The 72,089-nt window shown below is 37.5% G+C and overlaps 2 protein-coding genes across 4 annotated transcripts; one reads left to right on the forward strand and one right to left on the reverse strand.

Moving 5' to 3' along the window:
* The first annotated feature begins 4,870 nt into the window (after positions 1–4,870).
* Positions 4,871–13,514, forward strand: LOC127119805 (extra-large guanine nucleotide-binding protein 3). Of its 3 annotated transcripts, none has more exons than XM_051050133.1 (9): positions 4,871–4,984; positions 8,293–9,297; positions 9,478–9,615; positions 9,780–9,884; positions 9,985–10,164; positions 10,330–10,507; positions 10,811–11,058; positions 11,571–11,743; positions 12,764–13,514. In XM_051050133.1, the coding sequence occupies exons 2-9, from the start codon at positions 8,389–8,391 to the stop codon at positions 13,350–13,352; spliced, it is 2,520 nt and encodes an 839-aa protein (XP_050906090.1). In that variant the 5' UTR covers positions 4,871–4,984; positions 8,293–8,388; the 3' UTR covers positions 13,353–13,514. The 3 variants fall into 3 exon arrangements, with proteins under 3 accessions (XP_050906090.1, XP_050906089.1, XP_050906088.1); XM_051050132.1 differs by lacking the exon at positions 4,871–4,984 and adding an exon at positions 7,305–7,711; XM_051050131.1 differs by lacking the exon at positions 4,871–4,984 and adding an exon at positions 7,306–7,626.
* A 9,636-nt stretch (positions 13,515–23,150) lies between these two features.
* LOC127119806 (26S proteasome non-ATPase regulatory subunit 13 homolog B) lies at positions 23,151–28,189 on the reverse strand. The gene is made up of 6 exons (XM_051050134.1): positions 27,944–28,189; positions 26,358–26,804; positions 24,944–25,024; positions 24,641–24,837; positions 24,438–24,537; positions 23,151–23,659 (listed from the first exon to the last, which is right to left on the reverse strand). The coding sequence occupies exons 1-6, from the start codon at positions 28,091–28,093 to the stop codon at positions 23,474–23,476; spliced, it is 1,161 nt and encodes a 386-aa protein (XP_050906091.1). The 5' UTR covers positions 28,094–28,189; the 3' UTR covers positions 23,151–23,473.
* Positions 28,190–72,089: the final 43,900 nt, after the last annotated feature.

The raw sequence follows: 72,089 nt of genomic DNA on the forward strand, positions 1-72,089 counted from the left end.
TGCGAAAGTATAGTGAAAGTAAATCAATAAAGTAAAGACAATTTGGTAAGTTTAAATGGATGATCAATATAAATGGAGCCAAAGGTACATTTTTTGTAGGGAGATGACTCTTTTCTCGTAAACGCTTTGGTACTTCAAGTGTACTGCTACTGCAAATGCTAAAAATGCCACCTCCATAAATGATCCCTAACACTTGCTTAAATACTAATAAAAAGTAACTGTCGGGGGTTACAAACCTATCTTGAGATGACATGTGTCGACCCACTTCTCCCATGTACGTAGGTAACCGCCCACGTTTTTGGCCGCCCACGATCACTCTCGCCATGGAGACCCTTCGACTTCGATCGGAACTCTTGGTGTCGAGCCATGAATTGTCCAACTTCTTGTCGATCTTCTATTCCGACGGGTTCCCTAGTCGGGTGGGTTTGCCTTCTTTGGCCGAAATTTATCAACTAACACATACATAGAACAACCAACAACACTGACATAAAAACCTTTAGCATATACTCAACTTCTACATTTGACTTTGAGCAATGATCCAACGCGAACTTAAAGCGGCTTGCCAATGGAGTGCTTACAACATTCGAATTACTTATGTCTAATTTGTCTAACACCTTTTCAATATAGCTTTTCAGAGAGAGTTATAACTTTCTAGCACTCATATCCCTGTGAATTTTCATCCCAATAATCTTCTTAGAACCATCTAAGTCCTCTGTGCCAAATTCATTTTCCAACAAGATTTTTAGTTTTTTCACATCATGTAAATGATTAGCAACAATCAACATATCATCCATGTACAATAACGTGAAAATTAAAAGAATCATCGTCAAGACTCCTAACAAATAGTTATACTAACATCTTCTATAGTCAATTTGAAACATGTATGAATCAAAGAGCTTGTAAAACTATCTTGGACATTTTTTTAATCATAAAAAGACCTTTTAATTTACAAAATAGTCGTCCTTGCTTAATATCATTAATACCCTCTAGTTGCTCCATGCAAATATGCTTATCTAGATTACCATGAAGAAATATTATCTCCACATCCATTTTCTCTAAATACATGTCTAAATTGCCAATCAATTTTACCATTGCCATGGTATAAGTACATCCGACAACCACATAAAAAATCTCATCATAATCAACCCCCTTATGGTATGGGTACCCTTTTTCTATAAGACAGTCTTGAACTTTTCCACAATAACAAACCAATATGCAGCGGATATAAAATTCCTCAGACTTGTAGGAACCTTGAGGATCAACAACGAATATAAGATGACAAATCAAACAAATAAAGACACAAAAGAACACCGATATTTTTAACATGGAAAACCCCTAAAGATGAGAGTAAAAACCACAAGTCGTCTAGACCAAAGAAATAACTCCACTATAATCAATTAAGGGTACAAGACAATCTTAAATTGATTCACAAACTAGTGCTAACAACCGCAAATCACAAAGCAAACTAACTTACAAATAAGAATAAAAAAGCTAAAATATTTCTCAAATCTGCAGCTTCAGTGTGAACCAGATAACTCTCACCTCATACGGTGTTTTGAAATTCTGAACTTTCAAAAGTTAGATATATGTGTTACAAACATACCCTCCAAATTTGAGCTCGATCTGATGGTTAAAGAATCAGGGATCATTGATTTAGTGACACTGGTTGCAAAAAAACGGGAATGAGTTTCTCTCCTCTTTTCTCTCTTTTGAATCTTTATTTTCTCTCTATCTCCCTCAATCCTAAATTGATCCTCTCCACTTAGATAAGTGAGACAAATGGACTAATCATATTTGGGTCTTTCTCCACATAGGAAGGGAGCCCAAACCCAATAACTCATTGATGGAAGTTTCCCCTTTAAATGGTGATATGTATGTTACAACTGTCTACTTCAACATGAACTACTCATCAAAGATGACGTCTCAGTTGATGATCTTCTTCTTCAAAACAATATCCCATATCTCAAAACCTTTTATACCTTTTGTGTAACTGACACGCACATACACATTTCTTCAACTGTGGATAAAGTTTGGATCGATCTTCATTAAATATATGCACATACGGTGGATATCCAAAAATCCTTAAATTGTCAAGATTCATTGGGGTTACTTTTGAAGGAGAATTGCGACCCAAAGCGCAGCGGAAATTAAAATTTCTCCTTTAGAGATCCTTACGAATGGTCATGATCAGTGATAGAATATTTACCTCTTGTGACGGTTGAAACCTTTGGTGCAGATCTCTTGTAACGATCAAAACCCTTTGATGCAGATCCACGAAACGATCACGAACGTTGAACGATGACAACGTCTCTACTCAGTCCACACGAACGACTTCCTTCAGTCTCAGTGCTAGCTGGTATGAATGAAGGCTTTGAGTGAGAGAGAGAGTGATAGAAAACGAAAATAATGCAACCGCAAATTTTTGCTTCTGCACAAGGGTTCTATTTATAGAACCACTTGTGTGGGCTTCAAGCTAAAAAGCCCACTTAAGTGTATTTTGGCCCATATCTTATAATATGCCCAAAATCACTTAAGCTCATGGTACCTTACCATATTTCGTATTCTACTCAAGTACACCGTACCTTACGATGTTCTATAATTCACTTAAGGGCACCGTACCTTACGGTATTCCTTAGTTACTCTATCTCTCATCAATCCGTCCTTTGTGTGTGACCCTGTAGGTTTTCGTGACGTTGGCAATTATATTAAATCACGCATTTAACATAATAAACAGTGAGCGGTATCTAGCAACACATCACTGCTACCCAAGACACGAAAATGTCATGTGATCTGACAATTCCTTCTGTGATAATACTTATGTGTATAATTACCCTTTTGCCCTTATGTCTATATTGAACACAAGGCATAGACCGTGTCATCCTTGTCCAGTTCAATATTGGGCCCATAGACATTTATCCTGTTATGCAGGATGGGCAAATTCCATCTAGGTCACTCATGTCCCTCAGCATGCTTTGTGGAGTACCCATCAACTGTCTTTATGGTTATCCAGTTACGGACAACGTTGGATCAGCAATAAAGCACTCGACTCTACATCTAGGATCCATAGTGGTTTCAGGTCGAAGAGTGGAATACACTATTATCACCATGAGAATAACTTATGACACCTTGCATAACTTTCTATATAGTATTCTCATAGCGGGTCAATCCGGTATAAATATTACTCCTAATATTCATACCTATGTTTAAGACTTGATAACTCTTTATCCATGATCCATGAGATGTGATCATCAGTCTACAAACATAATAGTCTTAATGCTTTAATGTTATCCCACTTCACACTAAAGCTCGACTACGGATACTTTAGGAATAGTGTCCTTATGTTTAATGTGTTCTCATGATTAAGTCACACTTAATACATTAAACGGACTATCTATTCCAGGGACTTTATTAATCAACCATAATAAAGAGAATGCCTTTTATTATTCGATACAAGTACCAAAATGTATTGGCCTCTAGGGCTTACACCAACAACTTTTCCATACCTCTTTTGTAACTTTCCTCTTTAAAGAAACTCATGGTGGCATGTCGATGAGATAACACTCCATACTAATTGTCTCTATCCATAAGCTTTTTTAGAGCCCAACATTCAATCAAAGACATATTCCCGTTTCAGTTAGAGACATTTTCATTCTTCCTACCATGCCATTTTTTTAGTGTCTTTCAAACTGGACAAATGCGTCTGAAAACCTTGTTCCACACACGATTTCTAAAAGTTTGAATTAGTGCATTTTGTACCATTGTTTATCGATAATTACTTAATTTTTATACCTGTTTGATTCTCTACCTCTGTCTTTCACAACTTAGCTTAGTAATTACTTCAAATTTATACTTCAAGAAATATAGCTAAACCTTGTGTGAAAGTAACAAAACATCTAGAACCATCCATTTAGGCCTCTTTGATACGTCCCACGCAACAGAATGCACACAGTCTAGAAGTCCTTCTATTTTATGATTTTTGGTCTTAAATTAAACACAAAATTATTTCCTAAGGACACAATACTCTCACAAATCCATATTAAAACTACAGACAACCTTCAATAGCCTCCTCTTATGAAGTTTCAACAGTCCACACTCACTAAGATGATCCATACATATGTGCTAGAGTTTGGATGCAATGAAATATAAAGAATGATTACCAATAATTTGCATGTAAGGGCCCCGACTCTAAAATCTGTGAGAGTTTAAGGAGTTCCTGAATGTTTAAGTGAATAAAAAAATATACCTTTCGTATAAGTGTGGGCCCCTTTAAATAGGTGACTTGTTAAGGATCATGGGTCTAAAAGAATGATATGGTTACAAGATAATAAATATTAATCATAAATTGTCATTTGATTACCATCAAAAGTTTGTGATTCAATCTCATGGTTTAATCCTCTATGGACCTAGACACAATATATTTGGCATAAACATTAGTGAATTATTTCGGTCTAAAACACCTATCGAGAATATGATAGTACATATTTATCATAAATGATTTTTCTCATATAAGGAATGAATTTGAGCTCTTGATTACTACTTGAATCGATGCAATTAAAAAAAATCACATTAAACAATATCATGTTTTCTTAAAGAAAATGATTTACTAAGTTGGTCAATAAAATTATAAAGATAAATTGTTTTAATCCTTAAAATCGTGAACGAGCAAGAACATCCTCCAATTAGAAGACGCCAAATATAATCATCCTTACGTCAAATTATTTATTAGAGAGTATCCAATGGACGCTATGTAACATCCCAAATGGATGACAACTCATTGCCACATAATAAAATATGCACTAAATTGACTTGTGCTTATGCGAGAAGATTATCACATATATTAGTTAAAACTTTAATCTTCATTCTATTTCTCCTTCACCCTTTACTAAATATCATTCCTTTTCGATTCTCTCTAAAAATTTAATCGAGATAGCTCAAGAAAATCTCATCCACCCATATCTTGTGCTTTTTCGATCGCCACACACAGGTTTGATCCATCTTTATTTCGCTATTTCACCTTTGTTTTTTTTCTTTTCATGTTTCCCTTTATTTTATCCGCCTGTTTTTTTTCCTTTCAATTGTATCATTTGAGCACAATATCTCCAACAATGAATCTCAATATGATAAGCAATTAAATATGGACATTGATTTCAAAAAAGGAACAAATACCTAAAAAGAAATAAACACAATTTAAAATTCCAAAATCGCAAATATAAAATGTCTAAGCCTATATGAATTTAGGATTGCACGCAGTAATTGTATGACACTATAGTGAGGTCCGATCGTCCAATCTTAAATAAATGGTAGGGATTGTTTAGTGTGGATTTGATGAAGGTGTGATATAAACTAATAGATTTAATACTTCGTGTAACTTCATTCTTTTAGTATATCATGAGATCTTGGATCGAGTTTAGATCTATGTTAAAATATTACTTTTCATGCTTTTTAAGGTATTATGTTTTGTTTCTCTGTGTATGAAGCTCTACTTACTTATTTCATATTACAAGTATTTATAAGAAACTTTAGGTTTTTTCTTCTCAAAATGAAAAAAAAAAGTTTAGTCATGTTTCTTAGTGGAATCAGGAATGTGTAATAATGTTTTATTGCAGTGAAGTGAGTTTCTGGCGTGGCAGAGAGGGGGCTGACCTACAAAGTTAGCACCTCAACATCCAAAGTAATTCATGAGTGAAAAGTAGTGTAAGAGTAAATTATGGTTAGAACATACTTCATGTCTTGCGTGATATCTCTTATATATGAGAAACGATTAGAGATCTCATTGATTTCCATAATGGAATGCATATGATCGTTGGATGACATCTAACGATGAATGATGATTCATAGTTTTGATCAAATACAAGTTTGAAGGTCGCGAGTGCATTATGCCTCAAACACCTTATAACTTTGAATTAATTATTGAATATTTTTGTTATTGGGCATCAAGTCGGCCAAGATTTAGAGTACAACAACAACTAAGCCTTATCCCACTAGGTGAAGTCGGCTACATGAATCAACTTTCACCATAATGTTCTATCAAGGATCATGTTTCTAGCTAAATCATTAATCTCGAGATCTTTCTTAATAACTTCTCTTATAGTCTCTCTGAGTCTTCCTATTCCTCAAATTATTTGCCTTATCACCATCTATTATACTCTCCTTACTCCATAATCTACAGATTTTCTCTTTAGATGCCCAAACCACCTAAGTTTATTTTCCACCATTTTCTCTAGTATAGGCGCTACCCCAACACTCTCTCGATAATATTTTTATTTCTAATTTTATCATGTCGAGTCTTCCCACACATCTAGCGCAACATCCTCATCTCTACTACACTTACTTTATTCTCGTATTGATTCTTAATCGCCCAACATTTTATCCCGTACAAAATCGCAGGTATTACCGTAGTCTGATAAAACTTTCCCTTCAGCTTTAGCGGTGCCTTTGCATCACATAAAACACTTGATGCATGTCTCCATTTTAACCACTTAACTTAAATTCGATGGTTTACATCCCATTCTATTACTCCATTATTTTGTATTACCGACCCAAAATATCTAAACAATGTGACTTGGATAATATGGTCTTCAACTTTCACATCTAGGTTAAAAATGTTTCTTCTTTTGTTAAACTTACATTCCATATGCTCCATCTTACTTTTGCTTAGGCGAAAATCATGCGTTTCTAAAGCTCATCTCCAAGTTTACATCTTCTCATTTAAATCCTCTTTCGACTCTTCAAAAAGGACTATATCATCTCCAAAAAGCAAGCATCCCAGTACCATCTCTTTGATGCGTTCCGTAAGTACATCGAAAATTAAGATAAAAAGGTAGGAGCTTAAGATTGAACCTTGATGCAAATCTATTGTAATGAAAAAATCGTCTATCTCCTCACCATATGTCTGAACACGAGTAAAAAATTTGGTTACAAGTTTGAATCTTTCCACTCGGCTCTGTATGTTACTTGTTCAAAATATTTTTTCAAAACTAGGAGTCGAACCTAGAATTCATTAATTGGATTTGTCATTATGGTACTTGGATGTTATAAATATTTGTCTTAAGTAGGATTGGATAACAAGCCCCCTCTCTCAAAGAATAGACTACCACACCAGATTTAGAGTACAAAAACAAATATCCATTTGATGAAAGAAATAGTAAATAAACATATATTCATATAGCATTAGTGATAGGTTCATGTGTAGGTGGGGTGAGAAAAAGGCGCGTGGGTAGTAGTAGTAGTATGTATGTATGTATGGCATGGGGGGTGTAAGTGTTGAGTGTGACACTAGCCCCCACGAGTTCCGTTCTCTTCCTCTTCACGACCATTTTTTCTTGTTTTGCTTTAATCTAATTAACCAACAACTCCAACACTAACATTGTTACTACTACCATTTTAACAATTGGGTCCTAAGTGGGACCCATTTCACTACTCCTACACTACTTCATCTTCACTTCTTCTCCAACTTCAACTCATGCTTCATCAACTAGCCACCATTTCTCTCTTTCTACACCTTTCTCATTTCCTTTATCAAATGCCTTTTCAGAAACCTTTCTTTTTTGCCTATTCATCTTCAAAACTAACACCGCCTTACATTTAAACATCAGATTCACTTTCATTCTCACCCTTTTCTCTAAGGTACACTCTCTCTAACACACTTTCTCTCACTAAAAAGTTTAAAAGATTATCTTTTTCATTCTTACCTGAAAATTCCAACATTTGGGTATGCTTCTAAATTATTTTTCTTTTGATTGCATTAATTACTAACAAAGTAGTAGTTGGACTCTTGAGTTTTTCAAAACAACTATTAATACTTGTGTCCATTCTTGTTGGGTCATTCAATAATTCAAAAGGTTCAAAAGTGAAAACATTGATTTTTGTTTGGTTTTCTTGTTTTTCTATGTTTTTTTACTGTAGCTATTTCACATCTTCATCAGTCTTATGTTGTTATTTTTGTCTCAATCTATGCTTAGATTATTAGTATTAGATACCTTGATTTGAATTTTGTTTATTTTTTTATTTTGGTCTTGCTCATTTGTCTTCTATTTTTCAATATATTTATGAGGCCATTCAACTATGTAGGCTTTCAATTCAATCTTTGATTGCGGCTGTTTTATGAAATTATGACTGTGACTGATTCTGCATAATAGCCAAAACCTAAAACCTCTTTATATAGTAACACAATTCCACCTCTTTTTCCTTCAAGAGATTTTCCATCTATTTTTTTTTGTGTGTATATAATATACTTCTATTCTTTGATAATGTTGAAATCTATTTATTTACAATTTTTTTCTGATATTTTAGAGGGAACAAGGTGTAGTAGCTATTGATGATGCTGAAGAATTTGAACTGTTTGAAACATTGAGGTTTAATTTAAGTGCTGTTGGTGATTTCAAAGTTATGGATCATAATAGAGAAGATGGCTGGAGGGAATTGGTGAAGAACATGCTTCCTCCCGGTGTTTCTGTTCCTGATGATGCTTCTAGTCTTGATTACTCCAGAGGTTCGGAATATTTAGGTCCACCGGTTTCTTATGAAGTACCGATAGTTGAGCCACTAGGTGTGAAATCAAGAACAATAGAACAAATCCCTCTGCCGATGTCTCGTATTGTCGGTGTAACAGGCTCTCCTAATCATAGTCCGAGGGTGTCGGGAAGTTCAGAATCCGTGGTTTCTGTGTTACTAAACCCTGATCTTTCTTCCGGTTCGCCTTCTGCTTCACCTGCTTCGGTTCATAATCCTTCAAATATTGTTTCTAAGACGGCGGTTAACGAAGCGAAGAGGGCGCCTGTTGTTACTTTTAACACTGTCGAAAGGTCTCAAATGAAAGAGGTGGTGGAGGTTGTGAAGCCGGTGTATCCAGAATACGTTGGCGTTGTGAAAGAAACGAAGAAAAAGAAAATTAGAGTTTGTTATAGGTGTGGAAAAGGGAAGTGGGAAACTAAAGAGTCTTGCATAGTTTGCAATGCAAAGTACTGCAGCAACTGTGTGCTAAGGGCAATGGGATCGATGCCTGAGGGGCGAAAATGTGTAACGTGCATCGGCCAGCCTATAGATGAATTGAAGCGTCTGAAATTAGGTAAATATTCGAGGGTGTTGTCCCGGCTGTTGAGTCCTCTTGAAGTCAAGCAAATCATGAAAGCGGAGAAAGAATGTTCTGCGAATCAGCTTCAGCCGGAGCAGTTGAGTATCAACGGGTTGCCTTTAAAGCCTGACGAGATGGCGGAATTACTCGGGTGCCCCTTACCTCCGCGTAAGCTGAAGCCTGGTAGATACTGGTACGACAAAGAATCCGGTCTATGGGGAAAGGTGATGATTTATGCTTTATTATGAGATTATTTCTGCTTCAATTGACATAGAATGGAGTATTTCAAATTAATCTTCAAATATAATTTTTTTTTCCAAATCGTAAGGTGGTTTATTAAATAGCTATACTTTGAATTGTAATCAGAGAGCAGGCTTTGACTTCTGTCGTTATTCATTTGATAGGAAGGGGAAAAACCTGACAGAATCATTAGTTCAAACTTGAATTTCTCTGGCAAACTAAGCACTAATGCTAGTAATGGAAACACCGAGGTTTACATCAATGGTCGAGAGATTACAAAACTTGAATTGAGGGTACTCAGGGTAAGCTAAGCTTCTGTCGGTGTTTAAATTTGAACAAAAAATTATATCTACCAACCAATGGAGTGCTTTTGCCACCATTCTAATATTCAGACGATCCTTATCGTTATAGTAGCAATTTGCTATCAATGAATTCAACGGAATAACCGTCTTCTTTGAATTTTCAGTTGGCAAACGTGCAGTGTCCACGGGATACTCATTTTTGGGTTTATGATGATGGTCGTTACGAGGAGGAAGGTCAAAAGAATATAAGAGGAAACATTTGGGAGAAGGTATTCACTTAAATAATTTTAGGCCGTAACATATTTAAATCATATTAGGGAGTATATAGAATAACAATGAAAGAGATGTTTTACTTTTTCCTTGACACAGGCATCGACAAGATTTGTTTGTGCCTTGTTCTCTCTACCATTTCCACATGGACAGCATCATGGTTCAAGAGATGAGACTAGTAATTATACCGCAGTTCCTAAATATCTGGAACAGAAAAAAACTCAAAAGCTTCTTCTTCTTGGAATTCAAGGATCTGGAACTAGCACTATGTTTAAGCAGGTATGACTTTTATCTCAGATGTTTAGACCTCTATGCATACAATACGAGGGTACGGGTACTTCAATATAAATTTTGGAACACATGCGCTCATTCACTTTCATTATTAAGTTTCTTATAACACGATTCGCTTTTGTGGTGATCTTGTTAACTGTAATTGCTGAGCAGGCCAAATTCTTGTATGGGAACACATTTACTGAACAAGAGCTAGAGGACGTTAAACTGATGATACAGAGTAACATGTACAAATATCTTAGCATTTTACTTGATGGAAGAGAGCGTTTTGAAGAGGAGGTTGTTTCTAGATTGAATGGACAAGGTTCTCCTCGTCAAATTATGGAACCCGGTAATATTTTATATCAGGTTGATTATTTACATCAAATTTCCACTTCAGTGTCAGTATATGAAGAAATAATGTAACTCATTTGTGCTTCAATTATTGTCAACTACATCGAGAAAAAACTAAACACTTCTTATTCTCGCGTTATATTTATTAATCTCCTTGCTTTTTCCAAGTTTCCTAGCCCTAAACAAGGAATGATAGGAGAACTTGTGTATCTTCTTCATGCCTGGTTCATTAGTTTAGTAGGTGCTACAACATCTTGAGGAAATGGACATAATATTTCATACTATTTCAATCTTTATTCAGGTAGCAATGGTGAAGCTAGCACTACTAGTGAATGCATTTATTCTCTCAACCCAAGGCTAAAACATTTTTCCGACTGGCTCCTGGACATTATAGCCACCGGGGATTTGGATGCGTTCTTCCCTGCAGCGACACGTGAATATGCACCATTAGTTGAAGAAGTGTGGAAAGATCCAGCAATACAAGAAACCTTCAAAAGAAAAGACGAGCTTCACTTCCTCCCAGATGTTGCGGAGTACTTCTTAAGCCGGGTAATTGTTTCCCAGTCATCCTTGAAACCGGAGTCTTCTTAAAACTAAGTTCTTCTTTAAATTTATTCTTTAGCCATTATTCATTATGAATATTAAAAATTCAGACCATATAATTAGGGTCTGTTTGAGTTGGCTTATTTGAGTAGATCTACTACTCTTATAAGAACTTGTGAGACTGTTTGAGAAAGCTTACAGATATAGTTTATGACATGTCGTAAGATGTTTTCAGCTTATTTCCATAAGCTCTCCATGATAGATTATAAAAATAACTTATAGCTTATATGAAAATAGTTTGACTTTATTTTATCTTTTGTTATACAATTAGCTTATACATAAGCTCTTATATGATAAGTGCTTAGTTAACCTGTTTGTCTTAACATGGCCTAAGTTTATTGGCTATGTATCATAAGAGAAGTGGTTATTGTTTTGGTACCATGATTTTACTCCTCAGCCTTGGAAAGATGAATGGTATTGACTTGAATAGCTAGATAATGTGTTCTTGTTTCTTTCAGGCTGTTGAGATATCTAGCAATGAGTATGAACCTTCTGAAAGGGACATACTATATGCAGAAGGGGTTACTCAAGGAAATGGTTTGGCTTTCATGGAATTCTCACTCGATGATCGTAGCCCAAAGTACGAAGCTTATACAGATAACCCGGATGGTCAATTGCAACCTCAGACCAAGTAAGCATATTGGATATCTTTCCTAAGCCTCCTTTTTGGAGTGGAAATTTCTTATATAGTTGAACTTTTGCTCTATCTTTCTCTTTTTTTCCCTCTCTTTTTTTCTCTATCTATCTTGTTCTACATTAAATACACAGCAACCATATTTTTCTTCGAACTGTTATTTGTGCCTTTTGAGTTTTTCCTAGGATGATGATGTTGAAAGTCTACCTGCCATCATTTTGTAGATTTACTGCAAAATAGGAAATCTGTACTTATAAAGTGTCACGTAACAGGTTGAATCCGATGAGTCAACCAGTTTTACTTGTTATTTTAGGCATGATGAGTTGGGGTTTTAGACCTACCACTCGAGTTGGCTTGCCCCGCTTAACCCACTGAAAAACGGGGCGTGTTGACTAGTCTGGTCAGTTTAAAAATCATCTTTTTTTTCAGTTATTTTTTATGGAACCGAGACTATTTTGCAGTTAGGTTGGATTCAATTCACTTTTTTAGGTTTTATTGCTTCGTAATTATGATTGTCAAATTACATTGAATTTTAGTGGACAAATTTTGAAGTTTTATTTTCCTATTTTGACGGGTCAACTCACCTAAAAATCAATACTGTTCGTTCATTTTTAGTTGTGTTTTATTATTGATTGGTCATCCTTCCAACCCGTCGAGAGGAGGAGCACGGTGAGAGTTTCAACCCGCCTGTCTAAGTTACACAGCCCTGTTCCGCTTAAGGACTGGCTGATGGTAGGGTGGGTAAAACGAGACCGGTTGGCCTGTTTTGCCACCCCTCAAAAAAGTCACCGAGACTATCTATTGTTAGTCCAAATGACGAAGAATTTGATTTCCCATAAGCAATGTCTCATATTCGAGTTTTGTGCTGTCTCCTTAAATGGATTCACCCGCCTCAATTCAGATTATGCGGGGTCAAATAACTTCAAGATACCAATAAGACAAAAGTGTGCCTGTTATTCAGAATCACACCATTTTTCATATTAAACACAGATTAATAACATCTCTTTGATGTCTCAGGTACCAACTCATAAGGGTGAATGCCAAGGGCATGAGTGAAAGTTGCAAGTGGGTTGAAATGTTCGAAGATGTTAGAGCTGTCGTCTTTTGCGTTTCCCTAAGTGACTACGATCAGTTATCTCTTGCACCAGACAGCAGCGGCAACGGAACACTTCTCCAAAACAAGATGATACAAAGCAAGGAGCTTTTCGAAACAATGGTGAGACACCCTTGTTTCAAAGACACCCCTTTAATACTAGTCCTTAACAAATACGACGTCTTCGAGGAAAAGATGAAAAGGGTGTCCCTAAACGCCTGCGAGTGGTTCAACGACTTCTGTCCCGTGCGCGCGCACGACAGTAACCAATCACTCGCCCACCAAGCTTACTTCTACGTCGCCATGAAATTCAAAGACCTCTACGCGTCCATCACAGGAAGAAAACTGTTTGTCGCACAAGTAAGGGCGAGAGACAGAATAACTGTTGATGAAGCATTCAAGTACATAAAAGAGGTTCTGAAATGGGATGAAGAGAAAGATGAAAATTACTATGGTCCACCTGAGGATTCAATTACAGACATGAGTTCTTCTTTTTATGTTAGACAGGAGTAAATATAATGTCTCTGAAGAAAATTATTGTTTTTATTTTTGGCTATTAAAAGAGGTTGTTGGAAGAAATGTAACATGTTGGGTGTGGGTAGCACATGTTTCTATGATGCTTTTTATGTACTAAAAGTGAAATTTGTTTTGGTAGAGTTGTTTTTTAGGCTGAAACCTTTGTCGTGTATCTGCATGTATGCATTCTCTTTGCATGTGGAAGCGCTGTTCATTGGTTCTGACGCTTTTGTAGGCTTGTTGGAAACATTTACTGCGGTAATAAAAGGGAAAACAAAAGGTGTATAAAGTTTTTCCTCCTGCTAGATTTTACTACAACATGATGAAATCGTTTGTGTATGGAAAAACGTAAGCAATTATTTATGTTTGAGTGAATGAGAGGAGATATTTTGCTTCACTGAGATTCACATCATAGATTCATAGGACATGGTGTGATAACACAAGTAGTACAAGGAATCTCTAGTACACAGGTAGCAGCAGGGTTTTATTACATTATTAACTAGCACTTTTATAAATGTGTACAAAAAATAACTAGCACATTGAAGTCCTATAATTTACCTTGTGTCCCATAGGGTTGAAGATGTAAATCTGATACGGTAAATAACAATTTGTAGAATTAGTATATGAGGTTTATTAAGCAAAAGCTCTCTGGTTTACTTTTCCTTCTTGTTTTAAGTATATGATTATTTTCAGTATTGTAATTATAATCTATCAATATGGTAGTTTTTTTATTGGTTTAATATATTTTTAAGTCCCTTATGTTAATTTTATGGTTTATTTTGGCTCATTAACTTAAAAAAAAGTTTATATTGATCTTTAATTCTTCAAAATGGATCATGTTAGTTCTTTTCGTCTAATTAGCGATCGGTTTATGAGTTTTTCCATCATTAATAAGATAAACATGACTAAGATGATATATTTTGAAGAGTTAATTGATCAATATGGACCTTTTTTAAGTTAAAAGAACAAAATGAGTCTTGGGATTAACATACGAGACCAAAATGTTTCAGAAATAAATAAATGTCATTTACTTAAACTTGTCCGATATTTCGTATTTCAAATGTTTGTTCGCAACTTTTATTAGAGAAAGACAAATCGTATTGTTTCCTATTGGATTAATATGGTCTCATCTTGAATCTTAGGTAATATTATTCCTGCTCAATTCATGTCATCACATTTTAAATTTTTTCCCATATCAGTGAACCTTGAGCCTCGTGTGTTTGATTGTGTTTCGCTTGTTCATGTTCATAAGCAGTATTGCAACATGTTGGATTTTTATGTTGTCAGATGTATTCTTTTGAGTTATGCACCCAACAAAAGAGACTACAAATTTTATCATCTTTTTATTTGAAATTTTTTCCTCTCTAAAGAGTCACATTTTATGAAAATGTATCATATTTTACTGGTCCTCGATCTCATGAGGTATATAATTGATCAAGATTTAGAGTTCTTTCCTTTAGCCTAGTCTCTGATGACACTCCACTCAGTCATTGCATTATTTTTATGTTTTACATTAGTTTTAAGAAATTTTACTACTAATAGTTTATGTTTTTGTAGTTTTTTTGTCGGATTTCAAAGAATTATGGAAAAGCTCGATACATGTCGAAATCACTATAACTAGACAAAATCTACAATGTTTTCATTATAGAATAGTGATTGGAAAGGAGATAGACATCATTGGAATATAAATCAAATTCTCAATATTTTTGCTATAATAATTTTAGATTCAATGATATGATTAGTTAGTCTAGTCACTGTCAACCTTCTACAATTGCATAACCCATCAGATTGATCTAAATTTCTCAACAACATAATAGTTGTTTCCAACTTCAACTTGATTGATGATTTGGTAATCCATATGTTTTCAAACAATTCAAAAATTCAGGAGTTAAATATCCATAAGCATCAAAGTCATTAGCTTTAGACTTGTCAATTGAGTCACAACTTAGATATTCATTTCTTCTCCTATAGTAAAATTAGAAGCTGTTGAGCATAAGCCAAAAGGATTTATAATAAATTTGTTATTTAAGTATTATGTGAAAAAGACATAAAGTACCTGATATAAGTTTGGTGACATAACCATTGATATCATCTACAACCTCAATGGTGGAACCAAAATTGCTCTACTTTAAAGATAATTAGAGTCTTTTTAGTTGTTAACCAAATCACAATAAGTACTTTCAACAATGACTTCAGTTGAGTCATTAAAATCAGATATTAAAAACTCATTTGAAACTCTAATGTCAACATAACCCTCATTTTCCTCTTAAATCTTTCAATCATGAATTTTGAGTATCTAATATAATTTTTTTATATCATCGCTTGATGATGATGTTGAACCACTTTGTAAGCACACATTCCTTGTAAGTTTGAGGACTTTGAAATGATCTCATATATATGAAGCATTTATCGTTGAATGAACTATATGAGCTCTACTACCTCTTGGTATAGCATGGAGAATCTATTTGAAGATACCACCAAAAACAACCATTTTCCCTCCAAATATCTTCTTTGATGCCATGTTATTTTTACTCATAATATATTTCAAATTTTTGTCAATTGCTTCAAAGCAAAACTTAGGTGTCATAGGAGCTTCATCCCAAATAATTAGATTTGTTAGCGATCGGCAAATTCAGGTTCTTTGTCTATATTGCAAATGAATGTTTCGGTAGGTGGGACTGAAATCTTGAATTTAGAATAAGTTGTTCTACCTTCCGGTAACAATAAATTTGTAATTCTACTGGACTCAACCATTAAAGCAATTTTTCTTTTTGAGCGAATTGCAGTAGAAAGAGTGTTCCACATGTATGTTTTACCTGTTCCGCCATAGTCATATAGGAAAAACACACCTCCCTATTATGTTTGAGCAACTTGCATAATTTTATTAAAGATATATCTCTGCTCATCTAATGAATCATTTGAAAAAAATAGATTCATTGATACCAAACATAATGAAGTCATAAGCACTTCAACTATAATAGAAAAATGAGATTTCTCACCTGTAACTTAGCTAGCTAATCTTTGATATAGAGTTTATTGAATAACCATATCATATTATCTTTCATCACAAACTAATCTATTTCTAAGAAATTTGGGCACATAATCCTTTGGATATAACATTGGTTTGAACTCCTTTAGACTTCTACAATTATTTTGTAATTTTTTTGGATCTCCATGAGCGTGAGTTGTTTTATTTATGCATTTGTGAGTGATAAACCTAATAGGAATAAAGGAATGAAGTTATGTTAGTGAATTTTAGAATAATATAATTACATTATGTTTACATAATCAATCAAGATATATAGTAAATACATTGAATTTAAATGTACTTTGATCTTTAGCTAATCGACGTTATTGATAAAGAATATCATCATATAAGTACTTTTTGTATTACATCAAACATGCTCAACGCCTATTCATTGATGTAGATAGTAACATAGTCACAAATAACTTCCTCATAAATATACAAGAATCCCACATGTGTGTCTCTTTTCATTGTTTTTATAAACTCTTCGATCATCTTGTAGAATTCTCATGGTAAAACATGCATCCCTAAATATTTTATAGAGAAAATCATCAACTTTATTAATGTCATTGTAACTTATGGGTCACTTCTTCAAATACAACATCATTCTTAAATAATATAAAACTCGTGTAATTTAAAAAAACCCAAATAAGTCTACCAACGGTGTAGCCTCTTTTTCTTGGTTTCCAAGATCTGTTTTGCTTAACATAGACAAACTTTATAATAAATTAGGCATAAGTTAGCAACCTTGCATCTTCATAGATTTTGTTTGCTTCAAACCAAAATGTAATATGGATTATGTAACACTTTATTTTAGCAAGACATTTTCAATTTGCTCATAATTCACTTAACTTTCTCCTTCCATGTAAAAAAATAACCTCTTCACAATAGGCTTTCTCCCATGGATTAAATATGAAAATATCATCCAACATATATTATTTGATTTCATCAATGTTGTGTTTGTTACCTCATGTGGTTGTCTCAAAAGGTAATATAACAACTAAAACTCGATCAAAACATTTGTTTATATACTTGAATAAGTATTTTACCGAATTAGTTTATTGCATCGTTACATGTTTATGTGTGACTCATACTTCAACAATAAATTTGGGTTATGAGGAACTACATGATTATTATGTAGGATGATTCCATTTTTCTCAATTGTGTGCTAAGTATCTCTTCTTCTATATATAGGATAGTCATATTGATCAACTAAAGTTGAATGTTGAAATTTTTTGGGATAAAACTTGGAACATTTCTCTTATTTCATGCAAGGTGAACTTTTGTTTATCAAACCACAGGGGCCATGGATCATATCATTCTTAATAATTCTACAACTTTGGACTCTTCAAAGGGTCTGGAACTTCTGCACTGATAATCTTGTCAATATCATCCGGGTGGAGTATTTGTTAGATAGATGTAAAAAAATTAAGATGTGTGAATGTTTTAATCCTCTATTTTGAAATTCAATAGTGTACATATCTATAAAATAGATAACATAACTAGTTAGAACTTTGATATTGTGTAATAGTTCTATATTAAATAAAAATAATACATAGCTAAATTGAAAGAATAATGTACTAAAACAAAAAGATGAACATGTTGGGAAAAGGCATAATAATAACATATCACAATATTGGAATTGAAAAGATGTAGTTAAAATCTAATAACTCATATGAAAGAACTTTTCCCATAATACTCTTGGTTAAATTTGAAAGTAGCTAATCAAACTTCATTTTGAATATTCTTGATATAATATTCGGTCTATCTTGTGGTTTCAAATGAAGATGACCAATGATTCTTTGTAACTCTGGTCAATTAGGGTTTTGTGAAAATGTGATGAATAAGTATGAAAAATCAACTTTGCTATAAATGGTCATTCCATCGTAGTATAATTGATCCATAAATCTACGACTACTAACATATGATGATGGAAATATGACTATTTTGTCTATGTTTGAACCTGGTGTTTGACTTTGATCTCCCTCCGTGTTTAGAGTTCTATATTTTGAGACTCTCAATTTTGATTGATTTTTACGAAGACATTTCAATCTCTGAGACTCTAACATTGTATAACCATCAAATAATTAAGAATTGTTGAAATAATATCCTAGGTGATAACAAATTCCTTGCCTTGACATATCTACTTTCAATCCAAAAATAAAGTCATTCTCTAATCGTAAGTTTATCTGTCTTGTTGTCATAACACTTTTCAAAATCTTTGTGTACAACATTAGATCTATAACCATCATCACCATAAGAAAAAATTAAAGGATATTGGTAAGTCAAATAACTTGCATGAAACTCATCTATTTTTGTAGTTGTCCATCTCATATTTGCATTATAATATCTCTTTCCTCAGTAGTGTCAACATGACAAACTATTAAAGCAGTAACCTCTTATATAGTTGATTGGTTGTATACTCTCTCATTTGTTCTTCTAATATTAGTCTCAACTTCAAGTTATGAATATTACCTTCATTCACTCATTTTTTTACCATTTGAAAAGATTTTGGATGCATTTTAGGCATAAAATAAGTAAATAATATGCAAGATAATAATGAAATGGTCAATAAATGCTTAACCCAACTTATATATTTTCAACTTTTGTTGCACTTTCAAATGAGTGACATGTTATTAGGCATTTAATTTGACCATAGACCGATGCATTTGCGTTTGTATGGTAAAACATATATATTAAAAATGTAACAGTTGAACAATATTTTGTAGACTGTTGAGATTTTGTTTGTGTGAAAGGTTGAATGATTTCTATTATGTTGAAAGTCTAAACTTGAGATTCATGAGAATATTATGAGAATTTAGATCGAACTCTAGCCTCGACAAAGGTAGCTTCTTGGTTCGACAAAGGTTTAACATATAGTCGAAGTCTGCTCACATATTGATCATGTATGTTGTAGTCGAAATATACTCAAACATGCAGTAGTCGAAATGCTAGAATTATTAGCATGTCGAATTAGACATTTTGTTTAGTCCAATTATTTAAGTTAGCATAGTAGTCTATAAATAGACTAGTTCTCTCAGTTTGTTGAGAGAGATTAGTTGTTGTTATTCACTTGTAATCTCTGAACCCTGGTTGAGTAAGTGAATAGAAAAATAATTTTAACTAATCCTGATTTTCTCCTTCTTCCCTCTTCTCTCTCTTTCATGAAATCCTAATAGGATTTCTTGTGTTTGTTCAAGAAACTCAATCTTTCTCATAGTTTAAGTCTATTATTGACGGTACTTCATTACAACAAATATTAATGTCATACTCCATAAAATGTTCGGCTAGTATGCATTATATGACACCAGAGTCGTCTCAAACTTTTAGGAGGTCGTGTGTAAAAATTTAATGTTAGTTTTAGTTTAGTCGTGAATATTTTAAGAGATCCTATTTATGTGTATGCAGAGACCCTTTTGTCATAGCTTAATCATGAAAAAGTGTGAGTCTCTATGTTGGAGGTCATCTTGTACACCCTCAAAGAAGGCCACGTATGACACAATAATATAGACATTTGCAACCAAGGGGTTAAGATGAATTTGTTGTATAAATGGAAGTTCTCATTAAGGATTATCACGTATTGTATTTTTAACAAGTATAAGGGCCTGTTTGTATAAATAGCTTCCTTACACCTTATAACATAATTGTTTTAAAAAATAAGCTCTTATGACTAAAATTGTATAAGTCATTTTTATACTAAAAGATAAAATAAATTTAAATAATTTTTATATAAATTTAAATGGTTTTATATATTTCATAAGTTCTCATAAGCTATTTTTAAAAACTTATATAAATAAGCTAATAAAAGTTTATAAAAATCCATTATAAGTTATTTTGATAAAATCTTTCAAACACAGTATTATAAAATTTATAATAGCAGATAAGTTCGAATAAGCAATTCAAATATATCTTTTTAATAAGTATTAGTAGACAAATGTTTTAATGAAAGAATTATAAACAAATTATTTGTAAGTTTTAAACTATTAATGAGTGTGGTAAATATTAAATCGTAAATAGCAAAAAAAAAAAATAAACATGATAGATTTTGAAATATTCTGAATAAATACAAATGTCACATCATTCAGGTGTATTATCAAACTTTTTTGAATTTTCTGGTTCTGGATCTTTTGTCAGTGGATGGTACAAATTAGTAAATGTTATGAGTTTCTATTAACCCTCAACCAGCAACTGAGATAGTAACATCTTTCTTTTACGCCACTTTCTTTTATAATGCAAATACCAGTACTATTTACATTGTGCTGTAAAAAAATATTGTTTGCATCTTTGCTAGATAGCATCTGTTACTGTTATGGGCTAAACATATTTATTACTTGTAAATACCTTTGATAGGATCCAATGAAATTTTATAAGATAGTAGTTAACATGTGTGTCTGTCCTTTATGCACCTCTGTACTCTGTAATATTATTGATATTGCAAGATGCTGAAGTGCCCATGTGACACATTAAAGATACTCGACAGTTGTCGTACAAAAACTAAGGTAGTATTACTTGTAACCATGTATTCATCATGTTCACTCCCAACAACTAGTCAGTGCATAAAATAGTAACCAAAGAGAAATTCCAATCATTTCCTTGTAAATTCTCATCATCATCCTTTACAAGTTACCCTTCTTTGTGGTGACAACTTTCAAACTAGACTTTGCAAACTAAACTAGGGATTTTTGCCCCCAATATCCCTGAAAATAATTCTATACTTATCTTGGTCTCCACTTTTTAATTCAATAGGTCAAGTATCACTATTCAATTCTTGCCCTTCATCCATCTATTTGCACCTCTTTTATTAAAAAAAAATTGGTTTTATAATTTTTTTAGTTAATATAATAATAAGTTAATTATTTTAATAATAAATTAATAATTTTAATAGTAAAATAATTTTTTATTAATACATTTTTTGAATGTTACAACTTTTTTATACATTTTTTTTCTTCTTTTTAATATAATTAATACGATTAAGACATAAAAGATATTTTAAAATTAAAAATACAATTTCTAATCATTGAGAAATTTATACATTAATACGATTTTTGGTCGGTCAAAGGTCAAATGAGTTGAGATTCATCTAAAATTCACTGCATTTAATCTAAAGTATAAAGTCAATTCACATGAAAAGTAATGGACATTCTCTGATCTCCACTTTTCAGCACATTCATCTTAAATCTTGAATCGACTTAAGCGTTTAAGTGCTAACCATGCAAGCCACTTTGTGTTGCAGTATCTGAGATCATCACTACCAATTCAAGACCTCCAGTTCACCAATTCAATCAAACTATAGTTCCTAGATAGAACAATGACGTTGTATGTGGGAATCGGCTTTTGATTCCCGTGTTTTCCACGATTTTGCATTCACACTTTAATTCGTCAACGCATAACCTTCGAGGATCACCAAGTCAAGAGAGATCTGAATTGAAGCGATGGCCATTCGTGTTCGATCCAATCAATCATCATTTCAAATACAATTCATTGCATTTTCAAATCTATGATTCCCGCGAAAACTTTGGGAAGTAAAAGAACTAACGATCCTAGATTCAAATCTAAATCTACGCTAGAATTACCAAAGAGCGAAGGTAATTACTTCCAAGATCATACTGAAGATTCCTAATCAACATTATGATCTTGCATTACCTCAATTATATATGTCACTTACCGTAACGACTTCGAAGACATGGCAAATTCATAACTATTATTGGCGAAGATCTGTCACTAGAACACCTTCTTCAGACAACGAATGACTTTTTGTTGACGAACGAAAACTGCCTCAGGTCAGATCTGATATATCGCGATGAAACTCACATTGCGACTAAAGTTACCTAATCGTGACAAAGTGAAGTGAGTGAGTTTTCAATGCAAGCTATACACACTCGAAGTGAGTATAAATTTTATAATGATTAATAGTTATGTTTTTATTTGTTTTAAAATATTATTTATTTTTTAATATATAATTAATTATATTAAAAAGAAAATAAAAAAATTGCATAAATTATTTTTGACATCGGTTCGTAGAAATTCATTCTTTAAAGATGAACGATAGGTTCGAACTCATACTCTCACATTTAATGACCTAGCATGGTACCAACTAAATAGACTTAATGACACACATTTAAAAAATTTATTTATTTATTTCAAAAATTATTTTATTATTAAAATTATTAGTTATTATATTATTTCAAAAATTAATTTAAAACATTAAAAAACCAAATAAAAAAATAAAAAAATAAAAAAATAAAAAATGATGGCAAAAGTCAACTAGTGAATAGTGATCACTCGTCCATTGAATTGAAGATTGAAAAGTGAGCATTTAGAGATCTTTTTTTAACTAGGATAATTAAAAAAATTGTTTCGATTGATGGGGGCAAAAGTCCCAAACTAGTCATTAACATAGAACAAATTCAGAATATCGTTTGAAGAAATGAAAGTACCGCGAGAAACATAAGATATAGGTACTTTTGCTAAAAGCATGAATACTACCATTTACTTGTCACCAAGCAAACCATATTCTAAAATAGAAACATAATCCCCTTTCGAAATATATTTGGCTTATCTAATTGAACCTCATCCAACTTTTCTTACAATCTAGCTAAAAATAACTTGTGATACTTGTTACCACAGTACTACCCTGTTGTCACAATTGGTAATTGGTACCTCATTTCATCACTGTTGCGACACAACATAAGATTTAAAACTAGTAGATACCAAACTGGTGTATGAGAAAATAATCACTTGGCTCAATTAAATGGAAAGAACTTTTGAAGTAAATAAAAATGGCTGTATCTAAAGAAAATTATCAGGTACATAGTTTGGTCACCACTCTAAGATGTAAAAACAGACTGTTTTGAACTGATGCAACATGTCTCTAAGCATGCAACCATTTTAGAAACAATAATTTCTAAGCCAAGTACAAGGGGTTGCTATTTCCAGAGCAATCATTCAAAAGAAGTAGACAAAACTAAATGGAGCACATAAGTTGGCTATATGCCCATGTAACTCGGAAGTCTCTTCGTCTTTTGTTGCCTCAGGATGTTTTCCCTTTAACATTAGAAATCGTTACAACTGGCAGAAAACAAACAGAAAATTTTCATGATCCAATTAAATCGGGTGTCTCAGCCTCGATGGACAACAACGCCGTGTGTACTTTTCCTGTCCAACTGTCCAGTCGATCCCGTAAGGATTTTATCTGTTGAATACCAAGAACTCTTGGTTGCACCCAGGAAACATGTACTGTGCCCTCCACTTGATCAATAATACCCTCAATCAGATGAACCTGCAATAAATATTTTCATATACAAGCTAAAAAATTTGACACTTCCATATGATCTTTACAACAGTAAAAATCAAGGCCCTGTATATAGACTTCAAGATAATTCAATAGCTTTTTTTTAAAACAAGTGTTCAATACTGCAGCGAACAAAAGGGAATGAAGCCCACATGTGTGTGCTAAGTTGTAAGCATGTTGGTAAAATAGCAATGTACTTTTCCAAACCAAAGCAATTACCAACAAGACCCTGTACTCTAGTCATCACTAAACAGGAAAAGAAAGACTAAGAAAGAAGCAGAACAAAAAAGTGAACACAACCATTTTCAAAAGACAAATAAAACATTTTTCAACTTTGAATGATAATATCTGCCAAAAGATGGAAGTGATCATTTGCTGAGTAGGAAAAATGCATCATCAAGTGCTGAATGGGTGTCGAGTTAGCAACTAGAACTCCAACAGAAAAACCAACTACTTTCTTTAGGTAAAAATTGGTAAAAACTAATCAATTACGTAATTATCAGTTACAAGATTAACGCATCTTAAAAAATTATATAAACCAATATGAAGCATCATAAAAACTCTAAAAACATCAACACATCTTAAAATATCATATAAACCAAAATAACGCGGGTAAACAAGAATAACTCAAACAGAAACGAAGAAAGTTTCACATTTACTCAAACCCATAGTCATAAGTTGAAATTGTCATACTTTGGATGGTTATAAAGAAAAAAAATGAACGTTTAAAAAGCAGCTACTTTCAAGAACTTCCAGTTGAACTTACAGATAGGCTCTTCATAAGAAGATGCTCCACATCCTCTATAGAAAGCTTTGTACGCTCTGCAATTGCACTCAATGGAATAGTACGATCTTCCGAAGGCCGACTTGAAATAAACACAATCAGCTTTGTGTTAGAAATGGAACTTAACAGTTTCAAATTCATCCCTGAATGTGACAATTTCGACAATATATTCATCAAATATGTACCTGAATATAATTTCCATCAGACAGAGAATGTTGATCTTTTCCAACAGCTTCTGTTCGTTTTGAACTAGTGCCGGTTGAGCCCTTAAAGCAGCATTATGCACCTGACATAATTCTTGATATCGAACCAAATCACCAGAATTGAATGCCTGCAGAATGTAGTAGAGCCATTCCACCTTTGTCCCTAGGAGGCTCTTAATCTGTGAAGGTATAATAAATTGTGTTATCCAACATTATAACTCAAACAGATGACTGGAGTACGGAAATTTTGAGCAGACATTCCAAAAAATATCTGTAAATACTCACAATAGGATGGGCAAGTAGCTCTCCAAAGTTGTATATGTTATCCCCCAACAGAGCAGAAAGAGACAGGTCAAATGCCAAATCCTAACAGATCACAAAAAATTGTGCATTAACTAATATCATATCTGCAGATAAATAGAAAAGAAACCATAGACTAGTAGGATATCTCCTGTAACCTCTACCTAAAGCAGAAGGACGTGCAACTAAATAAATTAAAAAGCCCAGGTTCAGTTTCAATTCTACCAAAACATAAGCATCAACCTGATTTAAAGTCCTCTGAATCAATATTAGTAAGGACAGCATAGAAATGTAAATGTGTGATCAAATAGTAACCAAAAGCAATTAGGTTAACTTTTATAGATTAATGTTGGACATTCCATGGACTTTTCTATACTTTCTAGTTGTATCCTTTTCTCATTTTTTTAATTATTTATATATCAACACACAGACATACAATAGGAATACCACAATACTCGAAAATGTTGGTGTTTTGCTGTTATATTTTCAATTTTCAATAATTCAAGGTAACTTTAAGACGTCTACTTTATTTTTAATTTTATATTTAGGTTATTATTATATTAGAATTAATAGCAGTTGAGGGTTCTACTAATGTCGTGTTTGTCAATGTCTCATATCATGTGTCCTGTATTGAATATATGTACTAACTAGAATAAGACAATTATTTAACTCTATGTAATGGTAGTAGTACTATAACTTAGCTACACCATCCCCTTAGTCCCCCAGATGTAAAAAGAACCCAATCTTAAAGTCCAAAATAAAAGGGAGATCATCCCCAATAAATTACTGTTTAGCAACTGTGTAACACATGCTCTTGTGTCATATCATACACTAGTTATTCTATCGTAGTTAATTTTGAGAAGAAAAACATGCCTACAACCTACAGTTAGATACACTGATTGGTCACTATCCCCTCATGATAATTACCTAAGAGCCTGAGTTCTACGCTTCGGAAATAACAGTTATTATAAATAACATTTATTATCCATCCATCACATTATTATATTATCTTCTGATCCTCCATCCTTTCTCCCATATGTTTCTTTACATAGAAAAGATGTGGTACCATCTCAATAACTTATTTTTGTTTTAAAAAAAATTACAGTAATGGTGAGACGACCTTTACATCACATCTGAAGACTTTCTACAGCAGTTGTGCAGCCATCTCCCCGAATCAAGAGTGGAATTACCCTATCTACAAATATTTTCCTCATATTCACAAAATGAAACAACTTTCCGACACTCTTTCTTACAATCTCCCTTCACAGCCATACTTTAAGAATCATAAAGAGACAAAAATAACCGTATCCAGGGCAAAGTGTAAGCTAATAGCCATGATTTGAGACACAGAAAAGGAATAATTAAATCAACAAAAACATTTCACAGTTCAACAACATACCAGCTTGAATGAATCAGAGAGAGACTCCACTGATGTGTATGCCAAATAGAGAAGAGCATTTTTGTAGAACTCAGCAAATTCTTGACGGGATTTGTGATATTGAGAAGATACCCAGTAATAGCTCGCATAAACAGTTGGATCAATATCTGTCATGCTGTCAAGTGTACTCTTTCCATTTTCCAGAAGATTCTTGCATTCCTTTTGGTCACCTTGCTCAAGCTTAAATAAGGCAATTTGCATCTTGATGTATAGGATAGGCTCTTCAATGCGCTGCTCTCTAGTTGCTTGCAGTTTCTCAATGACCCCTTCAAGATAAGCAACGGCAGCTTCTTTCTCAGAATACTGTCGAGAAACCATCACAGCAAAATGGGCAAGTTTGAGAAGGTTGATTTTGGTCTCAAAGTCTGTGATGAAATTGTTATATAACTGTATCAAAGCATCACCGGCCTGAAAATTCAAAGTAAGGATAACCGTTCAAGCAAATAAATATTAAACCATGATGAGAACTTGCACTGCAGAATAAATTATCAGACTAAAAAAGTTACAAAAAATGATAATAGAAGCAAAACAGAATTAACACTGCACAAATTGTGCAACACATCATTGATAGTATTAAAAACAGTAGCACTAGATGAGTGACAGCATTAGTAAAACAATCACTAAAACTGAATAACGAACCTGACCATAAATGATATCACCAAAAAATCACTACAGCTTGTAGTAGTAAGAAATTATCTTGATCTCACCGACCAGGTTGCTTCAGAAAGCAAAGATATAACACCATTTGTGACAAAGATCATCATTCAAATTAAAATCCGCCCAACAAATGGGGAAATTCAACACCAATTTATGATACATTTGATCACTCAAACCATTTTTTAAGAAAATACAAGGCTAGCTTGATGTTGTTAAAACAAAACATTTTCAGTGAACTCTGATCATTAATTGTTTTAAACTTGTTAACTTATTAATCACATTTTCAAAAAGGCTTACCATATCCCAATCCATAACAATATAGTAAGGATGGAGCTTTATGGATAAATTATAAGCTTCAAAGCAAACCCTACAATGCTTGAGTAATGTCATAAGCACGATATATACAACAAAAGGACGCTAAAAATTTCACACACCATTCAAATCACAACAAAAAAACAAAACAAAAAAAAAATTCAAATCCAAAGCAAAAGTAAAAAATCCCAAAAATGTTTCCAACAAAACCCTAATTCTAAATACCCCAACACCCATGATTCAATTCCATAAACAATTCAATCAACAGCGCAACCCTATACCCTACCTAACATTCTCGGATCCAGAACAAAAAAGCTAAACACATCCACTAAAAAAGTATCCACCTTTACCACAATTCCAATCACAACACAAAAACCAAACCCTAATAGAAGCACAGTCGTTAACCGTCTCAACCTCAACTCCCAAATTAAGTTCAACACAGAAACAAGAAAACAAAAACAGAAACCCTAATTTTAACAAACGGCGAAAAATCAAAAGGAGGAAGCAGAGAGTTAAAGTATTGGTGCAATTGAGAGTGTAAAGAAAGTGTATTGGGAGAATAAGGTGAAGAGTGATACCTGGAAAACGGCAAGAGCGACGAACTGTTCGAGCTTGAGAGTAAGCTGATGCCATAGCTTGTTCTGGTACAGATCCGCAAGAGAATTGTACCATTCGCCAAGCTCGGGGTGAGAACTTCGAAGGGATTCCAGGTATTGCAGAGCAGCCATGGCGATTGAAGCGAGAAAACTCTGAAACAAAGAAAGAAACAAATGGAACTCTCTTCTCTGTTTTGAGGTCGTTGTGCTTTTATATTTTTATTTTTACTTTTATTTACAATAACATTTCTTTTCGTACTTTTTCTTTTCTTTTCTTTTATTTTTTATTTGTCTTGCTTCGGCTCAAAGAAATGAATAACTACTAGAGTTTTTTATTTAATAAAAAAAATAGAATTTTAGAAGGCCTTCTATCCAAACTATTATGAGAATTGTGAATTTTTTTTTAAAATAATCAACTTTTTCAAAAAAATAAAAAAATAATTATTTTTTCAAAAAAAATATCAAAATAACCAACTTTGGGAGAGAAGGCGTCAGATGCATTGGCGTACATGTATTGGGCCTCATGAAGAGACGCTAATGTGTGTGGTGCCTGCATGACCCTCCAAGAGGAGGCGTCATTGCCTCTGGCGTCTGCATGGCCCTCGAAGAGGAGGCGCCCATGCATCTGGCGCCTATGTGCCCTTTGTGTGGTAGGTGTATATGCGCCACCATATCCGGCGCATACACCCCCTCCTAGTATTTTTTTTTAATTTTTTTTAGTTTTTTTTTTAATATTTTTGGTTTTTAATATTTATTATTTAATACATAAGAAATAAAAATGAAAATAAAATAAATTCATTAAATATGTAATAATTGGTTACATTGGAAAGACCAAAAACCTAATGACCCGCCCGATTATAACGTCCCCCGGTTCCACATCCCGGTGCGTTAGGTTGTCTCCGAGGTCTCCCACGATTTTCTTGAGGTGTTTATGGTCTTTGGGTGCTAACCTGATCGAGCGATAGCTGGTTGGAAGGTCCGGCAGAAGTTCCGGCGGTATTTGACAGATGTGTCATCATTTGCTCCCAATATCCGGAGGGGCTCTTGTAACACCCCGATTAAAATAAGAGAATTATTTAATTGAGTTAATATTATTTTATTAATTTAATTAAAATAAATTGGATTATTGGATTATTATTATTATTATTATTATTTGGAATAATAATTATTATGGGAAAATATATAAGTGGGAATAAAGAAAAGGTTTTCATTTGTTGGAAAAGGTTTTCACGTGAAAAGTTGAGAAGCTGCAGAGAAGAGGAAAAGGGCAAGAGAAGAGCTGTAGAGCAAAGGTTGGAGAACGAAAAAGCTTGAAACTCGAAGAGTTGCCGGATTGTTAAGGTAAGGGGGGTTTATCGTCGTTTAATGGGTATTATCGATTAACATGTAATGGGTAGTGATAAGCCGTCGATTGACCCTAATTGGGATTTAGAATGCTGAGAAATTATGTTGAATAAGTTGTATAAAAGCTGAAATTGAATTTGTGTTTGAGTGTATTGTGAATTTCTGGGCGTATAGCTTTTTACGGAAGTTGAATCGGAGGTCCGGAAGTCCTCCAACGGCGGAAAATGCGGAAACTCTGCATTCTGCCTTGTGTTAGCGCAGGAACTGCTGTTTCGCCTGCGTTAACCGGTTAACCCAGGGTGTTAACCGGTTAACACTGTTATAAATTGAGAAAATGTTGAGTTTTGCCTGCGTTAACCGGTTAACCTATAGCGTTAACCGGTTAACACTGTTGCGTTTTTGCCAGAAATGGTATTTTTGTCATGCGTTAACCGGTTAACCTATAGCGTTAACCGGTTCACACTGTTGCAGTGTGGAAAAATAGTTGATTTTTATGTTGTAAATGCAATTGGTAGTTGGCCTATTTCAGTTAATTGTGATGAATAAAATTGTTGAGTTTATGTTGTGAAATGCCGATGCAAATATGTTGAAAAGTTGATTATAAGTTGTTTTGTTGAAAATATTAAGTTGTAGGCTGATGAGCCAAGGTTGATTCTAAGTTGCTTTGTTGAAAATTACTGAGTTGTAGGCTGATGAGCCAAAGTTGATTATAAGTTGTTTTGTTGAAAGAAAAACTGTTATGTTGCTGTTATTCTTATGTTGTTGAGTTCAAGTCGTACATGCCATAGACATTCATATGCATTAAGTCGGGGCTTTTGCTCACACCACGTTGGCCTGGATTGGCAAAAATTATGGGGCTTTTGCTCACACCACGTTGGCCTGGATTGGCAAAATTTTAAGTTGAAAGTTGAAGGCTTATGCCTTGATGCCCACTAAACTGGCAATGATTTTAAGTTGGGAGTTTTACTCCAAATGGTACCACATGCATAAAGAGTCGAGTCTCATTGAGTTGCATTTTATGTTGTTATTGAGTTGTATTTACGTTGTATTTGCGTATGATAATTGAGTTGAATGTGCCGTTACCGCATGCATGATATGATTTGGGTGATTAACGTGTAGAATTACTTAACATAACATGATGATTTATAATATTTGTTATATCGATTGAGAAACTCACCCTTACAATATTTTTCAGGTAACGAGCAGTGAGTTGAGTAGGAGCTAGTGCTTGAAGTCTAGTGTGGTTAGAGGGTCATGCTCTGATAGATGTAACATCGGGACGGGATGTTTGAATTGTCGAATAAATGTTAATTTTGATGAATTACAGATGTTGAAATATTTTATCCGCTGCGTATTGTTAAAGAAGTTGTTATGTCGAATAAAATTGAGTATGACTGCTTTTATGTTGAATTATGTGAAGAAGTTGTTATGTGACACCCTTGAGTGACAATATTTACTCTGATATGTATGATTTAATTGTTGTTATTTTAATTAAATATTTGGGGTATTTAGAAGGGTGTTACATTAGTGGTATCAGAGCAGGTCGGTCCGTCCGGCCAGTTGTCGTGTCGTTTTGTCTAACAATTGTGTATTGTTACCAATCTAACTTTAAGTTGTGTTGCATTGATAAGTTGAAATGGCTGGAAGGAATGACGCTGCAATGGCTGCCGCAATGCAAGCAATGGCACAAGCTGTGCAGAACTTGCCAAATGCTGGTGGAGATGCTGGATCACGTAGCTTGGCGACTTTTCAGAGAGAGAATCCGCCGGTGTTTAAAGGGAAGCATGATCCAGATGCAGCTTTGGGATGGTTGAAAGAGATTGAGAGAATCTTCCGTGTTATGGATTGCACTCCAGCTCAGAAGGTTCGGTATGGTACTCACATGCTAGCAGTCGAAGCTGATGACTGGTGGCTAGAGACTCATGAGAGGTTGACCGTGGCGGGTGAAGACGTTACTTGGGATGTATTCCGTAGGGAATTCCTGAGAAAGTATTATCCGGAAGATGTCCGTGGTAAGAAGGAAATTGAATTCCTTGAGCTGAAGCAAGGAAACATGTCTGTCACGGATTATGCTGCGAAATTTGTGGAGCTGTCCAAATTTTATCCTCATTACACTGGTGCTGGTGCTGAATTTTCAAAGTGCATCAAGTTTGAAAATGGATTGCGCTCTGAAATTAAGAAGGCTGTTGGGTATCAGAAGATACGCATTTTTACTGAGTTGGTTGATAGCTGCAGGATATTTGAAGAGGACAATAATGCTCATTACAAGGTTGTCAGTGATCGCAGAGGCAAACAACATCAAAACCGTGGCAAGCCGTATGATGTTCCAGCTGGAAAAGGGAAACAAGTAGCTGCTCCGGCTCAGAGGACTAGTAGGGGAGGTGCTCCTACTGGTATAGTTTGCTTCAAATGTGGTCAGGCTGGTCATAAAAGTAATGTATGTACTGCTGAAGTGAAGAGGTGTTTTCGCTGTGGTAAGACTGGGCATGCAATAGCTGATTGCAAGCACAAGGAAGTGATTTGTTTTAATTGCGGAGAAGAAGGGCATATTGGAAGTCAGTGTCAGAAGCCGAAGAAAGGGAATCAGTCAGGAGGCAAGGTCTTTGCTTTATCGGGTTCTGAGACTTCTGCAGATGATCGTTTGATCCGAGGTACGTGTTATATTAATGGCTTTCCTCTTGTAGCTATTATTGACACAGGTGCGACTCATTCCTTTATATCTTTGGATTGTGCTGTGAAACTTAAGTTAGGGATATCTGAGCTGTTTGGTGGTATGGTAATTGATACTCCTGCGAAGGGTTCAGTGACTACTACTTCGGTTTGTTTAAATTGTCCTTTGAGTATTTTTGGTAGAGACTTTGGGATGGACCTAGTGTGTCTTCCACTAGTGCAGATTGATGTTATTCTGGGTATGAACTGGTTGGTGTTCAACCGAGTTTCTATCAATTGTTTTGATAAGACGGTGATCTTTCCTGAGATTGAAGAAGGAAAGAGTTTGTTCCTATCAGCAAGGCAAGTGGATGAGGCAGTAGCTGAGGGAGCAGAGTTGTTCATGCTGTTAGCAACTTTGGAGGCCAAGGATAAGATGGTAATTTGTGATCTAGCCGTGGTGTGTGATTTTCCTGATGTGTTTCCTGAAGAGGTGAACAAATTACCACCAGAACGCGAAGTGGAGTTCTCGATTGATTTGGTACCTGGCACTAGACCGATATCGATGGCTCCGTACCGTATGTCTGCTGTTGAGTTAACTGAATTGAAGAGTCAGTTGGAAGATCTGTTGGATAAGAAATTTATTCGTCCGAGTGTGTCACCGTGGGGTGCGCCAGTGTTGTTGGTCAAGAAGAAAGAAGGTACTATGAGGTTGTGTGTGGACTACAGACAACTGAATAAAGTGACGATCAAGAATCGGTATCCGTTGCCGAGGATTGATGATTTGATGGATCAATTGGTTGGTGCAAGTGTGTTCAGCAAGATAGATTTGAGATCTGGGTATCATCAGATTCGTGTGAAAACCGAGGATATTCAGAAGACTGCTTTCAGAACCAGGTATGGACATTATGAGTATTCTGTAATGCCTTTTGGTGTGACTAATGCGCCTGGAGTATTTATGGAGTATATGAATAGGATTTTCCATCCGTACCTAGACAAGTTTGTTGTGGTGTTTATTGATGACATTTTGGTGTATTCGAAATCTGAAGAAGAGCATGCTGAGCAATTGAGAGTGGTTTTAGAAGTTCTACGGGAAAAGAAGTTATTTGCTAAATTGTCCAAGTGTGAATTTTGGTTAGAAGAGGTAAGTTTTCTTGGTCATGTGATTTCAAGAAGTGGTGTTGCTGTGGATCCTTCTAAGATAGAAGCGGTATCTAAGTGGGAAGCTCCGAAGTCTGTTGCTGAGATTCGAAGTTTCCTTGGTTTGGCTGGGTATTATAGGAAGTTCATTGAAGGGTTTTCTAAGTTGGCGTTACCGTTGACGATGTTGACTAGAAAGGGGCAAGCATTTGTTTGGGACTCAAAATGTGAAGAAGGGTTCCAAGAGTTAAAGAGAAGGCTGACTACTGCTCCTATTCTGATATTACCGAGTTCGTCGGAACCATTTGAGGTTTACTGTGATGCTTCATTGTTGGGTTTGGGTGGTGTATTGATGCAGAATAAGCAGGTTATAGCTTATGCTTCGAGACAGCTGAGGGTTCATGAAAGGAACTATCCGACACACGATTTAGAGTTGGCAGCCGTGGTATTTGTTCTGAAGTTATGGAGGCACTACTTGTATGGGTCAAGATTTGAGGTTTTCAGTGACCATAAGAGTTTAAAGTATTTGTTTGATCAGAAAGAGCTGAATATGAGACAGAGAAGATGGTTAGAGTTTCTGAAGGATTATGACTTTGGTTTGAATTACCATCCGGGTAAAGCAAACGTAGTGGCTGATGCATTGAGTCGGAAATCATTACATATGTCTATGCTAATGGTTAAGGAATTGGATTTAATTGAGCAGTTTAGAGACTTGAGTTTGGTGTGTGAGAGTACTCACAATAGTGTTAAATTGGGAATGTTGAAGTTAACAAGTGGTATTCTGGAGGAGATCAGAGAGGGTCAGAAATCTGATATGCTTTTGGTTGATAAGTTGACTCTAGTGAATCAAGGTCAAGGTGGCGAATTCAGAGTTGACGAGAATGGTATTTTGAAATTTGGTAGTCGGGTGTGTATTCCGGATGTTACCGAACTTAAGAAGAGTATTCTTGAAGAAGGACATCGTAGTGGATTGAGTATTCATCCTGGAGCTACGAAGATGTATCATGATTTAAAGAAGTTATTTTGGTGGCCAGGAATGAAGAAAGAAATCGCGAGTTTCGTTTATTCTTGTTTGACTTGTCAGAAGTTAAAGATTGAGCATCAGAAGCCGTCTGGGCTAATGCAACCGTTGGCGATTCCAGAGTGGAAATGGGATAGTATCAGTATGGATTTTGTTTCTGGGTTACCGAGGACAAGTAAGAATTTTGAAGCCATTTGGGTGATTGTTGATAGATTGACGAAATCGACTCATTTTATTCCGATCAGAATGGATTATCCGTTAGAAAGACTAGCTGAGTTGTATATTGAGAAGATTGTAAGCTTGCATGGTATCCCGTCGAGTATTGTTTCGGACAGAGATCCTAGATTTACATCGAAATTCTGGGAAGGCTTGCAGAAGGCTTTGGGAACTAAGCTGAGATTGAGTTCTGCATATCATCCGCAGACTGATGGTCAGACTGAGAGGACGATTCAGTCATTAGAGGATCTTTTGAGAGCTTGTGTTTTGGAAAAGGGAGGTGCTTGGGATTGTTATTTGCCTTTGATTGAGTTTACCTACAACAATAGTTTTCATTCGAGCATTGGTATGGCGCCGTTTGAAGCTTTGTATGGTAGGAGATGTCGGACACCTTTATGTTGGTATGAGTCCGGTGAGAGTGTTGTGGTTGGACCGGAGATCGTTCAACAGACTACAGAAAAGATTAAGATGATTCAGGAAAAGATGAGAATTGCTCAGAGTCGTCAGAAGAGTTATCATGATAAGAGGAGGAAGTCACTTGAGTTCCAAGAGGGAGATCATGTGTTTCTTCGTGTTACTCCGATAACAGGTGTTGGTCGGGCTTTGAAGTCGAAGAAGTTGACACCTCGATTTATTGGTCCTTATCAGATTCTGGAGAGGATAGGAGAAGTAGCCTATCGTATCGCTTTACCGCCGTCACTTGCGAATTTGCATGAGGTTTTTCATGTGTCTCAGTTGAGGAGGTACATTCATGATCCGTCGCATGTAGTCCAAGTAGATGATGTACATGTGAGAGACAACCTGACTGTTGAGACATCGCCTATGAGGATTGAGGATCGAGAGTTGAAGCAGTTGCGGGGTAAAGAGATTGCCTTAGTGAAGGTAGCCTGGGGAGGACCAGCAGGTGGCAATGTGACTTGGGAACGGGAGAGTCAGATGAAAGAGTCCTATCCAGAGTTATTTGCTTGAGGTATGTTTTCGAGGACGAAAACTCTTTTAGTGGGGGAGAGTTGTAACACCCCGATTAAAATAAGAGAATTATTTAATTGAGTTAATATTATTTTATTAATTTAATTAAAATAAATTGGATTATTGGATTATTATTATTATTATTATTATTTGGAATAATAATTATTATGGGAAAATATATAAGTGGGAATAAAGAAAAGGTTTTCATTTGTTGGAAAAGGTTTTCACGTGAAAAGTTGAGAAGCTGCAGAGAAGAGGAAAAGGGCAAGAGAAGAGCTGTAGAGCAAAGGTTGGAGAACGGAAAAGCTTGAAACTCGAAGAGTTGCCGGATTGTTAAGGTAAGGGGGGTTTATCGTCGTTTAATGGGTATTATCGATTAACATGTAATGGGTAGTGATAAGCCGTCGATTGACCCTAATTGGGATTTAGAATGCTGAGAAATTATGTTGAATAAGTTGTATAAAAGCTGAAATTGAATTTGTGTTTGAGTGTATTGTGAATTTCTGGGCGTATAGCTTTTTACGGAAGTTGAATCGGAGGTCCGGAAGTCCTCCAACGGCGGAAAATGCGGAAACTCTGCATTCTGCCTTGTGTTAGCGCAGGAACTGCTGTTTCGCCTGCGTTAACCGGTTAACCCAGGGTGTTAACCGGTTAACACTGTTATAAATTGAGAAAATGTTGAGTTTTGCCTGCGTTAACCGGTTAACCTATAGCGTTAACCGGTTAACACTGTTGCGTTTTTGCCAGAAATGGTATTTTTGTCCTGCGTTAACCGGTTAACCTATAGCGTTAACCGGTTAACACTGTTGCAGTGTGGAAAAATAGTTGATTTTTATGTTGTAAATGCAATTGGTAGTTGGCCTATTTCAGTTAATTGTGATGAATAAAATTGTTGAGTTTATGTTGTGAAATACCGATGCAAATATGTTGAAAAGTTGATTATAAGTTGTTTTGTTGAAAATATTAAGTTGTAGGCTGATGAGCCAAGGTTGATTCTAAGTTGCTTTGTTGAAAATTACTGAGTTGTAGGCTGATGAGCCAAAGTTGATTATAAGTTGTTTTGTTGAAAGAAAAACTGTTATGTTGCTGTTATTCTTATGTTGTTGAGTTCAAGTCGTACATGCCATAGACATTCATATGCATTAAGTCGGGGCTTTTGCTCACACCACGTTGGCCTGGATTGGCAAAAATTATGGGGCTTTTGCTCACACCACGTTGGCCTGGATTGGCAAAATTTTAAGTTGAAAGTTGAAGGCTTATGCCTTGATGCCCACTAAACTGGCAATGATTTTAAGTTGGGAGTTTTACTCCAAATGGTACCACATGCATAAAGAGTCGAGTCTCATTGAGTTGCATTTTATGTTGTTATTGAGTTGTATTTACGTTGTATTTGCGTATGATAATTGAGTTGAATGTGCCGTTACCGCATGCATGATATGATTTGGGTGATTAACGTGTAGAATTACTTAACATAACATGATGATTTATAATATTTGTTATATCGATTGAGAAACTCACCCTTACAATATTTTTCAGGTAACGAGCAGTGAGTTGAGTAGGAGCTAGTGCTTGAAGTCTAGTGTGGTTAGAGGGTCATGCTCTGATAGATGTAACATCGGGACGGGATGTTTGAATTGTCGAATAAATGTTAATTTTGATGAATTACAGATGTTGAAATATTTTATCCGCTGCGTATTGTTAAAGAAGTTGTTATGTCGAATAAAATTGAGTATGACTGCTTTTATGTTGAATTATGTGAAGAAGTTGTTATGTGACACCCTTGAGTGACAATATTTACTCTGATATGTATGATTTAATTGTTGTTATTTTAATTAAATATTTGGGGTATTTAGAAGGGTGTTACAGCTCTAGCCAACGGCGCTTCCGTAATGGAGTTCGGTGTCCATGTCATCGTAGTTAGGGCGTTGGGGTTGGGTGAATTGGGGATGGTATAGTTGCCCAAATTGGGCCATTGAGTCGTTTTGAAAACGAAGCAATGGTTCTTGGGGCGTACTATAGTTAAACAATGGTTGGATGTTAATTGGTGGGGGACTACGATGACGTGACTCATATGAATCATTTGGGCTATAGACGGTTGTGGTTACGGGGTTTGGTTCTTGGTTTTGTGTTTGGGTGGGTGGTATGAATGGATTGCGACGTTGGATGGTTCGTTGTTGGGTGGTTGCCATGAACGGGTTGCGATGTTGGGTGTGTGGTTGATTTGTGTATGTGGTCGGTGTCGCATTACGCGAAAAACCGGCGGGAAAAAGAAACAGAGCCGCCACCGTGCATTATTTATCCCAAAGAAGGGAAAGGAAACGCTCGAAGTAAACCTGGAAAGGAAATGGTCTTACGACCAGAGGTTGATAAGATCGGGAGTCGGTTATGCGAAGGGAAGGTATTAGCACCCCTACGCATCCGTCGTACTCGACGGGATCCACGCTCAGAAGAATATAAGAAAGGTTGCTAAAACTGCTCAAAACTGCACACACATACTGGAAGGAAACACAGATGAAAGACGGAAGGAGGTGACTCGGCAGGATGTCGCATCCTGGGCCTACGTAGTTTGTCAGACACAAACATCAGAGTCAACGTAGTTCGGGGAACGGGAACGTGCTCGCTAGGACCTCGCATCCTATGCATACGTATCTTCTCTAACCAGAGTAAGAATCAGAGCACTCGTAGCTCGACTAACGCACGCCAAATAAAACACTAAAACGAGACGCTGAGACGTCAGAGCAAACACCCCAAACACAAACTGGAAACGGAATGCCAATCGCTGGGCTTACATCCGACTCCACAAAAGAAACGCAAACAGGAAACCGAATGCCAATCGCTGGTCTTACATCAGACTCCGAACACGCAGACACGCAAACAGGAAACCGACTGCCAATCGCTGGACTTACGTCAGACTCCGCACAAACAAACACACACAGGAAACCGACTGCCAATCGCTGGACTTACGTCGGACTCCAAGCACACACACAAGAAGAATGAGGGTCTCGATTGCAACTAGGGCAAGAGAAAAGGAAGGTCTCGATCGCAACGAGGGCGAGAGAAAAGGATTAAAGTTAGTTGTTAGTCAAACTCGACAAGACATCGCATCTCGTGCCTACGTATCTCATCTGGACATGAGAATCAGAGTTGTCGTAGTTCGGCTAAACTATTTCTATTTGTTTTGTGTTTTTTATGTGAACAACGTCACTACGCAATCTACCGGATGCTCGACCTTTGGAGACTTACTCACATGTGATAGAAGGAGTTAACGTGTCCTTAAGAGGGGATAATGTTTGTTTGTGTTTTAGGAAAGCTCACACAAGAAAGGAAGTCCTAGACGAAGGAACCGTGCTACCTTAATTGACATGCAAACGAGAGACTATGTGAAGTCTAGCAATCCTATGGGGATACAATCACACCACACAAACACATACGGCATGAAGTAAACACACCAACAAGGGGCTCAAACATCAAGGCTGGGCTTTAGTCAATGGGTCATATCAACCTCGACAAACAAGTCGGCTGGAAGGGTATCTGAGGCTCTTAACCACTGACATTGACCGTCAGGGTGAGCAGATGAAAGGGTAATGAGGATAAGACCTCATGGCTCTTAACCCGGGTCTGGGTGAGCTTCAAATCAATGAAGGTGTGGGAGTCCAGAATGCGGGACTCTACTCCACCTGACTGACTATATACAATGATCTTAGGTGTTTATTCAAAATGCATCAGCATGTAGTGCGAGCAAGATGAATGACTCAACTGAATAGCAGGGGATGGACTGCACATCCCTTCTATCTGCCAATGCCTCTTCACTTAGGAGGTCTTTGAAGTACATGGCACAAACATAAACAACCACAAACATTGCCTCTTAAGGAGGGCTTCAGACAGGTGTCTGCCAAAGAATATGACAGGTCTTCCAGACTACATGGAGAATAAGAAGTTACCTAGGTGGTATGCCAACCACAAGCAAAGCAACTCAAGCAATGAGTTAAAGCGGCTAAAGTACTTGTAAGAAGAGCTAAACAATTAGTACTATGTTCAGACAAACAATCAACAGTTAACAACAGTGGTTCCCAATATACACAACAAGCAAGCTTTATGTGCAAGCATTCAAATTGTTTCCTCATCTCAAATGACCTACAAACAGCAAGGGTTAGTGGACAGAGTAAAGGCATCTCAAATCATGAGATCAACATCATCCCTTAGGACTATAAGCTTGAACCTGAAATGCAAAACTCAAAAGATGAGTACAAAACCCCTAGGGCAAAGCCTAGGGTCAAAGGTGGAGAAAAAATTCAAAACAGAAGCTAGTACTCAACATGAAGCAACTTTAAACAAGTAAGAACATGTCCTAAAAAGGACCAAGTCAAAAGCATTAAGCAAAGTCATCATTCAACCAAGAGAAGGCAAGGAAAGCAAAAGGTGCATACAATTGGTCATCAAGAATCAAAATTCCATATTAAAACAGAAATGACTCAAACAATTCTAGAAATTTTTATGAGCAATCAACATATCAAACACAATCATCATGCCAAAAATTATAAACAGAGGAGCTCAATTGGCAAGGCAATGAAAATGGAGAAGATCAATATCAAATTGTATGACACACATTGTCACACCATATTAGCACATGCCTAAAACAGAAATGAAAAATGATAAAAATGCACAACCAAACCTCAAAAATCACACAACATGTTGAGAATCAGCACACAAAATTTCATGGCAACTGGATCATTATTGAGCATTTCACATTAGTTTGAATGAGGCATGTCACAAATGCACACATGTTCAATTAGTCTAGCACAATTAAAATTCCAGCCAGGCACAATTCCAGAAATTCACATCAAAAAATAGAAGACAATCATATGATCATATAGGAAAAAACCTGGAATTAATTGGATCATTATACTATTTTTGGTGATTTTTGGAAGTTAAGGAAAATATTGAAAAAAAATGTGAAAACATGATAATGGAGGGAAAGAGGAAATGATGATTAATTTTGAAAACGCGCTGGAGTCCAGAATCGAAGTGAGGAGCGTCCAAAACGCATCACTCCACTTAATGAGTTGGCGTGCCAACTCAGCTGGTCAACAGCCACGCGAGCGAAGTCAAAAGCACACAGGCCAATGGATACGCCAACGATGCGCTTGCATGGACACACGCTGTCAAAGAACCCTAGCCAACTCATCAATTGCAGACGGAGGCGCTAGCGGCGGGGCAAGGCGGAAACCACTGTCTTCCTCATGAAGACGGTGGTGAACAGTAACGTCTCCTAATTTTTTTTGCAGAATTTCGAAATGCATACACCAATGGAAAGCTTACAACATGAGGAATCCAAATCTATCATTATTTCGGCCTAAAACATCCTGTATCGTGCAAATCGAACATAAAACATACATGAACTCAAAACTTCAATTCATCATATCTCCATGAATACTTATCCATTTTTCAAGATTTTTATATCAGTAGAATCAGCAAGCAACGAGCTACAAGTCTATGGCAATAAAAACAAGAATTAAGCTACTCGAAAATTTGACCTCTTGAAGCTCCAACAATGGCAGTATTGGATTCAGGTGTCTAGCAACATCCAAACCTCTTCTATCAACCTTGTTATCACTTCTGGACCACAAATCAACTCTTGGAATGGCTTGGATCTAGCTAAATCTTCAAAACTCTATGTTCATGTTCATGTTCATGTTCATGTATGGAATTGCTTGATTCTTCACCAATTTCTTCAATCAATGGCTTGGATTCTACTAATTGAGGATCAAGAAAGCAGAATATGCAATAAAAATCAAGTGTTCTTTGAAGAATTTTTGAATTATGGTGGAGAGAAAATTTGGAGGGAAATTTTCAATCTAGATCTAGAATTGTGAATTATGAGAATTCTGTTAGGATTTACTATTTACATGCTGGCCTAATCCATTTCCTAATTACAATTAAGCATGGTTAATGAGATTTTAGTGAGAAAAGAGGTGTTATGCAAAAATTGGTTTTTCCACCCCATGCATGCAATCCCACGTGAACAGTGCATATGGTCATGCAATTTCACTTAAAACCCTCTTATGAACATGTTGGAATGGTTAAAAAGCTCATATGAGGCACCAAATTCAAATTCATGATTTTCCCTCCAAAATGAGCATGATTGAACAAATGGTCATGTGATGAAATTTCATGCGATGCCTTGATGGATTTGGAAAGTTCATGTCATGAGAAGAATTATGCAAAAAGGAGCACTCAATTTGGAGTTATGAGTCAAAAGTTATGGCCTTTTGAAGTTCCATGCACACTTGGCAATGATTTGATCATATCTTCTCAACCATTCATCAGATGCTCATGATCTTAGACTTTCTGGAAATTAGAGAGAAATATCTTCAACTTTCATGTTGGACAAAATTTCATTTAAAGCCTCTTTGATGTTGGAAAGTCAAGTTGAAGTTGGTCCAAAAACTTGCCATTTTTGGAAACTTGAAATTACAGGTCACTTTCCATTTTGGGAAACTTTTGATCTGGCTTCAAAATCTTCAAGGTATGAGTTTGACATGTTGAATAAACCTCTTTGGGACATGAATGAAGTGTCTCAAACCATTTCTCCAACTCCTAGCCCTCAGTTGACTTTCAATTGACTTTTATGGGCCCCAGATGACCTGAAATTGCACTGTGGACTTTGAGCCTTCAACACTTAGTCAAGTTGCTTCAAAATGAACCTTGGGTTCATATAAGATCTTTAGAATAGCCATAGGGCTTCCATCTCAAGGAAAAACCTTGCTCTTTTGCACTGAGGAATTCTCCTGATGCCAGTCTTGACTGATAAGATGCAATGTACTATGCACTATTAATGTAATGTTAATGTAATGTCAATGACCTAAAAATGAAATGAATGCATGAATGGAGGGTGAAAATTTGAGGTGCTACAGTCGGTTGATGTTGTGTGGTTGGTTGTTGAGTTTGGGTGAGTTCACATTGGTGTTGGGTGGTGAATTGATGTGGGGCATACGATGACGAAGCAAGTTGGCGCGGATCCATCAAATACCGCGGCTCAGATACAAATTGTTGAGTTGTTACAGACCTAAACCATGCCATATATTGTTGAGTCGGTCTTGCACCTTGGATGACTAGTTCGTTCAAGATGTGTTGTCGTCGATTCCTCCATTGACGACACATGTCTTTCGCAAAGTCTCTCTAGTCAGAATAATCTCACTGTGCATCGACCCTTTTTTGATGCCAATTCCCCAAACACGTGGAAGATTCTGGAATATGTTGTAGCCTTCTGAACTGCAGTTTGACCCGGTCACTTTGGTGCATTTCAACTGTAGTGAATTGGATAATCGGTGTCTTCGCTGTCCAAACTGCAGCATCGTCATGGTTCACATCATGATTCAGACCTAGATATGGCCTCCAAACAAACTGGAAAAAAATACCAAATTGTTAGATGGAAAATAATTTGAGAAGTATTTTTAAATTAAAATATAGTTTGGTAGGAGTATTACATCATCATGTCCAATGTGGTCCAATAGATTTTGATAGACTACAATAGCGTGTTTCAGACACCTATTGTAGTTCATTCTCCTTAGTGACCACCTAAGATAATATAAAGAAGTGAAAAATATTATTTACTGTTAATTTAAATAATAAATATAATTAACTAAATGGCGAATGGTAAAGTGATAGACTTACTTGGTTGCAAAGGGGAACACGAATGAGCGCTCATTTATCGGGGCGAGCGACAACATCCTAGACCACCCCAAAGCTTGAAGCAAATAAGCACATGAAAAAAAAGTACAAGTATTCTTTTTTGCAGTTCTACACATTGCACTATATAGATGGGCCAACACAGCTGAACCCCAACTATAAGTGTTTTACCTTATTGATGTTGCGTAATAAAGGTAAATACATTATATTCACAGAATTACCTGTACTTTCTGGAAACAAAAAGTTACCAAATAAAATCATAATATAACACCGAGCTTTTATTATTTTCTCATACTCGGTTGAATCGTCGGACAATACTATATTGGCATAATATTGTTTAAGATATTTTAAATTTATACCTTGCCCCCTTGCTTGACCGGATGTGTCTCCCTTAGTTTCGTCGTCTAACAAAGGGGCACCCAGTAATTCATTGCATATATTGTTGTCTTGGTTAACTTGCCCATTCACTGTCTTTCCATCTATACGAAGATCCAACAACATGTACACGTCCTCAAGTGTGACGGTACACTCACCAATCGGAAGTTGAAATGTGTGGGTATCGGGTCTCCACCTCTCCAACAAAGCCAGAATGAACTTGTAGTCCACCGAGTACGAAACAATGTTTAGTAGATTTCCAAATCCACATCCTCTAATATATATGGTTCTATTAAAGGATCGTGGGGTACATATTCATGTACACGGCATCTAAACAGCTTCGGATCCTAATAACAAAAAAATAAGAAAATACAATTAGAAGAAGAAATACATACTCAACAAACACACATGTATAAGAAGTAATCCTAAAATAGAAACTAAAAAGAGAGATATTACAAAGGTATAACACAAAGAAGATATGTATTAGATGTAATCCAGAAATAGAAACTAAAAAGAGAGAGATTGCAAAGGTATAACACAAAGAAGATATGTATTAGAAGTAATCCAAAAATAGTAACTAAAAGAGAGAGATAACATACAAATGCCGAGATATTCTCGATTGTGCCTCTGTGTTCATCGCCCATAGTTAACAAAGACATGATTCGAATTTGCAAAGCTTGAGTTTGGTAGATGAAAGAAATGTGGTAGAAGAAATACTTGAGTATTGATGAAGATGATTTGATATTGCTGATATGAGAGACTATTTATAGATGAATGAGTGAGTAGGTTTGGAAACCTAAAAAGAGTGTGATTGGTTGCATGGAAAGGCAAGAGGAGACAAGAATGACAAAATTCAGCATGGAAGAGCATGTGAGGAATCTTCTTGGCGCATGTGAAAAAATCACATGCAAGGGAAGACGAGCCCTTGAGTTTGGCGTCTACATGTGATGCCTCACATGCAAGGAAAAGGCGCCCTTCCTCTTGGCGCCTTAGTGTAGGACAATTGGAAGGGGCACCCTTCCTAGTGGCGCCTTTGTCTTGTTTTGTGAAGGGGCGTCCAAGCCTTTGGCGCCTCAGTTACTTTATGGCGCCTAGGGAATGGGCGCCTAGGTTGGAATCTTAGGGCACATACCTCAGAGATTCTTTGATTCCCTGGCGCTTGTGTATTCTTTTCAATCTTTTCTTTGCGTGCTGGATCAACTGCATGCATGGCCAAGTCTATACAGACAATTACCAAGTTATCAATGCATTGACCAACTATTTATGCTGTGCAGTTGAACAAATTAGCAATGCATTCAGTTTCAATTCCATTCAACACAATGTCTTCCACACAACATTATATGATCAGTGCACATGTCGAAGGTGAAATATTTGATCATCAGTTGTTCGGTTTTTGTTTTCGAGACACAGAGGTGACTCGGTTTACAATAAATCGAGGATCAAATTTTTCACATCTGAAACAAAGAATAGAAAAGAAATTGCAGTGCAATAATGTGGCTCATATCATCTATAAAAATCCAGTTTGTTTTGCAGAAAACCAGGTAAAATTTTATCAGAAGAAGATTCGAGATGATGATGATGTTCAACATATGTTTGGCAGTCACGAACAATCTGGTTACGACGATATAGAGTTGTATATATTACCACATCAACAACAGGAGTCTCAGTACATTGATCAGTCACAAGTGTTTTGTGAGACTGATGACGAACAAGCTAAGGTGAATGTTCCAGACGATGAAGAAGAGGAACCTGAGATCATGGTTGATTCGATGGTGAACGCTGAAGAGGAAGAGGAGCCAATACTAGTAAGTCATGTATATTTCCCACCCCAATACATGACAAGGTTAAATTTGGGTTCAGATGAACCTTCGACAAATGTACCGTACAATCTTTACGTGTAAATGCAAGGATCTCTGAAATAAGGAGACACATTTCGCACAAAAGAGGAATGTGTAAAAGCCATTAAAAAATTCCACATGCAACTATCAGCAGATTTCAGAGTTGACAGAACTGACGCATCGAGGTATAAAGTTTATTATCCGAATGAGCACTGCCTTTTTAAGTTGTCAGCTTCGTACCGAAAGAGGAGCGAGTCTTGGGAGATTAGATCAATGGGTCCAGATCACACATGCATGCTGACAAACCCAATGCAGGATCATCGTAAATTAAGCTCTCAGCTAATATGCGATGAAATATTATCTGTCATTGGCGATAATCCGACGTTAAAGGTGAGTACAATAATCTCGCATATTAGGGCAGAGTACGAGTACACACCATCATATAGGAAGGCATGGATAGCTAGACAAAAGTTGTTGAAAAAGTGTTTGGCAATTGGGAGGAATCTTACAAACAACTTCCAAAATACTTGTTGACTCTAAAACACTATGCTCCCGGGACAATTTTCAAGATGGAAACATTGCCCGCATATACACCAGATGGTACGTGTGCTGTTGGAAATAGAATATTTCATCGTCTATTTTGGGCGTATCAACCATGTATCATAGGTTTTTCTTTCTGTAAACCAATTATACAAATTGATGGTACATGGTTGTATGGAAAATACAAAGGAACGTTACTGATGGCAGTGGTACAAGATGGGAACAACAATATTTTTCCGATCGCCTTTGCCCTAGTTGAAGGGGAGACTGCTGATGGATGGAGTTTTTTCCTAAGAAATCTCTGATTGCACGTTGCACCTTAGCCTAACTTGTGTTTGATCTCTGATAGACCCCCCTCAATCATCAGTGCATATAATAACATTGACAATGGCTGGCAAAATCCTCCTTCACGCATGTGTTTTGTATTAGACATATTGCTCAGAATTTCATGCGGGAAATCAAACATAAGACATTGCGTAAGAAGGTTGTCAATGCAGGTTACGCATTATCAGAACCTTCTTTCAAACACTACCGTGAGGAAATAAGATTGTCGAACGAAGATACGGTTCGGTGGATCGATAGTATTCCGTTGGAGAAGTGGACTAGGGCATACGACAACGGTCAGTGTTAGGGCCACATGACAACAAATCTTGTGGAATCAATGAACTCTGTCTTCAAAGGCATCCGTAACCTACCAATAACTGCTTTGCTGCAAGCTACATATTTCAGGCTAGGGGCGTTGTTTGAAACCAGACGCTCAAAATGGAGTTCAGTGTTGCAATCTGGACAGTTGTTTAGTGATGCTTCAATGAAATTCACCAGACATGAAGATGCCAAAGCAAACACACACGTGGTTACGGTATTTGACATAACTAAATGTTGGTTTAGTGTTGCCGAGTCCATGGATCAAAATGAGGGCATGCCGATGGGACAGTACAAAGTCGAACTAGATAGAGGTTGGTGCGACTGCGGAAGGTTCCAAGCCTTTCGTGGCCCCTGCTCCCATGTCATCGCGGCGTGCTCAAAGGTTCGAAGGGATCCATCCTACTTGCTATCTGAAGTTTACAAAGTCGCCAACCTTTCAAATGTTTATAAATTTAGTTTTTCGGTAGTGGCAAAAGAGGATTATTGGCCAGAGTATCAAGGGGATATCGTCTGGCACAACGAAGTTATGCGAAGGAAGAAAAAGGGTCGCCCTAACAGCACCCGGATTCTAACCGAAATGGATACGGCGAACAAAATGGTTAGACTATGTAGTTCATGTCGTCAACCAGGTCACAATCGTAATAACTATCCTAGTGTTGGAACGAGCACAACCAGATAAATTTAGATGTACCTCTGTTGCTATATATGGAAACTTAAATTTATTTCAAAGTACCTCTGTTGCAATATATGGAAAATTAATTTTACTTCATAGTAGACGTCTGTGACGAAAAGACAGTTGTTCATAAAAAATAACACAAACAATTAAAACAACTAGAATACAAAAATTATGCGATTACAACCATCAAAACAATTTTGAACATGTAATGCATCATCCTACGAGCGTCTTGGTCGGTCTTAATATCCACCCATTCGCGCACTTCTCTGTTTTGGTTGAACATGGACATAAGCCATTGTATTCTTCTAATCCGTTCACCTTTTCCAATTTCTCCCTCTAACCAACTGTACAACGTCCGATTAAGACGTTCAAACGTATCTGTGTTCCAAAGTCGAACCTGTTGTAAGACCCTAATTTTGACCCTAAGATCCCCATGGCATCACAACATTGCATTTACATTGCCTCAAGGATCATAAGCATCTTAGCTCCTCACCTTTGGGGTGGGGTCTCTTGTGATTTGGTTTGAGATCACCAAGCATGCTTGAATTATATATTATTGCTTTTTCTCATTTTATTTACTAACCAAAAGCACAAAAATATGTCACTAACATCTTTTGTTTGTAGCTTGAGCAGTCACAAGGTCAAAAGCTTCTAGGAGATCCTATATGCATTGATTTGACCAAGAGAAGATGAAATCAAGCATGGCTATGGTTCTCAAAGCTCTCATCCCTCAAACATGCCTCCCAAGTATCTTAATTCATCATTTTGATCAAAGCAAATCAAAGGGTTTGAGGCTTGTTTCCCAAGGAAACCTTAATTCATTTGTTCATCAGCTATGCCTTGCTCATGAAGCAACCTCAACCCATGGTCAAATAAAATCAAGGGAAGTTATTTAATTCATCATTTCATGCATATTTTAACTTATTTGAGTGTCCTCAATCATCAATTCATCAAGATATGAGCTTTGGACTTGAGAAGTTGATCAGTCAATTCATTTGACTATTAGGAAATACACTGAGACCTAACTTTTTATTTGTTGGTCAAATGTAGGTGACCCTAAGAGAAAATATGTTCTTAAGAACCATATGAACAACTTTCATGTTCATCAAAATTCTATTTGAATCTTGGAAGGTCATCATCCATTCCAAGACATTATAGGTCATTTTGATTGAAACCCTAATTTTAGGTCAACTTCCCAAGGACATAACTCCTTCATTTTTCATGATTTTGAGGTGAGATCAAATGCATTGGAAATATTAAGATGTCTGATTCAAATGTTATATTGAGTAAAATTACAAAATCTCAAAAAATACATGTGATAATGCAAAACATTATAGGTCACTTTGGACCTAATGCATTGAAATGTGAAAAAGTCCAACTTCAAGTGCCCGTAACTTCTTCATAAAAAATCCAAATGATGCAAAATTTAAGTCCAAATTTATTGCCTTGATAAGATCTACAACTTTTATGTTGAAGATTTTGTCATTTGGAGCTTGTATCATTAAGACAGAATGGCTTGAACTTTGGCCAAATTTGAAAATTCCTCACATGCATGTTTTGCACCCTACACTTCAAGTTCAATTTTCATTAATTTCCAAGGCGCAAATGGAGTTTTGATCAACATGACATTTGTTCCTTATGCAATAAGCTTTCCAACCATTACTCATAGGGTTGCATTTTAATTTTGGACATGGCATTTTCGAAGACTTCAATGTAATAGTGCATTTTGTGAAAATCACTTCAATTGCCATGCATGATCCAAATACATCTCATCTGCATGTCCAAAACATATTTGGTGATGTTTAGCTTGCCATTCCAATCAGAATTGGGCCCTCCATGCGCCTGTACAGGCCCATGCATGGAGAGCCTCTTCACCCATGCACACATTTTGCTCATGCTTGCAGCTCCCTTCATCTATAAATGCAAGGCCTTGGCTTCATAATTTCTCAACGTAAAGGCGCCCCAATTGCTGCTCAACTGAAAACTCAAACCTCACTAAAGGAACTATTGTATTTCTTTTCAAATTTTTCAGATCTGAATTTTGATTTCATTTATCAATCTTCGGATCTCAAAGTTCCTAAACCTTCTCTACTTGATCCATAGTGCTTACTGTTTGCAAAAGAATACAAAGATCTTGACTCACATCCTTGAAATCCAAAGGTTTTCTTCAACTGAATTTTGCTTCGAACCAGCTTGTATATTGTTCCATTTACTTTATTATTGTGTGATCTGAAGTCCTCTACATAGAGGCAACATTATTGTGCTTTCAATTTTTTGAAAATCATTGAGTTCACTTGAACACCACATAATTTCTACCTCTGATTTCTCTCAATCTAGAGATCTAGAGTGGAGTTGAGTGGTACAGGGGTGATGTACATCACCCCAGCTTTCAAATGATGCCTGTATCATGAATTTTGGTTGCCTTTTGAATCTCTGCAAATTTGGATGTGGCCGGAAGTTGGTCGGAGAAGACGGTGGCGCTGACCACCGTCTGGTCTCCAGATTCAATCACATCCGTTCATGGCCTTTTCCAGATTGAATCTCACGTGTCCCTTGTTATGACTTTTTTCAATGCTCCATGTGATTAGTTTGACTCACGTGTTTGGTAGGCGCGCGCTGTGATCCACATGATGTGTCAGCTCAATTAATGAGCTCAGATCCAACGCTCCACGCTTTTTCTCATTTTCTATTTTCTGATTTTAATTTCTTTTAATTCCACTTTATTTTAAAAATTCATATCTCTCTCGTTATTGGTCCAAAAATTATGGGACCAATTTCATTCTTCTTCTTTTAATTTCTACTTTCTAAAAATGATTTATAATATTTTTTATTTTATCATTTGCTATTTTTTAGTAATTTTCTCTTTTCTGCTCATTTTTAATTCATTTAAAATAGTTTTTAATATCCAAAAAATCCAAAAATATTTTTTCAACCTCTTTGAATGATGATAGATCTATGAAAAATTTTCTCATCAATTTATTAATTGATTTGAGATTTATTGGAGATTTTAGTTCAATTAGGTTATTTTTATGCATTTTAATTGATTTAAAATAGTTTCTGACTTTTAAAAATTCTGAAATTTTTTGTCAAACTTTGTTTAACCATGTTGAACTTGGGATAATTCACTTGGACTTTTCAAGGTTGATTTGAAGTGAGTTTGAAGTTTGACCTTTCTTTATTATTTTAATTCAAGTTTTATTTTAAATATTAAAAATGCCAAAAATATTTTATTTGTTTCTTGACTTCTAATCTTCATTTTGCTTATGTTTTCTATTGTTTGACCTTGATCTTCTCTATCTTTGGTCAACACTTGTTGATTAGTACATACCATTTCCATTAATGCACTTTAATTCTTCATATTCTTCTTCTCCTTCTTCTTTTTCTTTTTTTGATCAATGAGTTAAAGATTGGTGGTTAGCATTGGTTATGGAGGTTTAATCTTCCTTGATTCAAATCTAATTCATCTTGATCATGGATCAAGTGAATGACTTTGCATTAAGGATAGATTGCTTCCTAAATCATGCAAAGGACCTAAATCAATACAAGATCATTTCTCACCTCCTTTTTGGCATGACAAGTTGTTGGAGTTTAATTCAATAATCAAGACCTCTAACTTGTGTTGTTGCCTACATTATTATTGACCGATCTCAGATAGTTGTGACTTCTACATAAGTTCAATTACGATTGCTTAACATAGCGCTAAATTTGCCTTATGGCACACTAACTATTAACACTAACCATTAACCATTAACATTTAATTCTTGCTCTTTACATTTATGCAATTTACTATTCTTGTACATATTATTCATTTGCTTTTTCCTTTGCTCACTTGAGCGCATGTTTATGTTAATGCAATTTGCCTTTTGCTCACTTGAGCACATAAATGTGTATATACTATTGTGCTTGTGTTTTATTTTGATTATTATGGACCAAATGCAAAGAAATGGACAAATGGACTTAGTTTCTAGGACATTCCCTATGCAAAATTGGAGTAAAAAGACCTTCATGTTGAAGATGGATTAGGAAGACCAAACCTCTAAACTCACTCTTGTCCATTCTTGATTTACTTCATAAGATTCTTTGATGTGTGTGTGCTTTTGTGTTAGGGGATCCTGTGAGAAATCAAATTGAAGATCATTGCCATGTTCATCCAAAGTGAAAGATACAAGAGGCATTGAGGATCTTCTAAGAGCTTGTTTGATTATGTTGATTGCTTGAGCTTACACCTATTTTGCTTGCTTATTCCAAAGGATGGGAGCTACTTGGATCATCAATATGATCTCAAGAGAGGAACTCCATTTGTGGTCTTGTTTCTTATCCCTCATCTCTTGTATGTTTAGGACTTTAGTCATTTTTCTTCTTCCCTCCACTCTAACCCAAGCCAAAACTTTTGTGCAAACATTTAACACTTGTTTTCAAACATTAGAAACCTAAGCATTATGCTTTTGATTTTTAAACTCTCTTTTCATAACACTAATATTGAATTGAATCTTTAAATCAACTTTGACCATATTTTATAAATACTTTTCATTGGTAAATATAACTCATTCAAATACTTTTGTGGTTTCAATGGCCATTTTCTTAATCAAAAACTTTTTCATAACCTTTAGCTATTAGGTTTGAGTTATCCTTGAGGTAGATGTAATACTCACCTATATCCTTAGTGATGGACAATGAGTCTTCTATGCTTATTATAGGGTTAACCCCTCACTAGCATGTTAAAGTTATCCTCACATGGTGGATTTGTGGTTTTAGGTTGAGTTTTCTCCCTTGGATAACAAAAGACCTTAAGGCTTTTGGGACCAATCAATTCACCAACTCATTTTGAGATTTTTACCCCGAACTACGAGGTTTTGATCCTAATCTTTTCTTAAGATGGTACGTAGGCAATGGGTTTATCCATCCAAACACAAAATGTAAATAACTTGTATATTCTCTTCTCATCTCTTCAATCATGTTTGCACAAACAAACTTTCACAAAATACCAACCTTACAACAAATGTGAAAAGGGCTCCCTAGGAGTACCTAGGATGTTTTGGGTGCTTAAAACCTTCCCATTTCATAACCAACCCCCTTACCCCGATCTCTGACATTTTGATTCGATAAAACTTTTAGGTTTTTGTTCGCTTTCTAACCATTCATTTGGATAAATAGAAGTGCGGTGGCGACTCGACTTGTATGGTTTACCTTGGATTTAGGCAATATCTCTAATGGTAACGAATACCCCGTTACAGAAAAGTGGCGACTCTGCTGGGGACATTTGCCTAGTGGGTTTTGCCTACTTTTCATATTTGATGTATTATATTGTATATTGTTTTGTGACATATTTTTGTGCAATTTGGGATTACTGTATTGTATGTAATGATTGAATTGCTTGAATATTAATTCCTTGTATGCTTGGTGATCTTCGTGAGATGAGTTATATACCCGAACTCGAGAGCACTTAGGATAGGAGAATGGCATAGTCTTGTTGACTTGTATGGAGTTATTCCTTAGTAAGTTGACTTGCAAGCCCATTCATTTGGTGGAGGTCATGTTGGGATCAATAATGTCACACAAGTAGTTGTGGTTAGACATTACTCTTTCCAATATAGACCTTAGAAGCCAAAGACCTTAGTCTACCAAACCCATCTTGGCCTATTCTTAGGATGTAGTGCGAAAGTCGTTCAAGTGTAAGATTTGATACGATTGTTACGCGATACTACACTCATAAGAGTCTCTTTTGAGAATATTTTTGGAATACGAGTAGTCGTTTATCCGATAATATCCGAAAGATGGAATGATGACTATGGGAACCTCTTGTAGAACATGTTTGGCAGGTTTAAACCCTAGTACACTCCCTTTGGGTGGTTCTTAACCAAGACTCCATGCTCGTGACTTGCAATAAACCCTTGATTCATGGTTGATCCATTCTTGTGTATCCTTAATATCAATGGAACTTGGGTGTTGATAAGGTGTAAACCATAATCCACCAAAATGGATGATTGATATTAAGGATGACATGATCCATCCCATGACCTTTGTTTGGTGTGCTTTGCTTGATCCTTGAGTGTGATTTTTGCATTCATGCACCCATTTGCATCCATATCATCAATAAGAAATATTCAAGGAACTTAAGAGGTCTATTTGCAAATTTTTAGACATGGAAAGACAAAGAAGGAATACAAAGAAGTACAGTTTCAGACAACCCGACTTGAAAGAGCTAAGGAATTTGACATCCTATGTATTAGATCCCTTGGGTTTTAAGGCTCGTTTTGGGAAGCTTCTATCTGTTCTGACTACTCAAGTGGACGAAGGATTGATGAGTGTATTGGTGCAGTTTTATGATCCTTTGTATCGTTGCTTCACATTTCCGGATTTCCAGCTTTTGCCCACGCTTGAGGAGTATGTATACCTATTCTGGACCAGTTGCCGTTCAGTGGCTTAGAGAATGTTCCTACTTCTCAAGCGATAACTGATATATTGCATATAGATGAATCTCTAGTTGGTGCTCATATGACTACCAAAGGTGGAATTCAAGGTCTCCCTTATGAGTTCCTCATTGCTCAAACTACTATGTATGGGAAGGCCATGAGTGAGGACACCTTTGAGTCCATATTTGTACTTTTCATCTATGGGCCAGTGTTATTCCCAAACATCGACAAGTTTGTGGATGTGAACGCTATTAGGATCTTCTCTACTCTTAATCATGTTCCGACTTTGTTGGGTGACACTTACTTCCCTGTGCATATGAGGAATGCAAAGGGTGGTGGTACCATTGTGTGCTGGTTGCCTATGTTGTACAAGTGGTTTATTTCGCACTTGCCACAGACGGTCGCCTTCAAGGAAAACAAAGGATGTCTATGGTGGTCCACGAGACTCATGTCTCTCACTAATGATGATATCTTTTGGTACAACCGTGTATATGATGGTGTATAGATTATCGACTCTTGTGGTGAATTCTCCAATGTGCCTCTTCTTGGTACATGTGGTGGGATTAACTACAACCCCGTTTTGGCACGTCGTCAGCTTGGGTTCCCCCTAAAGGATAAACCCAATAACATTCTGTTAGAGGGAGTATTCTTCTAGGAGGGTAAAGATCTCTAAGGCTTGAAGGGCAGGATGGTCCGCGCTTGACGCAAGATCCATAGGAAAGGGAGGAAGGAGCTAGGTCCAAAGAACTCTATCGCTTTGAAACCCTATACCTCTTGGGTTAGGAGGAGAGCTTCCGAGTACCTCATGCCTTACGAGTATCCGAGACCTACATCTTTGGTTGTGGTTGGGCCTTCAACCCTCCCCGACCAAGGAGTAAAGGAGTTGAGAGACGAAGACCGTTCGCGTGCTTGGATCCGTGAACGAAAAGAGTTGCTTCAGCAGATCAGAGAGAATGATGCTTTGATAGAGTTCCTTGAGTACCAGGTTATTGATGATCCTGATGGTACATGGACTTCTCTACTTCCTCAGTCTTCCAAATTTTGGAAGAGGAAGTACGATCAACTCGTCAAAGAGAAGGCAGACATGGAGGCAGCCCATGAGAGGGAAGTGAAGAGGCTTCGTGCATCCTATCTTCCAGTCTCCAGAGCTTTAGATGATTGCTTCTAGGGTTCCATAGGATGTTCATTTTCCTTCTCTCTTGTACTATATTTGGTTACCAATATTGTACTTCTTTGGTGTAAAAATATTTCCAAATGTTATTAATATAATATTTCCATGTGTGATAAATGCTCCAATATTTGCAAATAGAACTCTAAAAGTTCCTCTGATAAATAAAAAACAAATCATATGCACAAGCATTGCATGCATCATGTGTATAAGCAGGTTTTGCTCCAGGCTTCTTGTTCTATGGTCTAACTCTGTGTTCTTCATTTATTTTAAAGACAAGCTGACTCACCGATACTACACCCGAGCCAACGCATCAAGACTGATGGATCATTTGGAACAAGAGAACCGTGAGCTTAAGGAGGAACTAGCCAGATTGACTGCCCTGATGGAGTCATTCATGGCTGCCCAAAGCCAGTCGTCTCCGACACCTTCAACTCCTCCCCAGAGGACAGTCATCTCCGAGATTGTCTCTTCAACTGTGCCTGCGGTCAGCGCCCACTTCGCACCAACAACCATGCCAACTGGGTTTCCGTGGGGGATGCCTCCCAACTTCATGCCTGAGGGTCCTGCACCCACCTTTGCTTCTCTGCCAGCATCTAGCCCGATCCTAGCCGTTCCTCCTTCTGTCGTGCATACTATGCCCAGAGTAGACGACGCCATCTATCATTCTGAGCCATCTGAGGGCCCAGATGTTTATGAAAAGATGGATGCTATGAATGACCAATTTCTTGAACTCCGTAAGGAATTGAAAACTCTTCGAGGAAAAGACCTTTTCGGCAAGTCTGCTGTTGAACTCTGTTTGGTCCCTAACATCAAAATCCATGTAAAGTTCAAGGTTCCTGACTTTGAAAAGTACAAGGGAAATACTTGCCCTCTCAGCCACCTGGTCATGTATGCCAGGAAAATGTCGACTCAGACCGGCAATGACCAGCTTCTCATTCACTACTTCCAGGACAGTTTGTCTGGTGCTGCCCTGAGATGGTATATGGGCTTGGATAGCACGAACATCCGATCCTTCAATGACCTTAGTGAGGCCTTCATCAAGCAATACAAGTATAACATGGATATGGCTCCCGATAGGGATCAATTGAGAGCCATGTCCCAAAAGGACAAGGAAACTTTCAAAGAGAACGCCCAGAGGTGGCGAGAGGTAGCAGCACAGATTGTGCCCCCGTTGGAGGAGAAAGAAATGACCAAGATCTTTCTAAAGACCTTGAGTTCTTTTTATTACGAGCGGATGATTGCTGTAACACCCCGATAATAATAAAATAATTGTTTGAATTGAGTTAATAATTTAATTATTAATTTAATTAAATAATTGGAAATTTTATTATTTTTATTTTTGGATTATTATTATTGGAAAGTATATATATGTTGGAATAAGGAAAAGTTCTCATTTGGAAAAGCATTTCACGTGAAAACAAACAGAGAAGCATCGTGAGAGAAAAGGGAAAAAGGGCAGAGAAGAGGAGCTGAAGAGCAAAGGTTGGAGAACGAAAGCTTGAAGCTCAAAGATTCTGCCGGATTGTTAAGGTAAGGGGGGTTTATCGTCGATTAATGGGTATTTTGGGATAATATGTCATGGGTAGTGATAAGCCGTTAATTTGACCCTAATTGGGATTTGTAAATGTTGAAATGTTGTTGGATGAACTGTGCTGAAAGTTGAAATTAAATCGGTATTTGTGTGAGTAATGTTTTTCCGATCGTATAGTTTTTTACGGAATCGGAATCGGAGGTCCGGAAGTCCTCCAACGGCGGAATTCTGCATTCTGCCGTGTGTTAGCGCAGGAATTGTTGTTTGGTCTGCGTTAACCGGTTAACCCAGGGTGTTAACCGGTTAACACTGTATTGAAATGTGAAAATATTGAGTTTTTGCCTGCGTTAACCGGTTAACCCAGGGCGTTAACCGGTTAACGCTGTTGCGTTTTGCCTGAAAATGCTGTTTTGTCCTGCGTTAACCGGTTAACCCAGGGTGTTAACCGGTTAACACTGTTGCAGAAGTGAAAAATTGTTGTTTAAATGTTGTGTACAATGTGAGGGTTGGCCTATGTTGCCTATGGCGTAATAGGGATAAATTCCCGCTGTTTGAGCAGTATATGCAATATTAGAATGTACTAATATTGTAGTGGTTGTTGGCATAATCTGACATGCTTATGTGATGAAATATTGCTGATGTATAATGATGTATATGATGCGGTGAATGTATATATTATGCATGATGTTGTGAATGTATGCAGTTGTGAATAGACTATTCGATGGCGTAGAGTGCGAGCATGTGTCTGTTCTTGAGTTGTTGTTGATGTTGTATTGCTAGGTGATTAGCATGCGTAGTTTAGCCTTTGGGGCTGTAGCTGATTCCCATGGTGAGGAATTAGTGAGTTGTGAATTATTGTTGATGTTTGCATACTAGATGATTAGTGTGCATAGTCTAGCCTTTGGGGCTGTAGCTAATTCCCATTGTGAGGAATTAGTGAGTGAGGCATTAGATCTCAATGAGTGGGACTAGTGAGCTCAGTAGCCGTATCTGGAGGGATCGGTGAGCTTGAACTATATGTTCGAGAAGAGTCGGTACCGCATTTCATAGAGTCTCATTGCATAATGAATGCATGGCATAGCCTGTGGGGCTGTAGCTAATTCCCATTGTGAGGAATTAGTGAGTAAATCGTTGTGTTGTGTTGTTGGTGTTGGATATGGTTTGAGGATTATACATATGATATATATTATTGTTGAATATGATGTTTGGACGGATATTGCCGTTGCTGAATGCGTAGTCTGGTTAGGGTGAATTGATGTGTTATTTACTTAGCATTACATGTTGTTCTATAATGCTTATTATATTGATTGAGGAACTCACCCTTACAACCTATTTTTCAGGTAACGAGAAATGAGTTGAATAGAAGCTAACGCTTGGAGTCTATAGTAGTGTCCTATGGGTCATGCTCTGGTAGATGTAACATCGGGAGGGAACCTTTTCATTGTATTGTTGGAAATTGTTGAATTAGTTTACATGTATGGTGTTACATGTCTCATGCTGATGTTGAATTCTATTCCGCTGCGTATTATGCAACTGTTTTATTTGATAAATAAATGAGCATGACAGGATGTTTTGATAAATGTTGTGAAATGATTGTGTGACACCCTTCGGGGCATAATTACTCTGATTGATAGGTTATTATTTTTAATTAAATATTTTGGGGTATTTAGAAGGGTGTTACATTAGTGGTATCAGAGCATAGTCGGTCGAGTCGAGTTATAATCATTTTGTTTCCCCTGTACGGTATAGGTGTTGAGTAACCTATCAGTACTTATTGTTTTAGTTTGTTTGGGTTTCAGAATAGAGATGGCTGGAAGAGGTAGAGATGATGCTGCAATTGCTGAGGCTCTGGGTATGCTAGCTGGAGTGCTTGGAGGAAATCAGAATGTTATGGGAATGGGAGCTGCTCGTCAACTGAGTGAGTTCCAGAAGAACAATCCTCCAATGTTCAAGGGAGCATACGATCCAGATGGTGCTCAGAAGTGGTTGAAGGAGATCGAGAGGATCTTCAGAGTAACTGAGTGTGCTGATAACCAGAAGGTCAGGTTCGGTACACATATGCTGTCAGAGGAAGCTGATGATTGGTGGGTTACTACCCGCACTGAGTTGGAATCTGCTGGGAATGCTGAGATTACTTGGGCTGTGTTCAGGGAGAGATTTCTGAGAAAGTATTTTCCAGAAGATGTCAGAGGAAAGAAAGAAATAGAATTCTTGGAATTGAAACAGGGTAACAGGACTGTTACTGAGTATGCTGCGAAGTTCACAGAGCTGTCAAAGTACTACACTCCCTATAATGAGGCTGCTGGAGAATTTTCGAAGTGTGTGAAGTTTGAGAACGGGTTGCGTCCCGAGATCAAGCAGGCGATTGGATATCAGAGGATTAGAGTGTTTTCTGATTTGGTTGACTGTTGCAGGATTTTTGAACAGGATTCCAAGGCTAGAGCAGAGAGCTATCAGCAGAGGGTTGATAGGAAGGGTAAGAATCAGATGGATCGTGGGAAACCGTATGCAGCTGGCAAAGGTTTCCAGAGGCAGAGTGGGATGAAGAGGCCTAGTGGGGGAGACTCTAGTGCTCCTGCTAAGTGTTATAGATGTGGTCGGGCTGGACATCGTGTTCATGAGTGTACCAGTGCTGAGATGAAGTGTTTCAAGTGTGGGAAAGGTGGTCACTTGGCTGCAGAGTGCCGATTGAAGACTGTAACTTGTTTCAACTGTGGAGAGTTGGGTCATATCAGTCCCCAGTGTCCTAAGCCGAAGAAGGAGAATCAGTCGGGAGGCAAGGTTTTTGCTCTATCAGGTTCTGAGACTTCTGCAGATGATCGTTTGATCAGAGGTACATGTTATATTAATGGCTTTCCTCTTATAGCTATTATTGACACAGGTGCTACTCATTCTTTTATATCTGTGGATTGCGCTGTGAAGCTTAAGTTAGAGATATCTGAGATGCGTGGAAGTATGGTGATTGATACTCCTGCAAAGGGTTCAGTGACTACTACTTCGGTTTGTTTGAGTTGTCCTTTGAATATTTTTGGTAGAGATTTTGGGATAGACCTTGTGTGTCTTCCATTAGTGCAGATTGACGTTATCTTGGGTATGAACTGGTTGGTGTTTAACCGAGTCTATATCAACTGTTTTGATAAGACGGTGATATTTCCTGAGATTGAGGAAGGGCAGAGTCTGTTTCTATCAGCCAGGCAGGTGAATGAGGAAGTGGCAGATGGGGCAGAGTTGTTTATGCTGTTGGCAACTTTAGAGGCTAAAGATAAACTGGTGATTCGTGATCTAGCAGTGGTGTGTGACTTTCCTGATGTGTTTCCGGAAGAAGTGAATGAGTTACCGCCAGAACGTGAAGTTGAGTTCTCGATTGATTTGGTACCTGGTACTAGACCGATATCGATGGCTCCGTACCGTATGTCTGCTGTTGAGTTAGCTGAATTGAAAAGTCAGTTGGAAGATTTGTTGGATAAGAAGTTTATTCGTCCAAGTGTGTCACCGTGGGGTGCACCAGTGTTGTTGGTTAAGAAGAAAGAAGGTACTATGAGGTTGTGTGTGGACTACAGGCAACTGAATAAAGTGACGATCAAGAATCGGTATCCCTTGCCGAGGATTGATGATTTGATGGACCAGTTGGTTGGTGCAAGTGTATTCAGCAAGATAGATTTGAGGTCTGGGTATCATCAGATACGAGTAAAAACTGAAGATATTCAGAAGACTGCTTTCAGGACGAGGTATGGACATTATGAGTATTCTGTGATGCCTTTTGGTGTAACTAATACGCCTGGAGTATTCATGGAGTACATGAATAGAATTTTCCATCCGTATCTAGATCAGTTCGTTGTGGTATTTATTGATGACATTTTGGTGTATTCGAAATCTGAAGAAGAGCATGCCGAGCATTTGAGAGTGGTTTTAGAAGTTCTACGAGAAAAGAAGCTATTTGCTAAACTCTCTAAGTGTGAATTTTGGTTAGAAGAGGTTAGTTTTCTTGGTCATGTGATTTCAAGAGGTGGTGTTGCTGTTGATCCTTCTAAGATAGAAGCGGTATCTAAGTGGGAAGCTCCGAAGTCGGTTGCTGAAATTCGAAGTTTCCTTGGCTTGGCTGGTTACTATAGGAAGTTTATTGAGGGATTTTCTAAGTTGGCGTTACCGTTGACGATGTTGACTAGAAAGGGGCAAGCATTTGTTTGGGACTCAAAATGTGAAGAAGGTTTCCAAGAGTTAAAGAGAAGGTTGACTACTGCTCCTATTTTGACATTACCGAGTTCATCGGAATCGTTTGAAGTTTACTGTGATGCTTCATTATTGGGTTTAGGTGGTGTGTTGATGCAGAATAAGCAGGTTATAGCTTATGCTTCGAGACAGCTGAGGGTTCATGAGAGGAACTATCCGACGCATGATTTAGAGTTGGCAGCTGTGGTATTTGTTCTGAAGTTATGGAGGCATTACTTGTATGGGTCAAGATTTGAAGTTTTCAGTGACCATAAGAGTTTAAAGTATCTGTTTGATCAGAAAGAGCTGAATATGAAACAGAGGAGATGGTTAGAATTTCTGAAGGATTATGATTTTGGTTTGAATTACCATCCGGGTAGAGCAAATGTAGTGGCTGATGCGCTGAGTCGGAAATCATTACATATGTCTATGTTAATGGTTAAGGAATTTGATTTGATTGAGCAGTTTAGAGACTTGAGTTTGGTGTGTGAGAGTACTCACAATAGTGTTAAATTGGGAATGTTGAAGTTAACAAGTGGTATTCTGGATGAGATCAGAGAGGGTCAGAAATCTGATATGCTTTTGGTTGATAAGTTGACTTTAGTGAATCAAGGCCAAGGTAGTGAATTCAGAGTTGATGAGAATGGTGTTTTGAGATTTGGTGATCGAGTGTGTATTCCGGATGTTACTGAGCTTAAGAAGAGTATTCTTGAAGAAGGGCATCGTAGTGGGTTGAGTATTCATCCTGGAGCTACGAAGATGTATCATGATTTGAAAAAGTTATTTTGGTGGCCGGGAATGAAAAGAGAGATTGCGAGTTTTGTTTATTCCTGTTTGACTTGTCAGAAGTCAAAGATTGAGCATCAGAAGCCGTCTGGGCTAATGCAACCGTTGTCTATTCCAGAGTGGAAGTGGGACAGTATTAGTATGGATTTTGTTTCTGGTTTGCCGAGGACAAGTAAGAACCTTGAGGCTATTTGGGTGATTGTTGATAGATTGACGAAGTCGGCTCATTTCATTCCGATCAGAATGGATTATCCGTTAGAGAGATTAGCCGAGTTGTATATTGAGAAGATTGTAAGCTTGCATGGTATTCCGTCGAGTATTGTTTCGGACAGAGATCCTAGATTTACATCGAAGTTTTGGGAAGGTTTGCAGAGGGCTTTAGGAACTAAGTTGAGATTGAGTTCTGCATATCATCCGCAGACTGATGGTCAGACTGAGAGGACTATTCAGTCACTAGAGGATCTTTTGAGAGCTTGTGTTTTGGAAAAAGGAGGTGCTTGGGATTGTTATTTGCCTTTGATTGAGTTTACCTACAACAATAGTTTTCATTCGAGTATTGGTATGGCACCGTTTGAAGCTTTGTATGGTAGGAGATGTCGGACACCTTTATGTTGGTATGAGTCCGGTGAGAGTGCTGTGGTTGGACCGGAGATTGTTCAACAAACTACGGAAAAGATTAAGATGATTCAGGATAAGATGAGAATTGCTCAGAGTCGTCAGAAGAGTTATCATGACAAGAGGAGGAAGTCACTTGAGTTCCAAGAGGGAGATCATGTGTTTCTTCGTGTTACTCCGATAACTGGTGTTGGTCGAGCCTTGAAGTCGAAGAAGTTGACACCTCGATTTATTGGTCCTTATCAGATTTTGGAGAGGATAGGAGAGGTAGCCTATCGGATCGCTTTACCGCCGTCGCTTGCGAATTTGCATGAAGTTTTTCATGTGTCTCAGTTGAGGAGGTACATTCATGATCCGTCGCATGTAGTCCAAATAGATGATGTACAGGTGAGAGATAACCTGACTGTTGAAACATCGCCTATGAGGATCGAGGATCGAGAGTTGAAGCAGTTGCGGGGTAAAGAGATTGCCTTGGTGAAGGTAGCTTGGGGAGGACCAGCAGGTGGCAATGTGACTTGGGAACTGGAGAGTAAGATGAAGGAGTCTTATCCAGAGTTGTTCGCTTGAGGTATGTTTTCGAGGACGAAAACTTTTTTAGTGGGGGAGAGTTGTAACACCCCGATAATAATAAAATAATTGTTTGAATTGAGTTAATAATTTAATTATTAATTTAATTAAATAATTGGAAATTTTATTATTTTTATTTTTGGATTATTATTATTGGAAAGTATATATATGTTGGAATAAGGAAAAGTTCTCATTTGGAAAAGCATTTCACGTGAAAACAAACAGAGAAGCATCGTGAGAGAAAAGGGAAAAAGGGCAGAGAAGAGGAGCTGAAGAGCAAAGGTTGGAGAACGAAAGCTTGAAGCTCAAAGATTCTGCCGGATTGTTAAGGTAAGGGGGGTTTATCGTCTATTAATGGGTATTTTGGGATAATATGTCATGGGTAGTGATAAGCCGTTAATTTGACCCTAATTGGGATTTGTAAATGTTGAAATGTTGTTGGATGAACTGTGCTGAAAGTTGAAATTAAATCGGTATTTGTGTGAGTAATGTTTTTCCGATCGTATAGTTTTTTACGGAATCGGAATCGGAGGTCCGGAAGTCCTCCAACGGCGGAATTCTGCATTCTGCCGTGTGTTAGCGCAGGAATTGTTGTTTGGTCTGCGTTAACCGGTTAACCCAGGGTGTTAACCGGTTAACACTGTATTGAAATGTGAAAATATTGAGTTTTTGCCTGCGTTAACCGGTTAACCCAGGGCGTTAACCGGTTAACGCTGTTGCGTTTTGCCTGAAAATGTTGTTTTGTCCTGCGTTAACCGGTTAACCCAGGGTGTTAACCGGTTAACACTGTTGCAGAAGTGAAAAATTGTTGTTTAAATGTTGTGTACCATGTGAGGGTTGGCCTATGTTGCCTATGGCGTAATAGGGATAAATTCCCGCTGTTTGAGCAGTATATGCAATATTAGAATGTACTAATATTGTAGTGGTTGTTGGCATAATCTGACATGCTTATGTGATGAAATATTGCTGATGTATAATGATGTATATGATGCGGTGAATGTATATATTATGCATGATGTTGTGAATGTATGCAGTTGTGAATAGACTATTCGATGGCGTAGAGTGCGAGCATGTGTCTGTTCTTGAGTTGTTGTTGATGTTGTATTGCTAGGTGATTAGCATGCGTAGTTTAGCCTTTGGGGCTGTAGCTGATTCCCATGGTGAGGAATTAGTGAGTTGTGAATTGTTGTTGATGTTTGCATACTAGATGATTAGTGTGCATAGTCTAGCCTTTGGGGCTGTAGCTAATTCCCATTGTGAGGAATTAGTGAGTGAGGCATTAGATCTCAATGAGTGGGACTAGTGAGCTCAGTAGCCGTATCTGGAGGGATCGGTGAGCTTGAACTATATGTTCGAGAAGAGTCGGTACCGCATTTCATAGAGTCTCATTGCATAATGAATGCATGGCATAGCCTGTGGGGCTGTAGCTAATTCCCATTGTGAGGAATTAGTGAGTAAATCGTTGTGTTGTGTTGTTGGTGTTGGATATGGTTTGAGGATTATACATATGATATATATTATTGTTGAATATGATGTTTGGACGGATATTGCCGTTGCTGAATGCGTAGTCTGGTTAGGGTGAATTGATGTGTTATTTACTTAGCATTACATGTTGTTCTATAATGCTTATTATATTGATTGAGGAACTCACCCTTACAACCTATTTTTCAGGTAACGAGAAATGAGTTGAATAGAAGCTAACGCTTGGAGTCTATAGTAGTGTCCTATGGGTCATGCTCTGGTAGATGTAACATCGGGAGGGAACCTTTTCATTGTATTGTTGGAAATTGTTGAATTAGTTTACATGTATGGTGTTACATGTCTCATGCTGATGTTGAATTCTATTCCGCTGCGTATTATGCAACTGTTTTATTTGATAAATAAATGAGCATGACAGGATGTTTTGATAAATGTTGTGAAATGATTGTGTGACACCCTTCGGGGCATAATTACTCTGATTGATAGGTTATTATTTTTAATTAAATATTTTGGGGTATTTAGAAGGGTGTTACAATTGCCAGCGCTCCTTCTGACTTCACCGAGATGGTGAACATGGGGATGCGACTGGAAGAGGGAGTCAGGGAAGGGCGCCTAACCAGAGAAGAAGGTTCTTCTACCAAACGGTATGGGACGTTTGGAAAGAAGAAAGATGGCGAGGCACATATTGTGATCTCCCATGCTAAACCTAGAAGACCCTCAGTAAGGAGGAAGACCGTGCGTCCTGCCGGTAACCAGCATCAGGTGGCTCACATAACACCTGTTTTCAGAGACAATCAATAGTATCAGCATCATAATAATAATCAGCAACAACAACATCCGCAATATCAGCAACAACATCACCGTCCTCAACAGCAGGCCTACCAGCCTCGAAACAGTAATCAAGCCAGTACAAGCTACGAGAGGAAGAGGGTCACCTTCGATCCTATTCCTATGACATATGCAGAATTATATCCCACTTTGATAGAGAGGAAATTGATTACTCCACGAGACCCATGACTATACCGACCAACCCTCAGTGGTGGTATAAGCCCGAATTGCATTGTGTTTATCATTCCGGTGCTCCCGGACATGACGTTGAAAATTGCTACCCACTAAAGACCAAGGTTCAAGACCTTGTGAGATGTGGTATTCTGTGTTTCGAGGACGTAGGTCCTAATGTAAAGAAGAACCCATTGCCCGAGCATGGGAAGTCTGTCAACATGGTTCAGGACTGTCCTAGTAAATACAAAGTCAAATATGTCAGCCATATCCGACAATCTCTGATCGAGATGCATAGACTACTGTGTGATTATAGTCATTATGAGCACGACCACGATAGATGCCGAGTTTGCACTATCAATCGAAGAGGATGTCGCCAAGTACGCAAAGATGTTCAAGAAATGCTGGATGAAGGAGTCATTGAGATACTTCAAAACAGAAATGTTGACGAAGATGCTGATGAAGTCAATGTAATTTCTCCGATATTTTGGATCCTCGAGCCTATTATTATCAAGTACGATGGTAGCAAGCAAAAGGCTTCTCCTTCTTTGACCATCAAACCAGCTGGCCCTGTGCCATACTCTTCCGAGAAAGCGGTTCCCTATCGCTACAATGTTGTAGCATTGGAGGATAGGAAAGAGGTGCCCCTACCCTCTTCATCTGTTGTTAATATTACCGACGTCAGCGGCCTGACCCATAGCGGTCGTGTCTTCTCGGCTCCGCCGAAACCCCAAGCTGATGTTCGAAGAGCTGATGCTGTTGATTATGCTGAACGCCCGGTTGGGAATGCTGTGAACGCTCCGAATCCGGCACTTGTTGCTAAACCTGCCTCTACGTTGAGAACTCCTGCTTCTGTTGGCCCTAGTGGCAATACGAAAGAAGACTGTGATGAGATGCTGAGGCTCATCAAGAGAAGTGAGTACAACGTGGTAGATCAGCTTCTACAGACGCCATCCAAGATCTTCGTATTATCCTTGCTAATGAATTCAGAACCACACCGAGAAGCTCTGCAGAAGGCGTTGGATGTGGCGTATGTGGATCACGATGTCACAATTGAACAATTTGACAGCATTGTTGCAAACATCACCGCTTGTAACAATTTGAGTTTTTGTGATGCTGATGTCCCCGAGGAGGGAAGAGACCACAACTTGGCATTACACATATCTATGAGTTGCAAGGATGATGCCATGTCCAATGTGCTGGTGGACACTAGGTCATTATTGAATGTATTGCCAAAGACCACTCTTGCAAAGTTATCATATCAGGGGCCTCCCATGAGGCAGAGTGAAGTGATAGTGAAAGCTTTCGATGGGTCTCGTAAAATTGTGCTTGGAGAGGTTGAACTCCCAATCAAAATTGGACCAAGTGATTTCCTGATCACCTTCCAGGTCATGGACATTCACCCATCGTATATCTGTCTCTTGGGAAGACCATGGATTCACGAGGCAGGCGCCGTGACATCCACCCTACACCAAAAACTGAAGTTTGTCAAAAACAAGAAACTATTGGTGGTAGGGGGAGAGAAAGCTCTCCTGGTTAGCCATTTGTCTTCCTTCTCTTATATAGATGTTGAGGATGAAGTTGGAATGCCGTTCCAAGCTTTATCTATTGCTGAGCCTATTAAGAAAGGAACTTCTTCATTTGCGTCCTACGAAGATGCTAAGTTGGCCATTGAGCATGGTACAACTGCTGGATTAGGGCAAATGATTAAGATGGAAGACAACAAATCCCAGGCTGGCATGGGGTATTCTTCTGGTGTCTTCAACAAGCAAGGGATGTTCAAGAGTGGTGGATTCATCCACACTGGCCAAGATGAGGAAGTTGCTGCTATGGTGGAAGAGGATGCAGAGGATTCTGGCAACTTTGTCATCCCTGGAGGGGTCTGCAATAATTGGGTTGCTGTTGATGTTCCAACAGTTATCCATAAGTCAAAGTAATGTTCATTGTGTTTAAAAACCCTCCTCCCATGCCAAAAGGAGGAGTGATGACATTGTTGGCTCATAAATACAATGATAGTTTCATTCAATAAATTCATGTTAAATGTTTGTTTTTCCAATTATTTGCCCTTTTCGCTTTTGCATGAAATTGGTGATCACATAAAACCCTAAAAATAAAATAAAATCAATCTTTGCATCTGCATAATGATTTGCCTTGTTTGAATTCTAAACTCTTTATATCCAAAATCATTATACAGGTTGATCAAACCCATTGAACATAATGATCCAACACCATCTCCCAACTTTGAATTCCCTATATTTGAGGCGGAAGAAGATGATGTTGAAGAGATTCCTAATGAGATTACCCGTCTACTTGAACATGAAGAGAAGATCATTCAACCGCATCTTGAGAATCTGAAAACGGTCAACTTGGGGTCTGAAGATTGTGTGCGAGAAGTAAAGATTAGGGCACTCCTGGAAGAATCTGTTAAGAGGGGGTTGATTGAGTTGCTACGAGAATATGTCGACGTCTTTGCCTGGTCCTATGAAGGCATGCCTGGTCTGGATACAGATATCGTGCAACATTTCCTGCCTCTGAAGCCTGAGTGCATGCCTGTGAAGCAGAAACTCAGAAGAACTCATCCCGATATGGCAGTAAAGATCAAGGAAGAAGTTCAGAAGCAAATTGATGCGGGGTTTCTGGTGACTTCTACATATCCTCAATGGGTGGCCAATATTGTGCCCGTGCCTAAGAAAGATGGAAAAGTCCGAATGTGTGTGGACTATAGAGACTTGAATAACGCTAGTCCGAAAGATGATTTCCCTCTACCACATATTGATATGTTGGTAGACAATACAACTAAATTCAAGGTCTTCTCATTTATGGACGGATTTTCCGGATATAATCATATCAAAATGGCACCCGAGGATATGGAGAAAACAACATTCATCACACCTTAGGGAACATTCTGTTATCGAGTGATGCCCTTCGGTTTAACGAACGCCAGAGCCACGTCTCAACGAGCTATGACTACCTTGTTTCACGATATGATGCACAAGGAGATCGAGGTATATGTTGATGATATGATTGCTAAGTCAAGAACGGAAGTTGAACATGTAGAGCACTTGTTGAAGCTTTTTCAGCGTCTGAGGAAGTATAAGCTTCATCTGAATCCTAACAAGTGTACATTTGGAGTCTGTTCCGGCAAGTTATTGGGTTTCGTTGTCAGCGAGAGAGGTATTGAGGTTGATCCTGCAAAGGTCAAAGCAATACAAGAGATGCCTGCGCCCAAAACTGAGAAGCAAGTCCGAGGTTTTCTTGGCCGCTTGAATTATATTTCCAAATTTATATCCCGCATGTGCACCGATATTCAAGCTCCTCCGGAAAGATCAATCTCATGATTGGACCGAGGATTGCCAAAAAGCTTTTGACCGTATTAAAGAATATTTGTCTAAACCTCCGATTCTATCTCCTCCTGTGGACGGGAGACCGTTGATTATGTATCTGACAGTTCTTGAGGAATCTATGGGTTGTGTCCTTGGTCAGCAAGACGAATCAGGAAAGAAAGAGTATGTTATCTACTACCTGAGTAAGAAATTCACTGATTGTGAGTCTCGATACTCAATGCTTGAGAAAACATGTTGTGCTTTGGCTTGGGCTGCTAAGCGCTTACGCCAGTATATGTTGAATCATACAACTTGGTTGATCTCCAAGATGGATCCAATCAAGTATATCTTTGAGAAGCCTGCTTTAACTGGGAGGATTGCCCGTTGGCAGATGTTGTTATCTGAGTATGATATTGAGTATCGAGCTCAGAAGGCTATTAAAGGTAGTATCTTGGCTGACCACTTGGCACACCAATCGATCGAGGATTATCAGTCAGTTCAGTACGACTTCCCAGATGAGGAGATTCTGTATTTGAAAATGAAAGATTGCGATGAGCCTACGCTCGACGAAGGGTCAGAGCCTGGTCCCAAATGGAGCATGGTGTTTGATGGCGTTGTGAATCAATATGGAAATGGTATTGGGGCAGTGATTATTACCCCTCAGGGCACACATTTTCCGTTTACAGCAAGGCTAACTTTCAAATGCATGAATAATATGGCTGAGTATGAGGCTTGTATTATGGGACTGGAAGAGTGTATTGATCTTAGGATCAAGCATCTTGATGTTTTTGGTGATTCGGCCCTCGTTGTTAATCAGATTAAGGGTGTGTGGGAAACGAATCAACCTGGCCTCATCCTATATAGAGATTATGCAAGGAGGATTTCAACTTTCTTCACCGAGGTTGACTTCCATCATGTTCCTCGAGACGAGAATCGGATGGCAGATGCTCTTGCTACACTTGCTTCGATGATTATGGTCAGACTTTGAAATGAAGTTCCCAATATCACTGTGATGCGCTTGGACAGACCAGTTCATGTATTTGCAGTAGAGGAAGTGAAAGATGATAAGCCGTGGTATTTTGATATCAAGTGCTTTCTTCAGAGTCAGATTTACCCGCCCGGGGCATCTGTGAAAGATAGGAAGACTTTGAGAAGATTATCTGGAAGTTTCTACCTCAATGGCGATGTGCTTTATAAGAGAAATTTTGATATGGTGCTACTTAGATGCGTGGATAGAAACGAAGCAGACCTATTAATGACTGAGGTCCATGAGGGTTCATTTGGTACTCATTCCAATGGACATGCCATGGCTAGAAAGATGCTGAGAGCAGGCTACTATTGGCTGACAATGGAGTCTGACTGTTGCAAATATGTGAAGAAATGCCACAAGTGTCAGATTTATACGGATAAGATTCATATTCCCCCGACACTTCTGAATGTGATTTCACCACCATGGCCTTTCTCCATGTGGGGAATCGACATGATTGGTATGATAGAGCCGAAAGCGTCTAATGGTCACAGATTTATTCTTGTTGCGATTGATTACTTCACCAAGTGGGTTGAAGAAGTGTCATATGCAAACGTGACCAGGCAGGTGTCGCATCCTGCGAAAAATCAACCGGCGAGACTAAAAAAAAACACACAGAGCCGCCACTGCGCGTTATTTATCCCAAGATAGGGAAAGGAAACGCTCAGAGAAACCTGGAAAGGAAATGGTCTCACGACCAGAGAGACAGGGTAAGGGAGTCGGTTACGCAAGGGGAAGGTATTAACACCCCTCACGTCCGTCGTACTCGACGGGATCCACGTCCTAGAATAAAGAATAGGTTGCTAAAACATCACACACACACACGGGGAACGCAGGTGGGGTTAAGAGAAAGGAGCTCGATAGGGTATCGCACCCTATGCCTACATATCTTGTCTGGAACAAGAATCAGAGCCTCTGTAGTTCGGCTTACGCACGCCAAACAACACCAAACATACAAACAGATGGCAAACATGGAGCCCGACAACCACTGGATGGAATTATGTCGGCATCCGAACCAAAACACACCCAAGAGGGCAAACGTGGAGCCCGACTGCCAATCACTGGGCTTACGTCAGCATCCGAACCCAAAACAAACAAACAGATAACAAGTTAACACACACAAAAAGAAAAAAAGGTTGCCCGGAGAGGTCTCGCACGACCCCCTGCCTACATACCTCGTCTGGAACGAGGATCAGGGCGATGTAGTTCCCCCTCAAGGGAAAGAAAATCTAGCCAGAAACCGGGGAAAGACACACGACTAGGGAGCTGAGACTCGAGCCTAATGTTGTCATGCATCGCTTACCCTAAGTTCAGGTTTCTAACTATCCTACTTGCATAAGCAAACTAATCCTATCCAAGAAAGCAAGCATACAAGCATACAAACAAATGAGAACAGACATCTCAAACAGATATTCACATAGCACCCACTATAACCAAATCAAGCGGCTCAAACAATGGGTTTGACTGCCTCAGCAAGTCATCTGTACAGGCTGGGTTTGCTCTTAACCTTGCCATTACGAGGCTAAGGTGAAGCAGATGAAAAGGTGAAGTGAGGATCAGACCTCACAGCTCTTATCCCTGACCAGGGAGAGCTTTTGACAAATGAGCATGGGTTCAGAATGGGGGAACCCTTCTATACTCAGAGACTCTGACACAATGTGCACTGCACAAGATCTTGGGCTTGTGATCTCAATGCTACAACCATGTAATGGGAGCAAGGAGAAGACTCACAGAATAGTGGGGGATAGATTGCATATCCCTAGCTTCCACCAATTGCCTTAATCAAGGACTTTCACCTGCTTGGGCACAATATTAAACAATCACAATCATTGCCCCGAAAGGGGGACTTCAGACAGTTTGCCCGGTCAAATAACAGACCGGGTCTCCAGACTACATGAAGTTAGGAAGCTATACCTCAATGCAAGTTGCTTAAGCAAAGCAAAGCAAAAGTTCACAAGGAACTGAGCAACTAAAAGTACCTGGAAACAGTCAAACACAGTTAGTACTCAGACAGACAAAACTAAACAGCAAAAGTTTAATCAGTTAATCTATACAGATCAATGCACAACAAAGCAAGCTCAAAGCTCAAGCCTAAGCTTCACAACCTACAAAACGATGTTATGTTAGTGTACAAACATCAAACAATCATCAATTGCATTTAACTTGATTCATTCTCCATGTGCATTATGCTTTTGATCCTGAAAAATCAAGCAAATATTAGCAACAAGACCACTAGGCCAAGCCTAGGGTCCAAAGGCAAGAAAAATTCCTAAACAGCAAGGTATTCACCAACCAAAGTCAAATTAATGTCAAACAAGAGCAAACACCATTGGTCTCATGTCCATACCATTCATCATGCTCATGTTATGCACAAAATAAGGCAAACTAGTTCAAATGAAGCACCAAACATCCAAACAGAACTATTGCATTCAAATCCACATCAAAACAATTCCAAAAATTCTCAAATAATTTACACCTAAACAGGGGATATTCAAGGTCTACCATGTCAAATTTGAGCTCAATTGGGCAAATGGAACCATGTCAATGAAAATCAACAAAAACAGACACAATCATAGGCTCCAAACCACAACATCAATACATGCTTCCACTTCAAAAATTCATATCTCAATGAAAACAAAAAAGAAATGGATGAGACCAAAACAGGGAGGTCCTAACATGTGTCTACTACAAGCATATCAAATTTCATGATCATACAGTACCATATGAGCATTTCCCAATCAATCTACCAACCTATGTCACACAAGCTTGCACATTTGACCAACAGAGATGAAAAATAGCAATCAAATTGAAAATGCCACATAAAATTCCACAAAAATTCACATAGCATCTTAACATGTTAATGAAACATCATGCAAAATTTCACATTAATCCAACAAGTATAGGTC

This window comes from Lathyrus oleraceus, chromosome 2, assembly GCF_024323335.1.
Source record: "Lathyrus oleraceus cultivar Zhongwan6 chromosome 2, CAAS_Psat_ZW6_1.0, whole genome shotgun sequence".
Taxonomy (NCBI): Eukaryota; Viridiplantae; Streptophyta; class Magnoliopsida; order Fabales; family Fabaceae; genus Lathyrus; species Lathyrus oleraceus.

Coding starts and splice junctions, on each gene's coding strand:
- LOC127119805 (XM_051050133.1), top strand. CDS start 8,389: ATGGATCATAATAGAGAAGATGGCTGGAGGGAATTGGTGAAGAACATG. Junction 9,616..9,779: donor TTGAATTGAGGGTACTCAGG/GTAAGCTAAGCT, acceptor TTGAATTTTCAG/TTGGCAAACGTGCAGTGTCC. Junction 10,165..10,329: donor CTAGCACTATGTTTAAGCAG/GTATGACTTTTA, acceptor ATTGCTGAGCAG/GCCAAATTCTTGTATGGGAA.
- LOC127119806 (XM_051050134.1), bottom strand. CDS start 28,093: ATGGCTGCTCTGCAATACCTGGAATCCCTTCGAAGTTCTCACCCCGAG. Junction 25,025..26,357: donor TCTCTGATTCATTCAAGCTG/GTATGTTGTTGA, acceptor GTGATCTGTTAG/GATTTGGCATTTGACCTGTC. Junction 23,660..24,437: donor TTCTTATGAAGAGCCTATCT/GTAAGTTCAACT, acceptor TATTTATTGCAG/GTTCATCTGATTGAGGGTAT.